General features: G+C 44.8%; 1 protein-coding gene across 5 annotated transcripts; it reads left to right on the forward strand.

Annotated features, from left to right (window-relative positions):
• The first annotated feature begins 2,525 nt into the window (after nt 1-2,525).
• On the forward strand, nt 2,526-58,781 carry LOC111141376 (staufen double-stranded RNA binding protein 1). 5 transcript variants are annotated; one of them, XM_022493870.1, is made up of 16 exons: nt 2,526-2,598; nt 13,045-13,115; nt 20,247-20,535; nt 22,289-22,413; nt 25,446-25,602; nt 27,550-27,688; nt 29,317-29,503; nt 40,434-40,532; nt 49,512-49,742; nt 51,279-51,422; nt 53,372-53,518; nt 54,695-54,770; nt 54,967-55,286; nt 55,889-56,011; nt 56,779-56,864; nt 57,454-58,781. In XM_022493870.1, exons 3-16 carry the CDS (start codon nt 20,331-20,333, stop codon nt 57,467-57,469), a joined length of 2,055 nt encoding a protein of 684 aa, XP_022349578.1. In that variant the 5' UTR covers nt 2,526-2,598; nt 13,045-13,115; nt 20,247-20,330; the 3' UTR covers nt 57,470-58,781. The 5 variants fall into 5 exon arrangements, with proteins under 5 accessions (XP_022349578.1, XP_022349579.1, XP_022349581.1 ...); XM_022493871.1 differs by having other exon boundaries at nt 49,530-49,742; XM_022493873.1 differs by lacking the exon at nt 57,454-58,781 and having other exon boundaries at nt 54,967-55,127; nt 55,213-55,286; nt 56,779-56,841.
• The last annotated feature ends 7,841 nt before the right edge of the window (nt 58,782-66,622 follow it).

The raw sequence follows: 66,622 nt of genomic DNA on the forward strand, positions 1-66,622 counted from the left end.
GAGTGGGTCACTTAGGTTTGTTTTCTTTTTGTACTGTGAGTTAAATTCCCTCCTACGGGCCTGCAGACTTCTTGACTCTTGCCAAATAATAAAGGAATTATTTATTTTTCTTAGAGATCAAGGTGGAAATAAGAAACTGGGACCATTAAGTAAATTACATTAAATTCTCTCTGTTCCTTCCTAGAAGGTAAATTCTCTGCATTTGTAACAAGGAATGGGAATATGCAAATCACATAAAAACCCTGTGAGAAGTTGATTTTTTTTTTAAGATTTTATTTATTTATTTGTTAGAGAGAGAGAGAGAGAGAGAGATCATGAGCACAAGCAGACAGAGTGGTAGGCAGAGGCAGAGGGAGAAGCAGGCTCCCCGCTGAGCAAGGAGCCCGATGTGGGACTCGATCCCAGGACGCTGGGATCATGACCTGAGCCGAAGGCAGCCGCTTAACCAACTGAGCCACCCAGGCGTCCTGAGAAGTTGATTTTTATCTAAAAATTATACTTTGTGTTACTATGTATCTGTTCAAAAATGGAAAAGGAGGGATCAAGCCACGAAAAACATGGAGGAAACTTTGCATATTAGTAAGTGGAAGAAGCCGACCTGAAAAGGCTAAAGACTGCATGACTCCAACTACATGACGTTTCTGGAAAAGGCAAAATACGGAGTTGGTAAAAAGACCAGTGACTGCTAGGAGTTGAGGGGAGGAAGGGGGGAGGCAGTACCCTAAGAACATGTGACCCCTGGAATGACACCTGACTGGTCACCAGCGAGAGCAGCGCTAGCTTAGGCGGCTCACAGCTGCACATTTAGAACTTAACAATTTTTAAGAGTCCTGTCATTCTGCAGATGGGTAAGATGAGACAGGGTATCAAGCTCTACTAGTTCCCATGTCCACTGGGTAATACAAGAAATTGTTCTTAACTAAGGGGGAAAACTGAGGCCCAGCTGTATCAGGATCCAAAATGTGGAGTGGAGTAAAATCCAAATTGGGATTAGGGGGAAAAATGGATCTCTCCTTCAATATATGGAAGGAGGGAAATAAGTTGAGACTTGAAGTCATCTGCCTATCACTTGGGTCCCCACAGATGATAGTAAAATGGGTCAGAACATTCTTTGAAGAGATTGATTGTGCAGGGACCTCAGCTTCAAATTTAGAGAAACCCCTCTGTGTCTGCTCCTCTACCCAGTGAGCTTTGGGGTCCAGACTGCTTAAGAGTTAGAGAAAACAATTCTCCTTTAGCAGAGGGCTGGACAGTATCTGACTGTTGCTTTACCACTGTCTTGGACTGGCATTAACTGGACAGTGAAAGTCCTTTGACCGTTTTTCATGTCCTGAAGTTCAATCTTACTGTATTTTACAAGACGCAGAGTAAGGAGGACTGGTCCAGAGAAAAATGTCCTCTGGGCCAGGAGCAAGGTCCCAAGCCATGTTTGGAGAGGCCCCTTCAGCCACAGGACCTCATATCATGAACTTAGGCAAATTAAACTGCCTTGCCTTGGCAAGAAAGAGCGATAGCTAGTTGAAAGATACTGAAAAAGAAAATAGGCAGGGAGAGTGAGAAAAAACAAAACTATTTCTAAAGATTGGGGAGGTAGTCCCAGAGTGAGCAGGAAAGGGAACGCCTGGGCATCTACAGCTCTTCCCGTCACTGTTTCCGGGACCTCCCACAATGCGCGCATTTTTCTTTGCTGAGTGTGATTCTAGAGGTCCAAAATTCTCCACCATTAAAGCCCACCCCCCTAAAGCGTGCTGCTAAAACCACTAAGTTTATCCAGAGCTGGGTGAAAGAAACAGCAACCTGGCACTTCTCGCCCTTAAACTGACTATAAAAATTACTGATTTTATTTATGTACTTCACCCTCACTAGAACATAAACTCTATGAGGGCAGGGATTTTTTTGTCTGTTCACTTCTATATTCTCAACTCTCGGAGCAGTAGCGTGCACATAGCAGGCATTTAATAAACACGGAAGAAGAAACTAGGGGAAGGAGCGAAAGAAGGCACGGAGGCGGGAAAAAAGGAAGGACAGCAAGGAAAACGGGAAGAACGACGGGAGGGGGGCGGACTTAAGAAGTCCCGTTCAGCCTCTTTGCGGGTCCCCGGGTAGCTCTCAACGCCCAGAAGAACTACAACTCCCAGCAGGCCCGGGGGGCTAGGGCGGGTCGACGCGACCTAGGCTAGACCTGGTTCCAGGCCGCCAGGCTCCCGGAGTGCCTTGCGAGAGCAGGCGCCATCGCAGCGCCGGCCGGGACTTGTGGTTCGGGCCGCGGGTGGGGGGTGGGGCCGGGCATGGAGGCGGGCGGGGGCCGGGGGCGGGCGCAGGTCCCTCCCCCGTCACTTCCTGCCGGGCTGCGGGCGCCGGAGCGGCTCTTCAGTGTTTGCGCCCGCGGCCGCCGCGTCTGGCTCGGCTCCCCCTTCCTCTGACCCCCTCCCCCCGGCCCGGCGGCGCCCGCCTCCTCAGCGGCCACTCCGCCTCTTCCCTCCGCCGTTCCCTTCCTCCTCTCCCTTCTTCCTTCCTCCTTCCCCTCTTCGCCGCCCCCGCCGCCGCCGTCACCGCCCAGGACCGCCGGCCGGGGGACGAGCTCGGGGCAGCAGCCAGGTGAGGCGACCGGGCCGGGCCCGGCCTGGCGGGGCCCGCGCGGGCGCCGCGGCCGCGGGGAGGGGGGCGGCGGGTGGGGCCTAGGCCTCGGCGGGCCCGCGCGCCTGGCCTTCTTCCCCGGGCCTCTGTCCCGCCCGCGGGGCCTTCCCGGAGGAGGCGGGTCCTCCCGCGCCCCCCGCCTTTGGGCGCCCCGCGGCCTGGACCCGGGAGCTCCAGCTCCTCCACCCCTTACTGGGGCCGGAAACAGGTGCCACGGCGCCTTTCCCAATTCCTCCTCGTGCGTGGGGGGGGGTGTCGAAGTTATGCCTGGGGCGGGGGGTGGCGTGGGGGTCCCCACTGCGAGTCCCTTATATCCGGAGCGTCTATATCGCAGCCACATCTGGAGCGTAGTGGTTACGAACACAGCCCAGGTGTCCAGCACGGGTACAAATCCCCGCACTACTCCCTTAAGCAAGTCACTTAAACTCTTTGTGTCTTGGTGGAAAAAAAAAAAAGGGGGCTAATGCGGTTCCTGCCTCTTCAGGCTGTTAAGGTTCCGTGAAATGGGGCGTGTGAAGCGCTTATCAGAGTGCCAGACCCACAGCGTGTCCCAATAAACCGTCTGCATAATTTATTAGCGTGATATTAAGGTATAACTTAGTGGGTCAAGTGGGATAGAAGTTGACCTACCTACCCGTTTGGGTTTTCTTTGAGACAGAAATGCGTAGCTCGCCCACCGCCAGCGCCGGGCTTTGTTTTGGGTTGTTAACATCTGAAAGGGGCGTCCGTTTAATTGGGACACTCTGGAAGTGGGCAGTCTGTAAAAGATGCTCTTATTTCCATCTCCTGCGCTGAGCCAGCTACAAGATTTTCACCAGCTCCCTCCGTGTGAGCAACCTGTCCTTTTTTTTTCTTTTTTTTTTCCTCCCCCTGCCATCATCCGGCTTCTTGTTGTCATTTCATTTCTGGGAAAGTTGCTGGCAGAAGCTTTCCTTGAGTTCAGCAAACCTTTCTGGAGCACTTGCTCGGTGTCAGGCTCTGGAGGGGGCGGTGTATGAAGCTGGCAAAAAATATGTCTGTCCTTTTTGCTCTAACTTCTTCTATCTCTAACTTCTAACTTTTTTTCACTGCAGCTTTGCTTTTATTCCCTCCGTCCCTGTTGGCCGAGTTTCCTTTTAAGCCCTTGCCCCACCTCCGTGTTGCAGTATTGCTTATGTGGAAGTTTTCTTCTGTTCCGGTGAAGATGTGTGCTTCAGTCTGTTCTGCCTCTGTTCTCTGGCTGTGGGGACGTTTTTAAGGTCACTTTCCCTTCTGCTTGTAGCTTTAATTGTTTAGAGGGTGGTGGAAAGAGAGTTAATCCGGGTTTTTGATTGATCTTGGCCTTTCAGGAATCAGTGTGCTTACCAAATATAAATTACTTTGCTGCTTGTTGAAGTAAAAACTAAAAATACAGTTGGATTGTAGAGGGAGCAGTTTCTGTTCTCCTGGTGACAGGTGGGATTTTTAAAACAGCAACTTTATTTAAAGATACTGAGTTTCTTTTAATTTTTTACTTAGTTGTATGTGTGTACCTTTCCTTAAGGAAATGCAACTCATGGGGGACCAGATTTACAAAAAATTAGTGTGTGTGTGTGTGTGTGTGTGTGTGTTTCAACAGATTTACAAAAAATTAGTGTGTGTGTGTGTGTGTGTGTGTGTTCAACTGAATGATCCTCCTGTATGGGAGAGTTGTTTCAGGTAGTAAATTTCTTTACTGAATTTAAAGCTGTTTCGATTTACACCTGTTCCTCAGTAACATGTAATGTGAAGTGGACTCTCAGTTTTTGACATTTTCCTATAACTTTCTGACAGTGTTACCGTCATTTCTAGTTGAAAATCTTTGTTTGGCTGACTCTTCAAAAACGCCTAAGAAATAGCTGTACAACACGCATGTCTTCTGCCACACCGAAAATTGTAGTGTTGGGGAAATGATGTTTTAATATTGCAGTCGATAACTTAAAAAAAAAAACTTTTATTACGGAAAACATGGAAAAATTGCATAACTGTAGAGAAGCCCCATGTATTGGTCACTTAGCTTTGACAATAATTAACTTGTAGCCAAGGTCATCTTGTTTCATGAGGTACCTCCTACCCGAAACTGGGTTATTTTGAAACAAATCCTAAACATCATATAATTTTACAAGGTTATCCCAGACTGTTAATAGGTCCCAAATTTACTTTTAGTGGAATCATAGTTCTCATTTTGTTTATTGGTCTTCTCATCTCTGTTTACACATGATTATTCTACAGCAGAAAAAAAAATGAGCTGCCGCATTAGCTCTTGGTTCAGTGCTTATCCCACTCAGTCATGTCCAGAATATTGCCTTGCTTTTTTTGTGTACAAAAGCAACAGTTCTTGAGCTGTTAGTGGCTATAACCGAAAAGGAATCAGAAATACAGATGTCCCTAAACCTGTTTTGGTGGAGACCTACCTGTTAAACCACTTACAATGGAGAATAACTGTGTGTCAAAGTTAAACTCCAGTTAATAGTTCTTAATGAAACTTTCAAAGTTTATGTAAATATGCTGCTATCACGTTAGGTTAAGAATTAAGTAAAGGGGGACGCCTGGGTGGCTCAGTTGGTTAAGCAGCTGCCTTCGGCTCAGGTCATGATCCCAGTGTCCTGGGATCGAGTCCCACATCGGGCTCCTTGCTCAGCAGGGAGCCTGCTTCTCCCTCTGCCTCTGCCTGCCGTTCTTGCTCTGTCTGCCTATGCTTGCTCTCTCTCCCTCTCTCTCTCTCTCTGACAAATAAATAAATAAAATCTTTAAAAAAAAAAAAAAGAATTAAGTAAAGGGTATTTGATTTCAAAACTCTTTTGTAGAATTATGTTTAGTAAGTATGAATGAATTTCAGAGCCTAGATGCTCATGTTTTTCTTTCTTGTCTGAAAATAGATTTCTGCTAGAGTTGAAGTTGAGAGGAGTATTACATTTGTCACTGTTACTTAATTTTCAGATTGTTGGTCATGGACTGTTTACATCTTTTCGACAACTGTAATTTGCTTTTAGATTATTGTAATTTCAATTGTAGGGTTACTTTTGTGCTTGATCAGGTGTAGTGAAAACGTATGTTGTGTTTTACTTACTACAATCTGGGATTTGGAGAGGGATGTGCATACCTCTTAAAATTAGAAAAAAAAAATCTGGTATCTAAGAAAGACCACAAAATGTGCTTTATTTAAAAAAATGCTTGTGCTTCCCAGGAGGCTTAAAGTCAAACTTTTTAAGTATTTGGAATTGTTACAATAAATACAGTTTGTTCAGACTAAATTGCTCTCTTTTAAGATCCAGCCAGAAAACCCATTTATATACAGATTATTTTAAGTTTAGAAATGAGTGTGACTCATAGAACTTTCCCCCCTCGTTTCTGAAGTCTTATCCATTAACATTATTCTGAGTGTAATCGTTAAACGGTGGCCTATACTGTGCTGTTTCATCCAGTCTCCCCTCAGTAAGACAATGAAGATACTTAATATAGGAAGCACAGAGTAGCTCTCAGCTTGCAGGGCAACTTTCTCTCTTTTGCCCTTTTACTGGATGGAATGAAAGTGAAATTCACCAGCATAAAAATGAAACTTTCATGAAAAAGGCATCTTTTCGTTGGATGTCATAAGTCAATTCCAGGGACCTTGTTTTTATGAGCCTCCACACTGGATTGTCTTACTGGCTGTCATATTTAGTGGCCCAGAAGTGCTCAGTTTGGGGAAATGTAAATTCTTCCCCCTCAAATGAGAGCTTTTGAGGTTGCTTTCTTTCTCTCAGAATGGGATTCTGGAGCGTTCAGAAATGTTTAGAGGATTTTTTTTTTTTTTTAAGATTTTATTTATTTATTTGACAGACAGAGATCACAAGCAGGCAGAGAGGCAGGCAGAGAGAGAGAAGAGGAAGTGGGCTCCCCGTGGAGCAGAAAGCCCAATGTAGAGCTCAATGTGGAGCTCGATCCCAGCACTCTGGGATCATGACCTGAGCCAAAGGCAGAGGCTTTAACCCACTGAGCCACCCAGGTGCCCCTAGAGAATTTTATGACAGATTTTTGTTTCACACTATACCTTTTGGTTCACTCTAAACCTGTAACAGGTTGTTTTAAATTGAAACTTTTGGTGACTGAGACCTTTGTAGCTAACATGCTTCTGGTATAATTTTCACTGAGCTTTTCCTTAAATAAAATTTTATTAAAATCAAGATTAAGCATTTATGCCGTTCCTTAAAGTATAATTTACGAGTTAGAGATTGAACTAGAAGACATGTTGTTTGCTATCCTTATTTTTCTCTGACATTTTATTATGAAAATTTTCAAACATATAACAAAGTTTAAAGAATTTAACAATATGCCTCTTTACCACCTGCTTTCTGCCATTGACATTTGACTTTGTTTTATCACGTCTGTTCCATTTGTCTGTCTCTTTGAATTCATTAATCCATTTTATTTTTCAGTACGTTTCAAAATAAATTGCAGCATCAGCACACTAAATACTTGAGCATACATAGCCACCACAGTGAATTTTAAATTGAGGCAGCTCTGTAAGGTGTTCCTAGACCTTTAAAAACCAAGGGCTTTGTGGATTTTTGTTTCCAATTTTGCTTTGACTCCAGAACTTTTTGCTTTTTTGAAGAAATGTTTAATGAATTTTTGCAACAGGGTGAGCTTATGTATAAATCAGGTATTACAAAGCTCGAATAATGTTGGCCAAATCCTTTGTTCTCACCTACTAAGGAGATAATAGGATTACAAATCTATAGCTATGTTGATCTTAACAAATACTACTGGATGGTTGGCTTGGAGATCTGTTTTGCTGACAGTTAAATGCTCTGAACTAGAAAACCTTACCAAAGAAAATTGTTACTTAAAAAAATGATAAAATGAGGAAATTACTGCAAAGAGCTTAATTTTTTAAATATGTACATTCCCAAAGTAGTGAATAAGGTTGATGTAAAAGCAATTTATATTCTCTAGATAAGAGGAAATAGAAACAAATTCCCTGCAGACTTAATTTATATTTTCTGGAATGTTGATTTATTTGTTAAAGGAGTATTTTCAGGGGATTCCTTCAAAGTATATTTACTGAAAGCAAAAGTAGGAAAATCTATCCAAGAAAGTATTTGCTTTCGATTAAAAATTAGTCTTATGAATATTAAATTTGTAGCCCATCTGCTTCTGTTTAATCTGGAATCTAATATAGAGGGAAAGTGTGATGACTTTGTGAGTTTATAATAGTAATGAAGCAAACCAGGCTATTTTATTATAATATGATACAGAGGTGGTAACTGTTCTGAAGATTTTTGTTATGTCTACCAGACTACAAACTCTAAAAAAAATTTAATTGTCCTGGGGTCTTTGCCTAAATGGAAACTGTTCGTTAGATTGTCTCTGTAGTTGATACAGCTTTGGAACTGGTTGCCCAGTGAGTGGGTTGATTTTAGCATGTTCTCTGTTCCCATTTAAAATGTTTTTTACAAGTGGTGTGTAGCTATAAGTTTATATTTATAGATGTTTATGTGGCTGAGGACAGGATTAGTAAATTTGCTGGATAATAATACTTGCTACTATTTATTGAGCTCTTAACATGTGCTAGGTAGGTTAGGATTACAGGGTGAGGGTTACTTGATGCAGGAAAGGAATCTGAAGGGTCAGATTGAATTTATCTAATGATGTAAAAGCTGCTGTTCAGTGAGCTCTTCCTTGGTGCTAAGAGTTGAAGTAGACGCTTTATGTTGTGTTTCTGATACTGGAAAATGTCTCTGTAGATGACAGTTCATAGTGGCCGTGGATACTGAGGCGTGTCTGAGAGACCAGGTAACTGGAGTGGGGTCCTGAGCTCTTTCCACTGAACCATACTTCGTCTCTAATTATGCTCGGATGCTTTTTGTCTAGGGCATTTTTTTCTGTGTGTCACCAGTGCTTCATCTTAGCTAGGATAATTTTTTGTTTACTAGAACTTCAGACCAATTTGAAAAAAAGTCTATTTCAGTAATACTCAGTTTTTAAAATGAACTCTACTCATCATTCCCTTGAAATAGACTTAACAGTGTACTTTTGTTGTGATTGCTACAGCCACATTAAAACTTGTAGGTTGATTCAAAGGTTTTTTTGGGGGGGGGGAACTATTTAGAAGTAAATGGGGAGGAGGATACTTCATTAACCTGTGTGTTGTAGGAGGCTCTCCCCTAAATTATTGCTATAATTCTTCATGAAGTTTGTTAAAAATGATTTATGAACTATATACAAGGTTGTTAAGAAAATTAGTTTCTTCAGAATTTTAATATTCCACTGTTGGATATGCATTCACTAAACTTCCAATTAACTTTATAGGACTCCGTGGTTGTTGCCCTCTTTGCCTCCCAGCTGTGTCTGACATCCATTTGCTGGCCGGTGATATTGGAAATATTTCATGTAACTTTCTGTTTGGTATTAAACTGCCTCCTGAACATTTTCTTTTTTGCTTTCTTTGAATCAGTGCTCACCTGAATAGGAAGCCTCTTTGGTTCTCCACCCAGGCAGCAGTCCTCTCTTAATGGCTAGTTTTAAAAGGTTAGATCAGTGGGGGCACCTGGGTGGTTCATTCGTTAAGTGTCTGCCTTCAGCTCAGGTCATGATCCCAGGGTCCTGGGATCGAGCCCCATGTCGAGCTCCCTGCTCTGCCAGAAGCCTGCTTCTCCCTCTCCCACTCCTCCTGCTCGTGTTCCCTCTCCGGCTGTCTCTCTCTGTCAAATACATAAAAATCTTTAAAAAATAAAAATAAAAAAAAAAAACAAAACAAATAAAAGGGGTGCCTGGGTGGCTCAATTGGTTGAGCGACTGCCTTCAGTTCAGGCCATGATCCTGGAGTCCTGGGATCAAATCCTGCATCAGGCTCTTTGCTTGGCGGGGGATCTGCTTCTCCCTCTGACCTTCCCCCTCTCGTGCTCATGAGCGTGCGCGCTCTCTCTCTCTCTCAAATAAATGAATAAAATTGATATTCATATCATTTATTCATTTATTCATGAATAAAATCTAAAAAAAAAAAAAAAACCCAAAATAAATAAAAGGCTAGATCAGTGAAATTAAACCCGCCCATTGGATTTGGGGTTTTCATGAGATGGTGTGTAAGTTTCCATTCTGTGTTTTAACCTTAATGGAGGTGACTGTGTAGTCTGTAATGACATACATACCTACATTTCATTAACCATGAAAAGGTGTCGGAAATATGTCTTTTCTGGGGATGAAGTGAGCACATTCTGCTTCTTATATTGTCTATATTGGCTGCCCTCAGGCACGAGCTTTGTGATCTAACCAGATCTTGGCTGATTCTCTCACAGTTTTACTTTTTGAAGTCCATACTTCCTATAGATTAAAATTAACTGAGGCATGAATTTTCTAGTGTTGCAGATTCCACCCTGATACAAACAGGGCCATTGTCTGCTGATGCCATTGTGATTTTGTACAAAATGCTAGGCAGTCCTTTCCTCTGTCAGAAAGAAGATAATTTATATGTAATGATAAGTCTGATTATGCCTGCAGGCTTATGTTCTTTGTTGTACAATTTAACCAACCTGCTCATTGAAGCTCTTTGACCCTTCACCTAGATGACAGTCAAATAGAATTAGGTAAATAAATTCCCTTTTTGTTTGTAGTATAGTGAACCTTTACAGTCTGGAACATTTTTTTTTTATTAAAGATTTTATTTATTTATTTGACAGACAGAGATCACAAGTAGGCAGAGAGGCAGGCAGAGAGAGAGAGGAGGAAGCAGGCTCCCTGCTGAGCAGAGAGCCCGATGTGGAGCTCTATCCCAGGACTCTGGGGTCATGACCTGAGCCAAAGGCAGAGGCTTTAACCCACTGAGCCACCCAGGCGCCCCTACAGTCTGGAACATTTAGAGCATAACTACTGCTGGGTACTGATTTCCCTATTATCAGAATTTACCTGTTTAAGCACCAAACATAAAAAAAGAATGAAGTAAACATTTTTTTGGATAAAGTTCTTCCTAATTTTGCTGTTTTTTCTTTCTTAAATAGTGTGTTTTGGACATGATTTATGTCATTTTATAAAACCAGTTATAGTATACCCTAAGAAAGTGACGTCTAACAGCTAACTTTGATATGAAATACTCAGCTTTGCAAGCATTTCACCTGTATTACCAGCTAATCCATTCAAGCAGTACAGTTAATATTTTATTAATCATATGAAACTGGTGGCAGTGACTCCATTTAATACAATAAAAGGTTGAAGCCTCTTAACATATTAAATAAAGCATTTATTATTCAGCTCAGCACCAGAGTTGGACCCAAACTAAGATCTCCAGCCAAGGCTTTTCTCCACCATAACCAAACAGCCCCATGCTAGCTGGTTTGCCCTTATCCTAAATCAGCATTTTGCAACCAAGGGGTCTTTCTCTTCTTATGTGTCTTTAGTTATGAGGGGATGTGTATTATAAATGATTTGTTACTGTGAGTTAAAATGCCACTGTGAATTATTTACTTAAATTTGTGTTAGGTTCAAGGTTATTCTTGTATTAGCGTGAATTCCGCAAGGACAGGGACTGTATCTTACTTGTGCACTGCATTCTCCCTAGTGTCTAAAATACTGCCTGCAAGTAGTAGGTTCAGAAATTATTTGTTGAATGACTACAGCAATGAATGTAATTCATCTTTTGCATTCTAGTATGTTTTCTTGAGTGGGAAAGTAAGGGAGTTAGGCTTAACCCCCAATATGTCTTTACCACTGCTTGGAGAAAGTAAGTGCTATGTAGCTACACTGGTAATAATCATGATGGCTTTAGATTATCATTTGAAAATGGTCGGGGGGTTTCAGAAACTGCGGGGTCACGGGAATGTGAATGTGTATATGAGTGTCAGCTATCCTTGTTTTGTGTGAAGATGTCTAAAATCCAGGTGGTTACAAGCTGCTGTATTTCTCCCTCTCCTCCTTTTTCCTTCGCTGTAAAGTTGTTGGTGGTTGTTTCTTACTGTTGTCGTTGTCTGACTTGAGCAGCTCCCTTTTTCCGTTCTTATTTATTTATTTATTATATTATAATTTTTTAAGCCTCTGGGTTGGGCTAAAAAAACATAGCTACCCAAACCTTCTGTAATTGTTCAGCACAGAGGGACTTAAATTGACAGAAGCCCCCAAGAGTCGAAGGCATGAGCTGCCCTGGATGGTCTTAGAAATGTCTTTGGGCTGCTCAGAGGCCTTTTCCAGTTTCCATTCATGCTAGTCTTGTGAGTGGGTGAGATTACGGAGCAACAGACTTCTAGACTGGGAAGTTATTAGTGTACTGTTTACAAGGAGGACTTGAGTTCAAAATACCATAAAGCAAATTAGAGTTTATTGTTTTATTTCTGAAATTGTTTGGACAGTGAACAGCTACTTTTACCTTCTAAATCACAGTAACAGTAAGAAATTGAAATAAGTGAAATTATGTTGTTAAAAATGCAAAAGGCATCTCAAGGTAACGAATCGTCTTTGTTATTACTGACTACAGTGACTACAGTAGACCTGTGAGCTACGTGGGTTTGAATTGCATGTACCCATTTATATGCGGACTTCTTTTATAAATACAGTCAGTATTGTATATGTATTTTCTCTTTGTGATTTTGTTAATATTTTCTTTTTTCTAGTTTTATTGAAAGAGTATTGTATGTAATACATATAACGTAAAATGTGTGTTAATCGACTGTTTATGTTATTGATGAGGCTTCCGGTTGCCAGCTAGGCTATAGGTGATGAAGTCTTTGGGGAGTGAAAAGTTATACATGGATTTTTGCCTGTGTGGGGTCGGGGGGTTAGCACCTCTAACCCCTGCGTTGTTCAAGGATCACCTGTACTACCCTTTGAAAAGGAAGATAACTCTAGATAAATCAGATCTGAGAGTTTGAGAATTAAACTCTAATGTCGCCTGAAATCCAGTTCTAAAGAATGATTATGGTTTGGATTTACTAGAGGTAATGTGCTTTTTGTATTTCGTAATTTAATATAAGAATGTTTGTGTATAAAGTACATTTTTATACTATAAATTTTATAAATATAAATATAAATGTAAATTTTATACTGTGTAAATTTTCCCATGCAGTTGTATTTGCATGACCAAGTATATGGTAAGGACATTTATGAATAAAATATTTAACTGGTAGTTAAATGAGGGAAAAACCATATAAGTTTAAAAACCACTTGTGTGATCAGACCGTGTATGATGCCCAGTTTCTTTCTTTAAAATTAGTTTCAGGGTATTCATCTCTCTTTTGTGGCCATATCTCCACAAGTACTCTACCCAGTTCCCAGGCATTTGTGTCTTACGTGGATCCTACAGTGTGCTGCTTCAAGCCATGACAGCGTGTTTTCAGAAACCTCCCTACTTGTAAAGCTTAGGTTTCCCCAAAACTTGAGCAGTATATATCTTCATTGTCAGAAATTATCTACTCTAGTAAATTATTGTTTCTTATTTTCTAGGAGTTTCCTAACCACATAACCTCTCAGAACTGAACCAAAACAGCATTATTCCTGGAGCACTTCTTTTTAAGGTACACATAATTTGGCTCTGTAATTTCAGACCTGTTCATAATCTGTGATATTTTTGAATTCTTGAATGACATGTATGGAAAATGACTTTTACTTCTGGCTGGAATGTTAGAGAACTAGAAGAAATTGTATGCAGTCTGAATTTCTTTTTACTCTTGAGATTTAATTAGAAAGTAAATGCAGGGAAGGAAGGTTGTTGGCAAGAATGTAAAACCCTTTAGCCAGCACTGCCGTGTACTTGAAATGTCGAGACGTGAAAATTGGCCACTAGAGTTGTCATTAGACATAACTTCGTTGGTAAGTATCTTGCTCACAGCAGCTTTTGTAGGTTGCCTTTGATTTCTCAGATTGTTTATGTGAAACTTGGTTTTCAAACTTGTGGAAATAATCCAACATTGTTTTCTGTCATGAGATAGGGTTATGAATCAGTTCCATTTACTGCTGGCTGCTTGTGATCATCTAGACCAAAAGTTTTTTAAGAGTTGAGGGTTTTGCAGTTTTACACAAGGCACTGCAGAATACACTGCATCTGCCAGTCCTGCCTTGTGTCTTAGTACATCCCCTCTGAGAGCTGAAAGCACAGCACCATACCATCACGGAGGTAGTGAGTAGTGGACAGCTCAAACCCAACTTTCTTTGGGAATGAGGAAACTGAAGCATAAGGAATCAGAGAAGTTGTACCAGCCTCAATGAATGGGTTTACACTAGGTTTATTTAGTGCTTTTCTTTTCAAAGGACTAAACTGTTACCATACCATGCCTCAGGATTTCTTCACTATTTTAGCTCTGCGACTGCTACAGCTGAGGCTTTGCCTTACAGCCTTTTACAGAGTGTTCTGGGGAAACTGAGGCACCAGGCAGTGGACTGCCAAGAATTGGATGGATAATTGCTGTCTGGTTTGGGAGTAGAACTAAAAGCCACAACTCAGAAGGTTGATCTGATTTAACATTGTTGGATGCTACTTAGCAGCAAGGCTGGTTTCTTAGAAACTGGGTCTTGGCTCTAGTCTGTTTTGCATGAAGATGATGGTAAATGCAGTTGTGTTTCTAGGTAGATGGCACATGGTTACAGAGTACAATTTCCCTTTTCTGGAAAGAAACGCCAGTTAACTGTTACGTTGAACTAAGCCCCTTCTTATTTAAGAATCGGTTACACAGTGCTGCTACGAATAGTCACTCATTTTAGTTGGTTTAAGATATTTCTCTGTGTTTTTATAAGTTTAGATTTTAAAAACACTTCCATGTTTGCAAAAAATAATACGTGTTTGACTTTAGTTATTTTTAAGATTTCCTCCTAGGGAATGGAAGAAGAGAGCTTGGTAAGGTTGCAATGCTAGAAAAGAAAGTAAGGTTTGCAGCTCATTAGGCTGCAGAGGTGAAGTTTTTTTCACTTTAGTGTACAGTTTGGTATGGTGGTTTTTCCAGGATGAACAATTAATAATGAATTCTCTTTTAGGAAGTGTTTCTTTAAATGGACCACCCAGTGGTTCCATTTGTGTGGAAAGAAAATATTCCATTGCCCACTTGGCACCGAGCCAAGTGTGAGACAGGGGCCACATTGAGTCACTTGGATGCAAAGATCTCAAGCAGCCTGGGTTGTTTCCAGGCATTATTTTTGGATGATTTTATTGTCTTACAAGTGATTGTGCCTCCTCAGGGCTACTTGTCCTGTCTTTCTTTTGAACACCAAGTACATAGTGATCTTTTTGTTTTGCTTTTCTCTCCTCTTAAGAAGTTTGACCAGATTTCTTTTTAAAAAACCTTTTTTATTTTTGGGTAATTTTATGTATGCGCTTGCTGTTGGATATTATTTGCTTGACATTGCCATTGTTATTTGGAAATGGTTATGTAGGAGTATAGTGATTGCCATGTTTCTCTATTTGTGGCTGCCCCGCTTATGGGTGTTTAGATAATGTTTGGAGTCAATGAATTGCTGTTCTGGGGATCAGAGCCAGGATGATGGGTGCTGGGCGGGGGTGAAGGTAGGGAGGTGTGGTGGTGATTGTGGGCGCGGGGTGAGTTTGATTGTAGAAAACATAAAACCACATTGCAACCAGAAATATACGTCCAAAAAGGGTCTTAGAAATAACTGTTGAATGTAAAGGAATGATGTGGGCATTTTAGGTGTATTCCAAGGCTATTATAGGAAATATGGTTTATTCCTTAGCTTTTTTATTGTTGGTGGCAAAGTTTCTCTGAGAGTGGAGCCTCTTGAAACCTAGAGAACAGATTAATAGCTTTACATTTGGTTGCTTACAGATCTCTTTTTGTGTCTTTGAGGAGAAGTTTAACAAACAGATTTTTTCTAGCGCTTGAGAATGTATAATATGCCATATGAGGTTTCACATGAAGTAGATGCTTTTTTTTAATTTTTATTTATTTATTTATTTTAAAGATTTTATTTATTTATTTGACAGAGATCACAAGTAGACAGAGAGGCAGGCAGAGAGAGAGAGGGAAGCAGGCTCCCCGCTGAGCAGAGAGCCCCATGCGGGACTCGATCCCAGGACCCTGAGATCATGACCTGAGCCGAAGGCAGCGGCTTAACCCACTGAGCCACCCAGGCGCCCCTTTTTTAAATTTTTTTTTATTAAAGATTTTATTTATTTATTTGAGAGAGAGACAGTGAGAGAGAGCATGAGCGAGGAGAAGGTCAGAGGGAGAAGCAGACTCCCCATGGAGCTGGGAGCCCGATGCGGGACTCGATCCCGGGACTCCGGGATCATGACCTGAGCCGAAGGCAGTCGTCCAACCAATTGAGCCACCCAGGCGTCCCGAAGTAGATGCTTAATAAATTTTTGTTGAATGTTGAATGAATATACTGTCCTGAAATTGCTGTTCATACAGCTGATGCTTTATCCTGGCAAGGAACTAGAGTGCTCTTGTGTCTGTGTACCCATGCTGCATAAGATTTGATGGAGGACAATGTTTGTGGCTATCTTAGCTTGTCCAGAATTGGGGTGACTTCTTTTCTCCTTTTTTTCTTTTTCTTTTCTTTTCTTTCTTTCTTTCTTTCTTTCTTTCTTTCTTTCTTTCTCTTTCTAACATATCATCACTTACTGCAAAGGGGAATGATGTGCTGAACACAAAAGTATAGCTACTTTATTATAAGTCATGTATTACTCTAGTTACAAATTAGATACTAAAAATGATGTTTTTCCATAATTGCTGAAGTAGTTGTTTCATATTACAGAGATTTAACATCTGTTAGCTGAAAGTGAATAAGACTAAGCACTCTTGCAGATAGTTCTGTAAACTATTTCTAGAAGAATCTATCTTTTTGTTTATTAAACAGATCACTCAAATGGGGTACTCAGTATGCCCTAGTCTTGGTAGATCACCGCCGAGTGAGAAACTTGCATTTGTGTCTCATCACTTTTGCTGATTATCTTTTCTGGAGAGAGAGGGAGACAGCAAGCCCTCTCAAGAGTGGGGAGAGGGAGAGAGCATCCCAACCAGGCTCCATGTCCGGTGCGGAGCCCACGTGGGGCTTGATCTCACCACCCTGAGATTATGACCTGAGCCAAAATCAAGAGTTAGACACTTAGTCGACCAAGCCACCCAGACACGCCTGTGCCTGATCATTTTTTAACACATTATGTATAATTTTTAAAATGCTTAGGGGTGCCTGGGTGGCTCATTTAGCTAAGCATTCGACTCGATCTCAGCTCAGGTCTTGAACTCAGGGTCATGAGTTTGAGTCCCACACTGGGCTCCATGCTAGGCATAGAAAATACCTTAAAAAAAAGTGCTTTTGTAGAATTCATGTGTCCATATTCCCCTTCCCACAACTCATTAAAAAGTATGTGACGCTTGTGAAACAGAAGCTGCTAGCCAAAGTGAGACTGTTTTTATGAGAAGATTTTTGTGTCACCAAGCCAAACTTGGGACTTGGAATTAGGAGTCTTTAAAAAGAAAAAAAAAAGTGTATGTAAATATATATATATATATATATACACACACACACACAAATATATATATATATATATTTGTAACTCTGTCCTCTCACCTCTGTGTTCCAGTGCTTATATATGCTATGTAAATATGAGGATTTGAGAATAAGATGAACATGTTTTCCTAGGTTGGTTTCTAAAGCTCTAGAGATAAGAGAAACCAAAAGCCCTCTCGACTGTGCTGGAGGCAGGAGGCAGGGAGATAGCAGCACAACACAGGCTTAACAGTTAAAGTTGTTTCCACTGCTAAGGAAAGCTGGTCTTTGTGTTTTCAGTTTTCCACCTAATTTTACTGTGTGTAAAATACTGTTCATTTATAAGAAGACTGATAAATCATTTTAATCTCTTTGGAGTCCCTAACTTATCTGGTGGCAAGTAGTCCTTAAAGATAACCTCAGAAGAAAAGACACGTTTTCAGGTAAGGATTTAATCTTCAGGACAGGGTAATACTGTTGAGCAACAGGTGCTAAATTTGTACAGAAGTAGGATCTCCAGAATTCCCTGATTCCCCTGAATGTTGCTCTGCACTCTATAAATAGCAGTAGTGAGAAGCTTTATTTGTTATTCAAGTTATGTGGGTAAATAATATATTTTATCCCATTTATAACTATATTAACTGCCTGGCTTCTCTTTGGGAGAAGAGCATCTGTTTGGGTAAAATAATAGCCCCAGTTTTTTACAGCCTTTTGAAATAAAAAGGGGATTTTCTTTTCCTAAGAATATAAGCTACTTATTAGTGAGATCTTATTTTGTGGGTTTGTATATGTGTACTTGAAACAGCATCCGTAGCTCCTCTGTCCACAGGGAGCAGTAACTCCTGCCTCCCATCCTCCAGTTGGCAACAACCAAGTAATGTATCCAGAGCAGTCGTTGAAGAACTGAATTGTCCCCTCTTTAGAACCACTGCAGTAGCTTCTTTTCAGGCTTAAAGACACATGGGAGCACTCATGTGCTAATGGGTACTGTTTGTTGAATTTGGGTGTTGGTTATGGTGAGCATTAGCGATTTAAAGACCTGTACAGCCTTATTAGGGTTTTAGAAAATCTTTACTTGCAGTTTTGAACTAATTGTTTCAGTTAGTTATACAGACATAACTCCAGGTGAACTGAAGGTAACATTTTTGGGGCAGTCTTAATTAAAGGCCATTTGTACCCTTTTCAGCTTCTGGAAAATCTGTGTATTTATGTCTGTGACTGGAAATGCTGGCTGTGGGCCTGCTGTAGGCAGCATTAGCCAAAAAAGATCTCTTTGAGCCCCACCCTTTCTAAATTTAGTTCATTCATTCAGTCTCATACTCTAAGAGCCACCCAGGGCAGGATTGGGTTGCTGCTTCAGGGATGCAGGTAGGCCCTGGGGGCAGACACTTTATTTTTGGCTTATTTTTTGACTTGCGACTAGTGGTTGGTGATGTGAAGTTGTGAGTACACTGTAAATGATTTTTTTTTTGGTAGAAAAATGCCCTCAAGACAGAGTTTAGAAAGAGAGGGAGGAGGGAGTACAGGAGGTGTTGGGGGCCATTGAGAGAGAAATATTTCTATTTTGGCAGCTGAAGGACATCAAAACAATGAACAAGGTCCTAGCTGATTTCTGGATGGTTCTGGGGTTGTTTCCTGATGTTGGCAACTTGTCCACCAGGGCAGTTACCTAGTCTTTAGTGGATCTCCTTTGTTCCTTTGTGTTGACTCCAGAAGTGAACAAGGAACAACTGCGGTGTGGGGGATTTTGCTGAATAAGGCGATTCTCTGTCTCTCTAGCCAAAGTCATCTTTGAGCTGAGGTGTTTGGGTTGTTGTTGTTTGTAGTTTTGCAGTGCTTTTTGCTCTCAGCAAGAGAAAGTGTGCCAGAACTCCCCAAGCAGCTGAATTGCTCTGGTCGTTCATCTCTTTCTAAAGGTCCAGCTTTAATTAAAAATTATTCCGAGACTTTTTCAAAAATTAAGTAACAGTTACTCTGTCATAGAACTTTTTTTTTCTTTTGGGATTTTATTTATTTATTTGACAGGGAGAGACACAGTGAGAGAGAGAACACAAGCAGGGGGATTGGGAGAGGGAAAAGCAGGCTTCCCGCTGAGCAGGGAGCCCGATGTGGGGTTCGATCCCAGGACCCTGGGATCATGACCTGAGCCAAAGGCAGGCGCTTAATGCCTTAGCCACCCAGGCGGCCCTGTCATAGAACTTCTGATTTGTTTGCTGGTTTCTGTTTTGGTTATCTTTCTCTACTCTTAGTTGCTATTGGTTATTTTGGGGGTACTCTTGACTTGCTTAAACATTTTCAGCTTTTTGAAGGATGACCCTGAACATAAGCAGAATTGTCCTTATTTTTGACTTATGAAGAAATTTAAGTGTATTTAGAAATAATGCCTTTGGAACTTAGAAGATGAAGTAAACCGTCTCCTCTGCTCCCCGGGTTCCACTCCCCAGCCGCACCAGTGAAAATACCAGTCAAATCTGTTCCTCTCTTCTTCATCTTCTCCACTTTGGCTTTTAATCATAAAAACACTGTAGAATGTTCTTTACTATTCAAATAATTTCTCAGGATCCTGCATGTTGATGTAGATGCAAATTTTGTTTGGGGCATGTAACTAATGAGAGCATCTCAACAAACCTCATAGGAAAAGGATCTTTTACTGTCATAAGGAAAAAGAAACAACAAAAGTGAGAAATGTCTTTCTTTAGTCAGCCGAAAGGAAAGCTGTAAGGGTGCCAGTCTGAGCACATGGCCCTGTGGTGGAAGCAGTGGTGACATTCACCCATTAATGGTCTCAGGAATCCAGTGCGCTTTCAGCTTCTGATACTTTCGAGGCCAGCAATCTTTACTGTATCCCACGTAGTATGGAAAGCCTCTTCCTATTTTTTTAATTGGCCATTTTGAACATAGGCTGTAGTTTGTAATTCTTAATATTCAACCATGAAGATCATTAAACTCTACTGATGCTCTTTTTAAAATAAATAATGCAGAACAGATGGGTATTGCAAGTCATTTAAAAGCAGTATCAGAAAATCACAAGGCCAGAGACCACTGTGTACCGAGAGGAAACCCACCTCTAATACATCAGCGGAGCTACAAGCTCAATGGGACTATTTTCATTCTTGAGTAGGTGATGCCAGTTTTGACTGAATATTGGCAATTACATATCTCCTCTATAATTTACCTTTTTATTTTCTTTCCCTTACAACTTTTAGGTAGAACTTTAGACTTCATAGCACTGAATTAACCTGCACTGAAAGCTGTTTACCTGCAGTTGTTCACTTTTGTTGAAAGTGACCATGTCTCAAGTTCAAGTGCAAGTTCAGAACCCATCTGCTGCTCTCTCAGGGAGCCAAATACTGAACAAGAACCAGTCTCTTCTCTCCCAGCCTTTGATGAGTATTCCTCCTACTGCTAGCTCTCTGCCCTCTGAAAATGCAGGTAGACCTATTCAAAACTCTGCTTTACCCTCTGCATCTCTTACACCCACCAGTGCAGCTGCAGGTAAGCGTATGAATCCAAGTGTCTTCTTTTTCAAATGTTTTCTTACCCTGTTTTTTGATCTGATAAGTAGATTGGAGATGTAGGGAGCTCTCACATTACCTTCACGAAGCAGAAGAAAATATTTACACCCATGTTGCTTTATTCCAGAGGTAAAACACTCGGTTGTATACTGGTTTGTCGGAGGCCTGAGTTGACAGATCATTTCAAAGTGTTAAGAAAGGGAATTGAAAACTGAACTATAAAACCTAGCTTATTATAAAGTGGTGGCCAGCAGAAAGGATTGAATAAATACCACTTTGGATTTGTATTGTTGTATGGAAAAATTCTGCTTTTTAAATTATTTCCCAGAACTGACAATTCTTGTATTTGTAAGCCCTTGTTTTAAATGTCTGTAAGATTATATCCCAAGCAAGGGAACAGCTATATTTACCGGAAAGCAAGAGAGTGCATTGGCATTTGTTAATTTTTATTTTGAACAAGTAAGTTTAAGTTGTGATTTCAGAGGTAGTTCAGAAATCACAGTGAGGACCAATTAGAAATTGAACAAAGAAACACAGATTTTTGAAGAGGAAATAAGTTCAGAAGCATTTAAATCTGACTGTTAGGAAAATAAAGATGAACTAAATGTGCTCGTTGATGGGGCGTGTGGCTGGCTCAATCTGAAGAACATGCGACCCTTGATCTCGGGGTTGTAAGTTCGAGCCCCACATTGGTTTAGAAAAAAAAAAGTTTATAAATAAATGTGCTCGTTGATGAGAAAAGACTTGAAACACCTGAAAAATAAATAATCCTGAAAACAATATTCAGCTTCCCAACCCTTCCCCAGAGTGGCAAAACCGATTAAATGGGGTGCCAGCATGGGTGTCTCCATAGCAGAGTCACCTTCTAACAAATTCTTTCAGCCCCTTGTGTCTGACAATTTCCCTTGCATTTCCTCCTCCGTTTCTCATTTCCTTTACTTTATAAATCTGTTCTTAGAGTGTTGGCTCTCCCCCTCTCAGCTGCATGGCATCTCTCACCCTCCCTCTAGGCTTCCTTGGACTGGCTCACCGGAGAGCCATCTTGACTTGTCACAATACCCACCAGGTTCAGTTTTCCCCAAATTTGCCGTTGGAGACCATCTTCAAAGGAAATGTCACAGACTGTTTCAGTCCTGTGGAATTTATTGCGTTTTCTTCTAATGTGTTCTTATATCCACATCCTACTCACTTTGTAAAACTCCTGCCTGCCAAGGCCATTTTATTTTATTTAACTTGTGTAATTCTCAGAAGTAGATAAAGTCTGAGGGTGGCAGCCTCTGGAGATAAGACTAGGGGATGCCCCAGGAACGAGAAGGTAGCCGTGTGGAACATGACAGTCGTTGTCTGAGAAATGGCATTGGCACGTTGAGCTTTGTGCAATAACCGACAGGGTCCGGCTGACGGCTCTTGTGGTAACGAGCGTGTCTGGGCTCACAAGACCTCCGTGTTATTCCCGTGGTTGGTTATAATAACAGTGCTTCATCTGATTTCAAATCTTGCTTGCTGCCATGGTTCTCTCTCTTCGGAAGACACCCTCTCCTGGGGTCCCTGGCTTGGGCCGGTTCAGAGCAGACCCCAGCTATGCCTTTAGGCAGGCGGCCCAGCGCGGTTTGCAGCTGAGTGTCGCTGCTGCCCTGCCTCCTTAGACCGTTGTGTTCCCTCTTCTGATCCCCGGGAGAGCAGCAGTACTGTACACTGCTAGTTGACTTTATTGCTCTGACGTTATTTTTCAGTTCCTTCTAGCATGGCACACCCCAAAGAGAAAACCCCAATGTGTCTTGTGAATGAGTTAGCCCGTTTCAACAAGATTCAGCCTGAGTATAAGCTTTTGCGTGAGCAAGGTCCAGCTCACTGTAAGGTAAATATTGTCCATACTGCTTGTGCATTTATAACCCACCAGGAATGTTTTCTGTCTTTATGTTGCTCCGAGTGGTGCTGTGATTCAGAATACGTACTTTCCAACCACTGAGGCTGTCTTCCAGAGATGCAAAAGTCTAGATTTTTGGCAAGTCACTTCTCTTCATCCTTGCAGAATGGGTCAAAGGAAAGACATGCTTCTTTTTGGGATGTATGGCTTTTAAAATTCCAGTTAGTGTGTGGTTGTGTTTAGGACTCTGAATAGAGACAATTCCCAAGCACCTGTGAATGATTTCCTGTGAATTTTCCAGGCTCTGGGCCTCCTGGCTATCGCCTGCCTCTGACTCCTTTCCGGCTTGTTTGCACGTGTTCCTTAGACCGGGCAGGGAGTGGAGGGAACAGGAAATCCATTCTGCCACTTGTTAGCAATCCAGGTAAAAGGTTTGAGGATGAGGGTTAGAAATTAGTCTCCGAGGGAGTCCTTTGGGAAGTCTCTGATTTCACTTATCCTTGCCTTTCCCCATACCTTAGAGAATGGAAGACTGACTGTAATTTAAATTTTTACTATTTTTTATTCAGGACCTCAGTCTTTGAAGCTTGTTTGATATCTCTGCTAATGTAAATCTTGGAACTTAAATGTGTGTATATCTGGCTTTATCTTTGCAGCTGCAGTGTGAGAGAGGGTATGGTATCAGAGAGAAGGAATCGGATCTCCTATTTCTGATCCTAGCTTTGCAATAAAGATAATATAATTAAGGATGAGTTATTGGTCTCTTTATACCTCATTTTTCTTGACACGCAAACCTCAAGCTTTGAATCAAGTTTCCCATTTCGTGTGACTAAAAGTAACATCAGCCACAGTCCTAAGTAGGCACCAAAGTGTGGTTAGGTGAGTCCCCTTTGGTGTGAGACAGATCTGGGTGTAAATCTCAGCTTCTTCTAGCTGTGTGACCTTGGGCAAGCTACTACTTTTTTTTGGAACCTCAGTCTCCTTTTCTGTAAAATGGGGATAATACCTACCCAAATAGGCCTACTGTGAGAATTAAATGAGAGACTATATGTTAAAAGTGTGGAGCACGGTGCCTGGCATTTAGTGAGTGCTTCAGAAATGGTAGTCATTATCATTACGCATTTAAGAAACACAGAAATTTCTACTCAGGTGAAGCTAGTTTTAACATTCTAAAGCATGATCATATTTGAAATGTTTCTTTACTTTTGGAAGGCAATTAGTGATTTTCTATAACTGTTCTGTTTCTGCTACAGGATTTTTTTTGCAGACCTTAACTTTGGGATTCCCTTTATTAACTGTTTTTGGTATTTTTTGAAATGTGTACTTTTTCATTTAAACTTTAGTGGTACTGTAGGTAATTTGGCTGTGTGTTCAATCTGTAACTGGCCCCTCCCCGCCTTTTTTTAAACCTTTAAGTTACTGAAAGAGGAAAAGTGACTCCCTCCTAGGTGACTGTTAGACTCTTTAAAAAGTCAGTGGAGTGATATCGTTTTAATTCTATTAAAACCTAGATTGTAACCTCGCTACCAACCCTCCTCGTGGGAGGCAGCAGAGCGGCAACAGCGCGGATGGGGAAAGTGCTGGAGAAAGGCAAGACTGTTGATAAAATTAACTCTTTGTTTTTTTTTAGCTTTTTCCCCTCAGTGTCTTTCCATGAAAGGATCATGAACTGCCCGGGGGATTGCTCAGCGCTGCGGGCACCTGCTCTTTGGCTGCTCGGGCTAGCCGCGGGTTTGAGTCCGTGCTCTCTGTGCTAAATGAATAACCTTGTGAACTGCAGCATTAATTCAGGGGACCCCCTAAGGGTTCAGAGGGATGAGGATTTTTTTATTTTTCCCCTTTAGTGGAAGCTGTGTACTGGGGGAATCCTGAAGTTAAGACCTACAAGAAAAATCGGCTGTGAAGGCAAGTCGCACCCATCCCTTTAGGCACCCAATTTCAATGATCTAGACATTTTCAGATGATGTGGATGTATTCACATCAGCGTTTCTTATGTAGATTATTTGTAGATGCAACAGGGTGCTAGCCAGTGATAAAGAAAAGCAGAAAAATAAAAGCTCCAGTTGGTTTTGCTAAATTCCACACTAGTGAGTCTCAAACTTCACGTGCGTCGGAATGATGAGAGGAGTTTACTGAAGATACATTTGCTCCAGTCTCCCCTCTTACTCCTCAGTCAAAATCCCTGGGCATGTGTATTTTACCAAGCCTCCTGGATGAGCACCAAAGTTAGAGAAGCACTGTGGTGTGATGGGTCACATTTTTTGACCGAGTATTAATTCAGTTCTGATAGGATTAACATAACCTAATTTTAAGAATGGAGTATGTATTTGGGTTACCTTTATGCTTAAAAAGGAATAAAGAGACTTGCCGTTGTCAGCATGTGCTGAAGACAGAATTTGCTGTGTCGGATGCCTCCTTGAGTTCAGAAACGTTTCTGGATCTTTGCTTGCTGTGGATCAGATTTTCTCTGAAGGGGGAGGGAGTGTCTGAATAATAAAGCCTTAGGAAAGCAGAAGGCAGCGTTTTAAGAGCCTGGGTGACATTCCCAAATTTATGCCAGTTTTTGTCCTTCTGGGATTGTGTTTTCATACAAGAGACCACACATGCATGAGAACATCAAAACAAATGTCTAAATTTATATGAGATACTACTATGTGTCTAAATCAAGTTTGCTGTATTTCTTCCATGAGAAATAGTTGGAAGACAGTTTCTATTTGGATGACTTCCAATAATCGGTGTCTAATATTTAATATGTAGGAAAACATTTCTTTATCTGTGCTTACCCCCATTTTTCAAAGCCTAGTTTTGTCATAGAACGCTATTCAATGCTGGTCAATGATATATATATATATATATATTTTGGTGTTTATAAAAACAACAGAAAATGGGGATGAAGGGATAAATTGCCAAGATAATGATCAGGCCTTTTAAACCAAGGCCCTAAGAAATGTTCAAGGTCCAAGTGACATACTGTAGTCAACATCAGGTTTCATGAATTGAGAGCTCACAATTTTCATTTGTAGGTGTTTACAGTACAGCTAACACTTGGAGATCAGCACTGGGAAGCTGAAGGAACTAGTATTAAAAAAGCCCAGCACACAGCTGCTGCCAAAGCTTTGGAAGGAACAAAATTTCCTAAACCCATAGTCCGCCCTTTTCGTAGCGAAGGAAGGAATCCAGGTATTATGCGTGGGCCAAGACAGGTTCCTTTCAAAAGTGTGTTTAGAGGTACCCGTTCAGTATGTATATGAATTCTTTCTTAACTAACTTGTTGACTTTGAAAGCACAGTTTCTACACTACCAGTGGCAAACGCTTACCTTTTCAGAATCCTTAACCATACTCGAAATCTAAAGCCTTGGTTCCCAATCTCTGGTCCCGTGACTCCTGACGATCTGGAAAGAAGGTCCTGAGAGGTGGGGGGTGTCACCAAACAATTTTCAAGGTTTCAGAAAAGCTTAGCGAAAATATCCTTTGTTCCTCGATAGGGTTGTACAGATTGCCAAGCATGTAGGCCTTAGCTGGAATCACTTCAACCCTGTGTGGAAATACCAGTTATAAGATGTTGATCAGAAACCCTGATTTTCAGTTACATGTCTCCTGATCATTAAACAGAATGAGAAAATAACTTAAATATTTATTACTTAAATACTTTTAGTAGATAATATCTCTTCAAACAAGGGACCCAAGCTGGAAGAAGACTAATAGAGAAGAGCGTCTGGTAAATGCTTGGGAACCACTGACGTACCACGGTGGGTGGGAGTGGCTACGACCGGTCAGGCACACCAAGCTGTCCCAGTCCCTTTGTACACAGGAGGAAATCCGAGGGATCTTGGCCACACCTTTATTGTTGCTTTTAATTTCTTCGTGGTGTTTCAGATTCATTCTCTACTGCAGGTAAATTTTCTGGGTCTGAACTGCTCTTAAGATGATTTAGGTTACATTAAAATGCAACTGTATGAATCACATAAGAAGTAAAATTCTTATGTTAGGAAGAGAGAAGCTGATTACTTCTGTGACCCTCTGATTATGCAAACCCAAGGATACCCTTATAGATTTGATTCATGTACTAAATTTAGTTGAACCAGTTATAGTACAGAATCAAGTCATTTTTTATTTTCCTCTACATACATCCTAAAGAGGCATTTTAAAGTGGATTTTTGTGTACATTTAAGTTGAACTTTGCCATTGCTAGTGTTGTTCTGTGTTTGATGTGAAAGTGTTGTTTTCAAATGTGATTGTGCACTGACACTACTCTTTCCAGCCTGGGTTTCCTTTTTTACATGTGTTTTATGGTTTATGAACTGGATGAACTGAGAGAAAAAAAAGTTAGACTATGAACAGTGTGCATTTTTACAGTTGATAATTCTGAGATAACTTTTACTTGCTCTTGTTTATATGGCAACAGAACTCATTTTCCTACAAGTATTCTCATAGGTCAAATCCCAATGTAAATACCGAGATTGGAAATACTTGAATATTTTGCAACCCTCACCTGTCTTCTCCAGATACAATTTACTTGTCTCTTCCTCAGTGATTCCACACCTTTCCTTATAGCACACGTCCTGTTGTGTAGTAGTTTTTGAGAGTGTTTGTGTTATTTGAATCCTCTGGGGCAAGAATTGTATCCCCTTAGCACAGTGCTTTGCGTCCAGTTAGTACTTAATACACGCATCATTCTGTGAAATAGTGTGCATAAACCTACTTCTAAGTATAAGGCAATAACCCAGCAAGTTAGTACAGAGTTTTATTGGCTAAGGATTCCCAAACAGTAAAATGATCTGGACAGTCATAAGGGATTTTTTTTAATCGTGGATTTTGATGTGCACTAGAACTGATTTCTAATAACTGGAATTGAGTGGCTTTCACTGATAACATCTTGTGCTAATTGTTGCCCCTCTGGTAGCCCTTACGGTGTATTTTGTGCTGTTGACTGTGTATTAATATCTAGAAATCACAGCAGATTCTTGGATTTCCTGACCTGATGCCTAGCAGTGAAGTACTTAGATCCTTTCATGAAATGCATTGTGAGTCCAATTAGTAGAAAGCATGCTGTTCTTTCTGATTTTAGTGACCGTCATTCTCGTGTCAGAAAACAGCCAGTTCTCTCTGTTGATTCTGTGTTGCAGAAAGCATAACCCCTACGGTAGAGCTAAATGCACTGTGCATGAGACTGGGAAAAAAACCCATGTACAAGCCTGTCGACCCATACTCTCGGATGCAGTCCACCTACAACTACAACATGAGAGGAGGTGCTTATCCCCCGAGGTATGTATCAGTTTGTTTTAAATACAGGTGAAAATACAGCTCATATTTGACACAGAAGAATAAAATCTGTAGATTGTGGAGCACATCATGATTTGGTCATCTGTAGGCTTGCCAAATGTTAAAGTCAGTCTTAATTGTGCTGGTACTTTTTACTAGGGGTGCCTGGGTGGCTCAGATCGTTAAGCCTCTGCCTTCAGCTCAGGTCATGATTCCCAGATCCTGGGATCGAGCCCCATGTCAGGCTCCCAGCTCAGCAGGGAATTTGCTTCTCCCCTTCCCTCTGGCTCTCTCCTGCCTATGCTCTCTATCTCTCTCTCTCACAAATGAATAAATAAAATCCTTAAAAACAAAACTATCTCTAGCAAGGGCCTGAGCGTGTTCCTCACTAGCAGTGTGGCTTGACCTGAGAAAATTTGGTTAAAGATCACCTTTTTAAATGCTTTGTTAATTTGAGCACGATTCTTACATCACTAAGATTCTCTGCACCCATAGATTTGTTGTTGTTTTTTTTAAAAGATTTTATTTATTTATTTGACAGAGATCATAAGTAGGCAGAGAGGTGGAAGCGGGCTCCCCACTGAGCATAGAGCCCGACACAGGGCTCAATCCCAAGACCCTGGGATCGTGACCTGAGCCGAAGAAGGCAGAGGCTTTAACCCACTAAGCCACCCAGGCGCCCCTAGTTTTTTTGTTTTGTTTTGTTTTTTTTAAAGATTTTATTTATTTATTTGAGAGAGAGAGAGAGAACAGAAGAGGGGGATAAAGACAGGGGGAGGAGAAGCAGACTTCCCGCTGAGCAGGAAGCCTGATGCAGGGCCCAGTCCCAGGACCCCAAGACTATGACCTGAGCCAAAGGCAGATGCCCAACCGACTGAGCCACCCACTCACCCCTAAATTTGCTAATTATTGCTTATTGGGTACTTTTTGACTTTGAGCTTCTGTGCTTTGTAATAGCCTTGGAGTACAGGTGCAGTAAAATACTAATTGAAACCCTGAAAGCTTCACGTATTAAAAACCTCCTGTTGGCAGTCCAGACGTTAGTGGATAGACTGGTGATCGGAATGGAAGTCTTCATTCCCTGCCTGACTTGGATGGAGGCAAAGCCATTTAAAAAGTACAAGCTCTGAAATGTGAGAAGCCAGGCTCTGCCAGGCTGTAGAGACTTGTTGGGGTTTTCAGAAATGAGGGCCCTTTCTAAGAAAAAAACAAAAAAACAAGAAACTTTTGTTTAAAAATTCCCAGCCTTTTCTGGAGACAGGCAACTGTGACTCTCAGATGTGAGAAAGAGCAAGTTAAGTTTTCTACCTCAGGCAAAGCCTAATTCATTTTAGATTTTGTAAATTCGGTTTAGCATTACAAACTGAACTCATGTAATTTGTAAGCTAGTCCATTCTGTGGAACATAAGGTTGTTGCCTAAATAGTATTTGCTCATCCTGTGTGCCAGTTCTAATCCGGTGTAAGCCTACGAAATCTCCGTGTGTACTGAGGAGGAGTCCTTAACGGCAAGGAAGCCTGATGTGATTTAGGACCCGTGATGAGGGCAAGACCCAGAATTTACCAGGGAGGAACATACAGGTGACTTAACGATCTAAGGTTGTAACTCTGCTAACCCTCTTTTTACTTTCAGGTATTTTTACCCATTTCCAGTACCACCTTTACTTTATCAAGTTGAGCTTTCCGTGGGAGGACAGCAATTTAACGGGAAAGGCAAGACGAGGCAGGCCGCAAAACACGACGCAGCTGCGAAAGCCTTGCGGACCCTGCAGAGTGAGCCGCAGCCCGAGAGGCCGGAGGGGAGGCGGCTGGGCGAGCAGGTGCGTGGGGAGAGGCATCCTCTTGGGGGCTTTTTCTGAGAAGATGCATTGAGAGCTGTCTGTAATGTTTGCTGTTTGGTAGCGTACGTGATTTTGTGCTCTGTAGCTTTCTGGCCTCTCCCCACCCCCTTAAGAAAATGTTTTAGCAAGAAAGATGCCTTTTTTCCTCCGTGGTATAGTTTTGAGTGAACATGGTAGGAAGATTGTGACTCAGTTGAATTGCGAAGCACGTGCGTGGATGAATTCTTCGGTGCAAAAGATGGTGCTTATCCGAATCGACTGCAGTTACAGTACGAGCTCAGAGAATTTTATGTAGCCATTTTTTGACCAGCTGCTCTGTTACGTTGTACCTTTTGCTGGATAACAAACCATTACAAAACCTAGTGGCTTAACACCTCTTGGCATTTATTTTGCTCACGTATCTGCAGTTTAGGCAGGGCTCTGCGCGGGAGATGGTCTCTGCTCCCCATAGCTTTGGCTGAGGTGGTTCCAGGCGCCAGAGCATCCGTTTTCAAGATGACTCCCTCACTTGGCTGGAAGTTGGTGCTGGCGTCGGCTGGGAGCTCAGCAGGGGCTCTGGCTCGAGTACCTCTGTTCCTCTGTTAACCTGAGCAGAGGCTGCTTCCCCATCCTCATGGTATGGTGCTGGCTTCTAAGAGCGAGTATCCTAGAAGACAGGAAAGGAAGCAGCTTCCAATTTCTTAAGGGCTAAGCCCAGAAATCCCCATAGCGTTGCTTCTGCTATATTCTACAGGTCAAGGAGGCACAGAGTCCAGATTCAAAAGGTGGAAATACAGAAACCTCCCTTTTTATTAATTAGATGAAATTCACACCACATAAATTCAACAGTTTTAACTGTTTTAAATATACAGATTCAGTTGCTTTTAGTACATTGACAATGTTAAGAACCCTACTTCTGGATGAAAAGAGTGTCAAAGAATTTGGGGGCCAGGTTTTTTAAATCTCTAACACCTTGTGACTGAATAGGAACATAGTCTTAGAAAGTCTGACTTTTTCTTTATGGTGTGTCACACATTTTAAAACAGATGATCTGTTTCCAGGGTCCACTGAGGACCAAGTAAAAAAAGGGACTGTAATTTAGAAGGGGGCGATTTCATGGAGTTAAAGAGACAAGCTTCTCACTGGTGAGGTTTGTCAGAGGCAGTAGGTAGTATCATCTGAGTCATTTTGGAGGCTTTGCATTTTTTGATTTCACTTTGGTGCTAATGTAATTGGAGTCAGATGGGGTAGTTATTTCTCAGTTTTTCGTAGCCAGCAGTTGTTAAACGATCGCTGAACACTGGTATGTGGGCTCTCTGCTTCAGAACCACTTGAGAAGTTTAAAAAAAAAAAAATTCCTTGGTCCAACCCACATAATTCTAATAGGAGTCTGTCTTTTGCTTTTCTTAATTTTTTTCTTTTTTCTTTTCCTTTTTAAATGTGCTCTTGGAGTAGCTCTGAAGCTTGATCAGGGTTTGGGAACCCCTGGTCCTAAGTATTCTCAGTGCTTCCCCCTTAGGCGGCCACCCCACTTTGAATCCTGCTTGGAAGTTCTCCCCATATTGTTGAAAAGGGCAGGTACCCGTTGGGTGTCACCAGTCGGACCCTGTGGCCCTGGAGCAGCGTGGTCAGCTCCTGCCTGACGGGGCGGAGGGGGAGGGGACGCGCTCTCCTGGGCTGAGCTTCACGGGTTCATCTGGCGTGTGGACAGAGTAATAGTATTTGCTGAGAGTAATGGTAAATCTCCTCGAGCCCCTGTTCTAGTTCTCTATGGTTTGAGATAGAGACAGTGCCCTTCAGAATGGCTGAGACTGGCGTAACCAGTGCTGCAGAAACTAGAATCACTGAGTTGGATGAGACTTCCTTTGCGCTGATTAATGAAACACTTAGCCTCAGTGATTTACCAGGCCTCCTGGGTGGGTGGGTAGTAGGACGCGAAGAGAGACATTTTTTTAAATTTTAATTAATTAATTAATTTTAAGAGAAAGAAAGCACACGTGCAAGTGAGCTGGGACGGGCAAAGGGAGAAGGGAGCAAGAGAGAGAAAATCCCAAGTAGGCTGCACACCTAGTGCGGAGCCCAACTGGGCATTGATCTCAGGACTCGATCTTAGGGTCCTGAGATCATGACCTGAGCTGAAATCAAGAGTTGGAGTCCCACGTGCCCCAAGGGGGACATTTTTAGAAGGTATCTTTAGGGGCACCTGGGTGCCTCAGTTGATTAAGCATCTGCCTTCAGTTCAGGTTGTGATCCCAGGGTCCTGGGATCAAACCCATGCATGGCTCCCTGCCCCACAAGGGGCCTGCTTCTTCCTCTCACTTTGCCTGCTGCTCCCCCTGCTTGTGGTCTCTCTCTCAAATAAATAAAATATTAAAAAAAAAAGAAAAGGTATCTTTAACTTGGTTTACTTACAATTAATGCATGTGAACGATAAAAATTTAAAAATTAAACATTTTGGTGGATGTCACTGCATATTTAAGTAAATACATGCATCTATTTAACAGAAGTGGGGTGATATTGTATGGTAACCACTTTTTTTCACAGAACTGCTTATCATGAATACATTGTCATGCCTATTATAATTCCTGGGAGGACTCAAACTCAGCTGGCATCTGAGCACTTTTTAATGGTTACAGAGTGTTAGAAAATAGGTAGTGAAGAGCACTGTTGTAGTTAAATCTTTGTGCAAGTCTGAGACTGTTTTTATGAGCCACGGACCTGGAGTGGAAATGCATGGCAGGGTAGATGGCCACGTTCCCCGCTGGAAAGATGGTATCATTTTAGACCGCTGCCAACAGGTGTGAGCACTGTGTTTGCCCCTGGCCTGCCAGGCATGGGAATTATAATTTTAAGCAAATTGTTTGTTTTGCTGTTGACGATTTGTAGGGCATGTGATTGTGTGGTGGATCAATTCATCTTTTCTAAAACATGGCCAATAAAGACAGCAGTTTCTGCCTACAAGGCAGATGCAGTCAGGTCCCTTGACGATAGGCATCGTGCTAGGCCCTGAGGGAAAAAAACCACAGCCGTGTTGCTTCCCTGGTGGGGTTTCATTGATCAGCTGACAAATGTTAATATTAGAATCATCGGGGTGCAGTGAGTGCTCGGGTGGGAAGTAGCAAGTATTATGAGAGTGTCAGATGTCTTATTTATTTATTTAGTATTTGAGAGAGAGAGCGTGCATGAACCAGAGGGGCACCGAGAGAGGGAAAGAGCATTTCAGGTGGACTCTGTGCTGAGTGTAGAGTCCAGTGTGGGGCTCGATACTGTGACCCCGAGATCATGACCTAAGCTGAAACCAGGAGTCAGACATTTAACCGACTCTACCACCCAGGCACCCCAGATGTTTCCTTTAAATTGGAGTGACCAGGGACACCTGGGTGGCTCAGTTGGTTAAGCAGCTGCCTTCGGCTCAGGTCATGATCCCAGCGTCCTGGGATCGAGTCCCACATCGGGCTCCTTGCTCATCAGGGAGCCTGCTTCTCCCTCTGCCTCTGCCTGCCATTCTGTCTGCCTGTGCTTGCTCTCTCTCCCTCTCTCTCTCTCTGACAAATAAATAAATAAAATCTTTAAAAAAAATAAATAAATAAATAAACTGGAGTGACGGTGATGCGTTCAGAGAAGTTCTTTCTGAGGAAGCGGCATTGAAGCAGAGACCAGACAGAAGCAGAGGAATGGCAGCAGCCTGTGTAAAGGTCCTGCGTTAAGAATATGCTTTTTGGTTTTTGTTTGTTTGTTTTTGAATCTAAGGTTTATGGTAATAAGGAATGACTTATTCAGTGTCTGGGCTGCTGGGAGCAAGATGGCTAATAGCTACAGTATTTGTAATAGACAAAACAGGAGCTAGCTTCGTGTCGGCAGGGTGTGGTAGATCTGCACACATAGGCATGAAAGGAGGCCCGCACTATAAGGGTAGGAAGGGGGTTAAGAACCTTACAGCTGTAATTTCGTAGATAGTGTGATCCTGTTTGTGTTTAAGTCAGTGGAAGTGCCTTCTGTGTGTATGTGTGTGTGCCTGTGTGTGTGTTTGTTTGCACATAGTTTCTGCCTTGAAGGCTGCATCAGGTTTTAAAAGTAGTTTCTCTTGGTGGTGGTGGTAGGAAACAGACTTCAAAAAAAAATTGTACCTTTTTTTAATAAATAGTACTTGTGTAAAAATAAATACACATAGCTCTTCTGGTTTTGAGTCTTACGTTCACTTGGGCCAGGGACGTATTTAGGTGGGGCTTAAACTAAAATTGAAAATTGGAGACTTCGATTTTTATTGTTCTTCCAGGTCTGTTGGACCCAATTTTCATTTTTGAGCTGCTTTTTCAGGCTCTGTAAGGAGTGATACTGTGTGACTTGTATTCTTTTCTGGAGATCTTACAAAGAACAAAGAGAGAAAACATACTTACTTTTTTAAGTAGAATAAAATCCTTTCTGTCTTAAATACTGACCACATAGGTCCTTTGGACACTTTTGTAAATCTTCATCTTAGGGAATCTAAGTTTTCCTTTGTCTTGAGTGAGGCCTGCTGCATTTGTCCTCCTACGTATCATTTCAGCACTCTTTGTCATCCATGCCTAAACATGCTGAGCGAGACTCAGCTACAAGGACATGGAGAGACGATGCCGTCCCGGGCTGGCTGCCGCAGCAGGGAGGTACTCATTGCATCGCCATTGCTGTGCCTGCTGCGCTGCCCACTGCGGCGCCTCCTTCCCAGAAGATGCAGAAGACCGGAGACCCCATCTTTTTCCTGTGCTCTTAGCTTTCCTTGAACTCAGGTGCGAAGGCAGGATTTTTCTTTGCCTCTAGTGACAAAAGGAAGAAAGATGACAGAGGAAGACCTTCCCGTTATTAGACAAGTGAGAACGTGCCCTAGACTCCAGTGGTGATGGTGGGTTTGAGAGTTTAAGCGAATCTCAGACTGTGAATCTTCAGACGGCATCTTAGATAAGCTCTCCCAAACTGAAGGATCGGCGAGTGGACAGTATATTTTTATGGTGTATGGAAAGGAAATGTGTATTCTCTTCTGCCATTCAATAGAAAGGACATTGTGACATTATTTTGTGACAAGAATCGGGAACATCCTGTTTTGATTTATTAAAAAGTATGTGTAACAGCATTCTTTCAATTTTTATGATATTTGGCCGCCAGAATTTATTTCTCACCACTTACGGTCCACAAAATAAGTGGACAAATGCAAAAGGAGGTGTGTGTACAAAGGTCATTGGGAGGATGTAGATGTTAAGACCATGAAAAAACTCAAAAAAAAAACACAAACATTAGATCCTTCTTTGGGGGTTCACAAATCTAAAAATGAAAGCATTTCGTAGTTAGAGAGCAAAGAAGATAGCTGTTCTCTCTTCGATACAGTTATGAGTCAGTTTCACAAGTAGTGTGTTCTGATGATACCGCTACCGGAAGAATCAGAAGTCATGATAAGCTAGAACTCACTGGGAATGGATTTGGAAAATGGCATTGCTGCAAGTGGGGTGTGCTCTAGGTTCAGACGTGCTGGGTGATGAGCCATTAGCTGCATTTATTTTTTTTATTTTTTATCTTTTTCAAAGATTTTATTTATTTATTTGTCAGAGAGAGAGCGCACGAGAGTGAGCACAAGCAGATAGAGTGGCAGGCAGAGGCAGAGGGAGAAGCAGGCTCCCTGCTGAGCAAGGAGCCCGATGCGGGACTCGATCCCAGGACGCCGGGATCATGACCTGAGCCGAAGGCAGCGGCTAAACCCACTGAGCCACCCAGGCGTCCCCATTAGCTGCATTTAAAGGACTGTGCCCATTTGGGGTACATAAATGCCTTCCAGACTACAAACCTAGAATAGAAACTTGGATTTGCTATTTTAATTTCTCCTCCTCCTCTTCCTCCTCCTCCTTCTTCTTCTTCCTCCTCTTCTTTGTACATTTATTTATTTATTTTACAGAGAACAAGTCGGGGTGTGAGGTAGGGGGAGGGCAGAGGGAGAGAAAATCTCAAACAGACTCCCTGCCCAGTGCAATGCCCGATGTGGGCCTCTGTCCCTTGACCTGAGATCATGACCTGAGCCAGATTCACAAGTCTTGTGCCTAATTGACTGAGCCACCCAGGTGCCCTGCTCTACCCAGGTGCCCTGCTGTTTTAATTTCTTGTTAAAATCTCTAAGGAAAAGATTCTTGTCCTTTTATTCTGTATGTTATTTATAGAATGACTAAATATAGAAAAATAAAGAGTCTGTTGGAGCCAGATAGTAAATGGTGAGATGACTATTTTGTTCTGGCATACTGAGGGTTAAGCATGGTTCAGAGTGTTTTTTTCTTTTCTTAATGTTGCCTAGATTTTATTGCTGAACCATACACTATGGAATTGATGTTAACAGTAATTCCCACTTCATGAAGGTAAGACTAAGGCTCCACTACACTTTCCCCATTTTACTGAGAATGGTATTTGTGGATTTGTTTTTGACTCATTTTGCTGCTTTCCCATTGCAACATGTTGTTCACTCCAGATAATATCAAAATTATGTAAAAAGAGCAGCATATTCTCACTTCCAAGTAAATGTATATCTCTGTTTCTTGTTTTGCATTTTTATTTTACTGGCCGCTTTGTCCCTATTGAAATCCCTTGAGAAACAATGGCTTAGAGCAGTGAATCTCCACTCTGTTGTAAAATCAGCTGGGGTCTTTGGGGGAAAAAAAAAAGTAGTCTAAATAGAATGAATCTTTAAGCCCTACCTGAAAAAAATGTAAGTTCCTTCATCTGGAGTAGTAATCTAGAGAGCGTCTGTCTGTCTTTGCGGAGCTCCCAAGGGGTCCTGCTGCTGCTGCTGCGGTTAAGAAACACTGGCTTACAGCTCAGGTTTGTGCAGTGGATTGTTGTTTTCCATCAGGCTTATGTGGAAGCTCAGTATTTAAAATAGGAGAGTAGGGGCGCCTGGGTGGCTCAGTGGGTTAAAGCCTCTGCCTTCGGCTCAGGTCGTGATCCCAGGGTCCTGGGATCGAGCCCCGCACCGGGCTCTCTGCTCCGCGGGGAGCCTGCTTCCTCCTCTCTCTTTCTCTCTGCCTGCCTCTCTGCCTACTTGTGATCTCTGTCTGTCAAATAAATAAATAAAATCTTAAAAAGAAAATAGGAGAGTAGCATTTGATTAGTATAAACTTCCAAGTTTGAATTTTATAATATTTGGGAAGGTAATCATAGTGATAATGATGTATGTGAATTTTCAGAACACACAATCATACCATATATTGTTTTCAGCCTTGAAAAAAACATGGCTGAGAACAATATATTCCCATTTTAAAACCGTGAGTAAGTCTGCTGTGGAAAGGAGAGGGAGAGGAGCTTCGTTGTTTTCCTTAAAAAAATTAAGATTTCATGTCAGTAGTTCTTAATGTTGGGACATTTGTTCAATCCAGCACGATTGCCTGTTACATTACTTATCTTTTCTTTAACTTCTCTGAATGTTTGAAATAAGTCATAATTAAAAGCTAAAACTAATTGGGCTGGTAAAATGAACAACAGATTTGAAAATCGGAGTACACGCACGGTGGCTGAAGTCTTATTTTAGCCTCAGCACCCAGTTTATTTCCAACTTTTGTTCTGGTTTTGTGATTGGACTCAGCATCCGAGTGCAACCTTTGTTTTAACAGCTTATCTGCTTAAAAACCTCTGGATATCCTTTGAGTAAACAGCTGTCCAAAACCTGAATTGTGCACAAAAATGACCTAACTTGTTAGCATAAGTTAACGTGTTGACAGTCTCTAGTGTGTTAATATTTGGTACGGGACATACTTTTTTAAGTTGCTTTTCAAAGATAAACATAAAGGTTGCCATTATAACCATTCTTGAAGTGCACAGTTCTGCGGCACTGAATGTATTCTCAGTGGTGCACAGCTGTCACTACTGCCCATTTCTAGAGCTTTTTTTTTTTTATCATCTCACGTTGAAACTCTGTGCGCATTAAACAGTAACTTTCCCTCCATCCCCCATACCCCGGAACATCTATTCTACTTCTGTCTCTGTGCGCTTGCCCATTCTAGATACCTAATATAAGTGGATATTCATTTTTTGTTGTCGGGCTTATTTCATTTATCATGTTTTCAAGGTCCATCCATGTTGTAGCATGTGTCAGCATTTCCTTTCTTTTTAAGGCTGAGTAATACTCCGTTGTGTGACCGTTCCACGTTTTGTGTATCCATTCATCTGTTGTTGGATGTTCGGTTGTTTTCACTTTTTGGCTACTTGAATAATGCTGCTATAAACATAGGCGTCCCAGTACCTGCTTGTGTCCCTACTTTTAGTTCTTTCGAGTACGTATCTGCTCATGTAATTGCTGGATCATCCTGTAAATCTATGTTTAACTTTTTTTTTTTTAAAGATTTTATTTATTTATTTGACACAGAGAGAGAGATCACAAGTAGGCAGAGAGGAGGGAAGCAGGCTCCCTGCTGAGCAGAGAGCCTGATGTGGGGCTCGATCCCAGGACCCTGAGATCATGATCTGAGCTGAAGGCAGAGGCTTACCCCTCTGAGCCACCCAGGTGCCCCTATGTTTAACTTTTTGAGGAACCACCACGGTTTTGCACAGAGGCTGGGCCATTTAATATTCCCACCAGGAATGCCCTGGGATCCCCACTGCTCCATCGGCTCGCTAACACTTGATGTTTTCTGTGGCCATTCCTAAGGGGGGGGTGCACAGTGGTGTCTTATTGTGGTTTTGACTTGCATTTCCCTAATGATGAATGATGCTGAGCTCATGTACTCATTGGCCTTCTTCATGTACTCATTTCTGCCTTCTTCAGAAAATGTCTATTCAAGTCCTTTCCCAACATTTTTAAACTGGATTGTTTGTCATTGGGTTGTTGGTATATTCTGGATATTAATTCTTCATCAGATCTATAATTTGCACATACTTTCTCCTATCTGGGGGTCATCTTTACTTTCTTGAGAGTGTCTTTTGATGCACAAAAGTGTTTGATTTTGATGCAATTCAGTTTATCGCCTTTTTCTTTTATTGCCTCTGTTTTCTGTCTGCTATCCAAGAAGTCACTGCCACATCCAGCGTCATGAAGCTTTTTCCTGATATTTTCTTCTAAGAGTTTTATATGGTGTAAGGTGGTTTTTTAAAATTTTGTTTTTGTTGTTTGCATATGGAAATCCATTTTTCCTTTTTTTTTTAAGATTTTTTATTTATTTTTTTGACAGAGATCACAAGTAGGCAGAGAGGCAGGCAGAGAGAGAGGAGGAAGGAGGCTCCCCACTGAGCAGAGAGCCCAATGCGGGGCTCGATCCCAGGACCCTGGGATCATGACCTGAGCCAAAGGCAGAGGCTTTAACCCACTGAGCCACCCAGGCGCCCCGGAAATCCATTTTTCTAAGCACCATTTGTTGAAATGCTAAAATACAGGGTGGTTTTTTTGTTTGCTTGTTTTAAGTTTAAAACTTGTTTAAAAAATAAATTTTAAACCAAACCTCCACGGAGCTCTAAGTCATCTTGCTTGAAGATTTCTGGCTTTAAAGATGCTCTCATAAAAAGTCAGGCCCACTTTCTGCTTACGATTTAAACAAGAATAAAAGTATCTTTAAGTTAATAAAGACACCAGAAATGCTATGCAAATAGTTCTGACTATTTTTCAGAGGGTGAAGTAGAACCCAACTGGAAAGAGAATACCGCCATCATGGCGGGAGAGATAAGAGAGAGTGTCTGGGATGAATTCACTGGTATAGGATTATATTCTTGATGGTATTAATATTTTTTTTTGGTATTAATATTTTTAACTTAAGAGGCTTTCTTTTTTCATTATAGTGTGAAATAATTGATCCATTGAGGTGTAAGATCTATCTGATGAAGGTATAGAAATGCACAACCAATAAAATCCTGGATAGTCCTGCATTCTGCCTATTCTGCAGTTTTAGCCATGGGTTCTTTCAGAAAGTTCTAGTTTTGGAAATAGGATTTTACAAATTCTTTGATAAAAGAATCGCAATAATATGAAGAAAAATGCAGCTCTCTTGCCACGATTTGCAGGGAGGGGGGCATTGCTATTACTGAGCTCATCTGGATTCGCGTTTTCGCCGCCACCCTGGAGAGTGCGGTTAACAGCTTGCACCGAGGAGAGCTCCGCCCTCCCTCATCCCAGCCGGGGCTGGAGGACGGTAAAGGAACCTTGTTAGAGAGTCTCAGCCTTTGTTGAGCGGACTTGATTAGTTTGCGCTTGCTTTTTTAAAAAGATTTTATTTATTTCTTTGAAAAGGCGAGACAGTCAAAGAGCGCATGAGAGGGGAGAAGGTCAGAGGGAGAAGCAGACTCCCCTTGGACCTGGGAGCCCGATGTGGGACTTGATCCCCGGACTCCAGGATCATGACCTGAGCCAAAGGCAGTCGCTTCACCAACTGAACCACCCAGGCGCCCTGCACTTGCATTTTTGCCAGCAGCAGTGAGGACAAGATTTTGTACACAATTTTGTCATTTCCGTTGCATCCTTTTATTTTCTTTTAAAAAGTGGGTTTCCAGGGACTTCATGTCCAAATGAGAAACCTGCATACTTAGATGGAGAGACTTCTATTCGAACTTGTCATGTCCTACACAGAGCTGTCTGTATTCTGACATTTTCCAAAATGTGGCTTGCCGGGCCTCAAGGAAGGCTTTGGGAGTCTCTCTTCCCGAGCAGCTGTGGGCAATTGTGGTTGGGCCATGATGAGGCTGATTCATACCCCCAAGTCTGTTAGGTGTGGGGTTGTTTATGGTGAATTTACGAGGTACAAGCTGACCCAAGTGTGAAATAATACTTTTTTTCTTTTTTTAACCTTTAAATTCACTGCCACATGGCACACAGGTGGTCTCGCTCCCTGGGGTAGCGCTCACTTCGTGAAGCCCTGGTTCAGTGCTTAAGGTTTATCATAGCTGGGATGTTGACAGTTTTTCATAAGGGTTAACTACTAAACAGTTATTTTTTCTTTAGGTGAATGGAAGAGAATCAGAAGAAGAAAATCTCAATAAATCGGAAATAAGTCAAGTGTTTGAGATTGCACTTAAACGGAACTTGCCTGTGAATTTTGAGGTAAGCTTGCTTCATATGTAGGACTCTACTGTAAAATACTGTTGGCATTCATCATTGGGATGATTTTTATCCTAAATAACATTGGGATTACCATCACAAACCTGTGAACCTTCAGGGGTTTTTTTTTTGTTTTTTGTTTTTTTTTAAAGATTTTATTTATTTATTTGACAGAGAGAGATCACAAGTAGACAGAGAGGCAGGCAGAGAGAGAGGGAGGGAAGCAGGCTCCCTGCTGAGCAGAGAGCCCAATGCGGGACTCGATCCCAGGACCCTGAGATCATGACCCGAGCCTAAGGCAGCACCCTAACCCACTGAGCCACTCAGGCGCCCCGAACCTTCAGGTTTAAGACTCAGATTTTATAATAAGCAAAGCAATATTCTCTTCTTCAGGGCTATAGTCCCTGGATGGTCCTGGTAGGTCTGTGAGCCTATCAACATGGTTTTGAAGAAGATTGTGTTTGTGTTCTCATGTGTTTTCTGGAAAGGGTCCCTTGTTCTCATAAAACTCTCAAAAGACTCTGTTACCCCCAAAACGTTAATCTTCTTTAGTCCCTAGGAATTGCCGGAGTTAACAGGGCATCAGTTTTGTCCTTGTCCAGCATTTGCCCTATAAGTCACCTCTCTAATAACTTCATGTCGTGTTGGAGACCTTACAGTCTTAAAAACCATAACTAATGGGTTGTTAGTTCAAAGTGGAAAACAAAGATACATTTAGTATGTGTTTCCTTCAAAGACCCAGTGAGTCCAGGTACACGGGGCAGGTGAGGGAGGTTAGTAAGTTTTGCGTAATGGTCTGACACATGGTGAATTCTTTGCAGATCCTTTTGGTTTCCACACTTGGTTATGCAAGGTTGTGTTTCAGTGTACATGCAGATATCTTTATCAATTCTTTGGTCTTTCGGAGGTGGTTTTTTTGTTTGTTTTTTTTGAGAGAGAGTGAGGGAGGGCGGGGACAGTGGGCAAGGGGTAGAGAGAGAAGGAGAAAGGGAGAGAATCTTGTGGATCTCATGACCCTGAGGTCATGGCCTGAGCTGAAATCAAGAGTTGGATGCCTATGGGTACCTGGGTGGCTCAGTCTGTTGGGCGTCTGCCGTCAGCTCAGGTCATGATCTCAGGGTCCTGGGATTAAGCCCCACGTGGGACTCCCTGCTCAGTAGGGATCCTGCCACTCCCTCTTCCCATTCCCACTACTTATGGTCTCTCTTTCTGTCTGTACTCTCTCTCTCTCTCTCTCAGATAAATAAATAAAATCTTAAAAAAAAAAAGCATCTGCCTTCGGTTCAAGTCATGATCCTGGGATCCTGGAGCCTGGGATTGGTCTCCCTGCTCAGCGGGGAGTCTGCTGCTTCTTTTCCCTCTGCTGCTCTGCCCCCAACTCGTGCTCTTTCTTTCTCTTTCCATCTCAAATAAAAAATCTTTGGGGAAAAAAAAGTCAGACGCCTAACTGACTGTGCCCCCCAGGTACCCAGGTCTTTCAGAGTTCTTAAGACTATATGTTTAGTCTTCCAGAATGCTTTATGCTTCTACTTTGTTACCTAGGCAAATGTAATTTGAGGTGGGGCATTTACTTAGAACAGTTTTAAGTCCTCCATAAATATCTTTTGGCCTGTTTCTTTTTTAAAGGTCCCCCTATGGGGCACCTGGTTGGCTCAGTCAGTTAAAAAGCCCCCCTTTTTAACTGTTTAAAAGTCCCCCTTTTTAAAAGTTTATTATCCTGTAAAACACTAATTTTGTAGCATTTTTGCAGTTACAAGTGACCCCCAAACTTCATGCATTTATACATTATAAAATGTATACCTTCCCTTATTAATGTGCTGGTGCCCTAAACTGGCTCCTGGGTTGTGTCCTTAATCCATCCGCTGCGTGCTGCTGACTTCCGGTCTGTGGCTGCCGGTGCTTCCCTGCCTGCCATGGGGCACAGGTGGGGTGGGACATTATACTTCCATCATGGGGCCACCCTGCATCCCCCAACACCCATCCCTATCCCACCCTGGCAGGCGGGACCAGGTTTATACTGTCCCCTCCTCCCAGAGGACAGAGCCCCGGCCAGGCTAGGGCTGTATCTTCTCATCTGGCGCTGCATCCCTTCCACCCCTTCTCCTTCTGTCTGGACTGAGGAGGGAGGCAGTAAGATAGGAGTTGCTAGGTGGGAACTTCATTCCAAAACCCACAAGGTGTCTTCCTGGGTACCTGTTGCAGGAAAGGGAAGGATCCTCCTTTTCTCCTTGTGCTGAGGGATTGGTGTAGAGCATGAGAAAGGATTTTTAGAGATTGGAGGGGTGCCAAGATGAGTGGGAGGTGCCTGGCTTCCAGGGTCACCTCGGGGTTACAGAGCCAACTGCTGGCACCAGGGTCCTGGAAAGCTTGCCACCTGTTCCTACTAGTTGTTGCCCTGGGAGTCACAGAGCTTTCTGGAACCTTAGTGAAGGAATGCCATTTTGATTTTGCTCTGTGGGATTTGGAGACCAGATTCTTCTGTCCCACTTCCACTTTGTTTAGATTTTGGATTTGGGTTTCAAACTTGTGTTCAGGAACACATAGCAGGGAATTGGTCACATGAAGGAAGTTTTGGGAGCGCCCTCTGGTGGGTGAATATCTTTAAGGTAATCATTTAGGACGGTCCAGTTTGTGCGTTGGTGGTGGCCTTGAGTTTGTTAATGTGAGTGCTTATGTGAAATAGCTCATCTATCAAAGGGTCATATTACTTCCATTATGAGCTTGAGCGAGGGCTTTTATTTTTCCTCCCACAGTTCTGTCTCTAGCACCTGGAAGATTACCTGGCACATAGTGGGTCCTCAGGAAATGTTTGTTGAATAAATGAATGGAACAGTTACTTATTTTTTTTACTGAATTTTTTTAATAGTAAAGTCTGTCACATAGAAATCTGGATTACAAGTGTTTAATGGGAGAAGACAGGAGCCTTTCCTTTGGTTCTCCAGAAAAAATGTATATAGCTTGACTTTTGATAAAATACATACTTTTAGTTTAAAAATGTGATGGTACAGATTGATATGGTCACCGAGAGGCGGTTGTGATGTGTAAGTGACCTTGCACTAAATCCACCGTAGGTGGAAAGCCACATTTAGATTGGCGGGGTTGTGATATGAGTAGATGATGGGATCCTTTCTGAGAGGCCGGGTGGAGCTGTGAGTGTTCAGAAACCAGGCTGTCAGGGTGGGAGGTGGTGTGCGAGTGGCACCAGGAGCCCCATGGTCCATGTGCAGGGGCCCGAGTCAGCTGGGGCTCCCAGCTGACCTTTTCCTGTGGGGGGCAGAGAAGGCTGCTCTCCGAGGGGCCACTGGTTCTCACCTGGGGAGCACAGCACTGCTGTTTTCGGGGCTGTTTGGTTTTCCTAGCCATTTTTTGAGTATTTTATTTTGAAAAATTTCAGACCTGTAGAAAGTTGGAAGAATAGGACAGTGAATTTCTCCTTCAGTGAGATTTACTAGTGATTAATGTTTTACATTTGCTTTTTCTCTCTGTGAATGCACATATTATTTTCTGTCTCTTCTTACCCCTGCTGGGTCATTTGAGGCTAAGCGGTAGGTATGGGGAGTCTTAGTATTTCAGCATGTATCTTTTAAGGACAGGACATTAAATAAGCACAATCTAATGATCAAATACAGGAAATTGAGCGTCACTAATTCTCATGTACATCCTGTATTCACATTTTGCCATCTGTCCCTCTTCTGTCCTTTATGGCCCATAATGTCTCGATCTCATCCTGCATCTGGGAGAGGCATCTCTGCGCCCTCCTTCGTCTATAATGGTTTGCAGCCTCTTTGGACATTTTCTAAAGGTGCTGCAATTTGTAGGATGGTCCTCAGTGTGGTCTGATCGTTTCCTCATGATTAGTTTCAGATAATGCAATTTTCCCCTCAGGACACTGCAGAAGAGGTGTGGGTTCTTCTGAGCATCACATGAGGGCACCCCCCCACCCCCGCCCTGTGAGTGACGTTTGTTTCTTTGGCTTACCCAGAGCTTCACCTAAAGGAGACTTTCTTTCTCTTTGCAGTTAACGTATATGCTGCCAGGAGATGTTTGAAGGTTATGCCCTGAGAGATTTCCCCAGCAGTTCTCGTAGTCATTGATAATTCTTCCCAGTATTAGTCACTCCTGGTGCATTTTCTGCCTTTCCGAGCTGACATTCCACAGGAAATACCCCACCTCCGTACATTAATTTTTAATAGCAGTTAATTTTTATTAATTTTTATTAGCGTAGGTCCACAGCTTCTTTTCGTATTCAGAGTGTTACTTCATTATTGTCGTTCATGGAGGGCTGCGCCCGACTGACTTAGCCCGTGTGACTCTTGGTCAGGAGTTCAAGACCCATCTTATGTAGAGCTTACATTAGGGGGAAAAAAAAAAAAGGAAAGGAAAGAAAGAAAGAAAAGGAAAAGAACCATGGTTCTCTATTACTGTCATTCATTTTTATATTCAAATTGCCATTCAGCTGGCTCCTGTGTCCTTTGTTATTACCCCTGTGGGGATGTTTTTTGGGAGGGGGTAGTTTTTTTGAGGTATAATGTACATATAGTAAAACCCACCCTGTTCAGGTCTATGATTTGATGCGTTTTGATGAATGTGTTCAGTGGTGGAACCACCAGTGTCAAGACCTAGAAGCTCTTTCACCCCCTCAGGTTGCCCTGAGGCCCTTTGCAGCCAGTCCTTTCCTCCATCTGCAGCCTTGGGCAACCGCCGATGCAGTTTCCACCCCTGCAGTTTTTCTCTTTCCAGAACATTACATAAATGGAATTACAGAGTTTATTGCCTTTCGTCTGGCTTCTTTAACTTAATGTAATGCAGGGATGCAGGTGGTGAGTTGGCTGTGTTGGGCAGAGCAGTAGTTCCTGTCTTTTTCTTTAAGATTTTATTTATTTGAGAGAGAGAGAGAGAGTGAGTGAGTGAGAGAAAGCACAGGTGGGGAGGGGGGCAGAAGGAGAAGCAGACTCCTCACTGAGCAAAGAGTCGGACTGGGGGAACTGGGGCTCGATCCCAGGACCCTGAGGTCATGACCTGAGCTGAAACCACCAGCTGGAGCCTAACTGCCTGAGCTGCCCAGGCGCCCCAAGCGTCTTCGATGTGCGGCTTTACCATCTGTGCACCTGCTCTCCGGGAGCGTCTGTTCACATCTGTCAGTTTTTTTACCGAGTTGTTCTGTTACTGATTTTGAGGGTTATTTATATGTTCTGAATACAGTCCTTTCATCAGATCTGTATTTTCTAAATATTTGCCTCCAGTCTGTGGCTTATTTTTTCATTTTTAAATAGTATCTTCCAAAGAGCAGAGAGAGTTCAGTGAGGTTGAATTTGCCTAATTTTTCCGTTTCGTGGTTGTTGGATGTAACCTAAGACACCTTTGTCTCATGTAAGGTCAGTCTACTTTTCTTTTCTTTTCTCCTAGAAGCTTTATGATTTCATTTTGAGTTACAGTTCTTATATATGCTGTGAGGTGGTTTTTTTCCCTCTTCTGTGTGTGTCCCTCATTATCCCTGCTCACTCGCTTCTCACCTCCCCTCTTCAGATGTTGATTGACCTTCTTACTTTCTGGTACAATGAAATGTTTTAGCCTTACCCTTACTTTGAACTTTCCGGGCTCAAGTTTTGGCGCCAGTAGAAATGGAAATTCTAACAGAAATAGCCTTAGCCAGACCTGCAGGAGCCCTGGTTGCCCCTCCCTGAGAGCAGCATGCGGAGACCACGATGGGCCACCAGGCATGCTTGTTGCTGCTGGAGGGTCACTGCTTCTAGGCCTTGTAGGCAGGTAGCATTGGAAAATACCTGTATTTTCAGAATTAGCAGTTTATACCTCTAATTTCAATCTAGCATCACAAGACTCTTCGTCTCTGTTCCTAATTCCATGCTTAAACCTCCTACTGTCCTGTCTGTTGAGATATGCTTCCGATGCAGGAAAATAGGCATGTCTTCAGGGCACAGCCCATTTAAGCCCATAGTTCACCACCCAAGTCCAGATCTAGAGCATTCCCATAACATCCAGCAGTCCCTGGGCCTCTTCCAAGTTAACAGCCACTCAGAAGAAGCTGTTTTCTAAAACCGCTATAGCTTTGTTTTCTTTGTTCTTAGAGCTCACATAAATAGAATGATATAATATGGATTGTTTGGTGTCAAGTCTCTAATCCTCAGCAGAGTGTGTGTGAGTCTCCTCCATGTGTGTCAGTAGCTGATTGGTGTGTGGTGTTTCACCGTATGAATGTAAAGCTGAGCTTTATCCATTGTCCTGTTGATGGACATGCGAGTTGTTTCCACTTTGGAAACTTTTATGAATAAAGCTGCTAAGGCTTCTTGTGTATACATGCATCCAGAATTGCCAAGTCAAGGGCAGGTGTCTAATAAAAATTGTCAAGCTGGGGGTGCCCGGGTGGCTTAGTTGGTTAAGCAGCTGCTTTTAGCTTGGGTCATGATCTCAGGGTCCTGGGATGGGATTGAGCCCCACGTCGGTCTCCCTGCTCAGAGGGAATCCTGCTGCTCCTTCTGCCCCTCCCCACTTCTCATGCATGTGCCCGCTCTCTCTTTCTCTCTCTCTCAAATAAATAAATAAAATCTTTTTTCTTTTTTTAAAGATTTTATTTATTTATTTGACAGAGATCACAAGTAGGCAGAGAGCCCGATGCGGGGCTCAATCCCAGGACCCTGGGACCTGAGCCAAAGGCAGAGAGGCTTTAACCCACTGAGCCACCCAGGCGCCCCAATAAAATCTTTTTTAAAAAAAATTGTCAAGCTGTTTCCCAAAGTGATTGTATTAGTTTATACTCTGGCCAGTTGTTCCACATCCTTGTCAACACTTGATACTGTCTGTTTTAATTTTAGCCATTTTGGGGTATTGTATATATTGCAGTATTTTGTTGTGGTTTCAATCTGCATTTCCTTGATGACAAATGATGATCTTTTTTCATATGCTTATTGGCCATTTAGAGATCCAGTTTGGTAAACTACCTGTTCAAGTCTTTAATTGGGTAGTTGACTTACAGTGGTTTTTTCAGTATTCTGGTTAAAAACCCTCAGATACATATATTGCGAATATTCTCCTCTGTTCTGTGGACTCCCTGTATTTTTTAATTGTTGTCTTCTGATGAGAGCAATTTTTAATTACATGGAGCTCCAATTTTGTTTTCTTTATGGCTGGTACCTTGTGTTTTCAAGAGCTCTTTGCCACGTGCGTGCTCTGGGCCTGTTCCTCCTATGTTTTCTTCCTTTTTTTTAATGATTTCAAATTAGTATCTCTTCAGAACTTTTTTTTTCCCCTAAGATTTTATTTATTTATTTGAGAGAGAGGAGAGAGAGTGCATGAGAGGGGGTTGGGTCAAAGGGAGAAGCAGACTTCCCACTGAGCAGGGAGCCCGATGCAGGACTTGATGCAGGACTCCACATCTGATCCCGGGACTCCAGGATCATGACCTGAGCCGAAGGCAGCCCCCCAGCCGGACGAGCCAGCCAGGCGCCCCGCTCTTGTGTTTCTTCTGAGAGCACTAGAGTTTGGCTTTCACATTTAGTTCTGTATTCTGGCTCCAGTTACCTGCTGTTTGTGGTGGAGTTTGAGGCTGTGGTTAAGCTTTTCTTCCACATGGGTAGCTAGTTATTTTATTTATTTATTTATTTATTTATTTTAAGACTTTGGGTTAAAAAAAAAGAAAAGTCTTTTGATGCGCTTTGATGTGTTTGCCAGAAATCACAAGACCAAACGTGTGCGGGTCTGTTTCTACATTCCGTTCTGATATATCGCTCTCTTTGTTCACCTTTAAGCAGTGCTGTGAGGGCATCGTTGCTATGATTTTATAGGAAGTCTTGAAATCTGGTAGTGTGAGTCCTCGTAGTTGTTCAGGAGTGTCCTAGCTAACCTAAGTTGGGTTCAATTTTTATTTTCCTTCTGTGTGATCTAGTAAGAACTTTACTTAGGTTTCTGTTCATATTCAATTTTAGTATTTTTTCCCATTTTTGTTATTTTTATATTTTTAATATGTAAAACCCTAAATGCTTCTAAAAGTCAAAACTCTACAAAAAGATACATTCAAAAGCATTATCCTGTCCCTGCTCTACCCCTCCCTCCCACATGCTGTAGGGAACTAATTCTCTCGGTTTCTGCTTCATCCATCCTGTTTCATTTTGCAAAAATAAGCATATAAACACACGTGTGTGTCTGTTTATATGTGTGGGTATATTTAAATCTTTTTTAACACAGAAGTTAGGGTACTGTATAAACTCTTTTGCAGCTTGTTTTTTTTTTTTTTTTTTAACTTAGTATGTATTGGAAATCACTGTTAGTGCTTAGAAATTCTCATTCTTTATAGCTGCATAGCATAGTATTTAATAAGCTTAGGCTTGGCTGGAGGCTCAGAGCAAATATTAAACTTGAACTCTCTGTGTTGCAGTTGTTTCTGGACTTTGCTGGGGCAGCTTTCTTTCTGCCGTTTGCAGTGGATACCCCGAAATCAGGACACTCTGTGACCCTGGGGAGACAGGAACTGTTCTGGGAGGGAGGGAGGGAGGGAGGGAGGGAGCGGAACTTGTTTCCCTCCTTTTTTTTTTTTTTTTTTTTTTTTTTTATGATTTTTTTTTTTTTTTTGACAGAGTTCACAAGTAGGCAAAGAGAGAGGAGGAAGCAGGCTCCCCGCTGAGCAGAGAGCCCGATGTGGGGCTCGATCCCAGGACCCTGGGATCATGACCTGAGCTGAAGGCAGAGGCTTTAACCCACTGAGCCACCCAGGCGCCCCAATTTCCCTCTTTACTCCATGCGAACTGTGTGAGGGACCGACAAGACCTGAGAACATTAACGAGTCTGAAAAAGAAGGAAGAAGGGAAGAGAAGCATTCAGGATTATCACTGTTTCCTTTTGCTGACCTTTATGCTGCCTGCGCTGGTCAGGTCTTGTCCGTAACTCCCCCTTCCTTGTGGTCCTGGGAGGTAGGGCGCTGAGCAGTGTGTCCTACCCCTGGCAGAGAGTGTCTGTCACGCTTTCACTCAGTCTTTCCCTCTGAAACAGGTTGCCCGGGAGAGTGGCCCCCCCCATATGAAGAGCTTTGTGACCAAGGTGTCAGTTGGGGAGTTTGTGGGGGAAGGTGAAGGGAAGAGCAAGAAGATTTCAAAGAAAAACGCTGCTATCGCCGTCCTCGAGGAGCTGAAGAAGCTGCCACCGCTGCCTACGGTCGAGCGAGTGAAGCCCAGAATCAAAAAGAAAACAAAATCCATAGTCAGGGTAAGAACGTCTCGATCGAAGAGGGTCTTTCAGACGACTGGTCGGGGAGGGGGTGGGGGGAGACATGTTAAAAGGCTCACTAGGTTGCTGATCTTAGTGACTGGATGGCCGCTGACGTGCCACCCGCCGGCCTGGTGCGGGGACCACCTCGGGTAGTTCCTCCCCAGAGCCCCCGGTTAGGCAAAGATGCGGACGCCGAGCGGGATTGGCGGAGGCGCCTGCAGCTGTGCGCGTGTCCGCGTGAGGGGGTGATCGCGGGAGCCGCGTGCACCTGCAGTGCCTTTTGCAGAGGCTGGCGAAAGTGTCTCCCTCCATCTCCCTCAGCGCCGCATTGCTGTGAGTGTGAAGTACATTTGCAGGCGGAAAGGCGTCTGGGGGCAGGTGTAGGAGTGAGACACTTCACCAAATACCTCCTTATTTGGGATTTTTTAAGCCATGTCAGTGGACCTGTCCAAACCCCCTGCTCCCCCAGCCAGAGAAGGTTCAGGAGTCCATTTGGGCATGTTGAGGAATATTAGGGTCTGTTCTGTTACGATTGTCAGCATACAGTTTTCATCCTTGAACAGCACGGCGGTTAGGGTTGCTGATCCCCACCCCCACCCCACAGTGGAAAGCCTGGATTTAACTTTTGACGCTGGAGACACTTAACCACTGACAGCCTACTGTTGACCAGAAGCTTTACCAATAAGAGAAACAATTAACGTTTTATGTATTATATATTGTATTATATGCATGTATGTATTAAATGCTGTATTTGCACATAAAGTAATCTGGACGAAAGCAAACATTAAGGAGGTCATAAGGAAGAGAAAATGCACTTACTATACTGTACTGTAGTTACCGGGAAAATTCCACTTCTAGGTGGACCTGCACGGTTCAGACCTCTGTTGTACGGGGGGCCAGCTGTAGTTTCATGCTGTCGAGACCCCGTGCCCAGGGGTGAGCACACTGTATACCCCTGCAGCTCCCGTTTTCTCTAAGTAGATCCCAGAAACCACCCCACACGAGTCGGGGGCTGAGGGTTCTTTGGTGCTAAAGGTGGCCACTGGGAAGGAACTGTGGGATTCTTAGGTTCTTTCCACATGGTATCAGCTTGAGGTTTTGTGGGTTTTGTGTGTGTGTGTGTTTTTTTAAATAGTTTCTGGATCTTGAGTCCTTGTTAGGAAAGCTGGGGACCATCTTATGTAACACAGCTTTGGGGTGAATTTTAGGAATAATGTTCTGGTTTTTTTCTCTCCTCATTGTCAAGTTGAAATTTACTGTTAAAAAGCAGACCTTTCCGGGTTGCTCGCCTGCCCGTAGTGGGATATTGATGTTGGTTTGCCAGGAGAACTTTTTAAAAAGTCCCCACAGAGCAATCCTAGAAAATCATTAAGCATCTTTTAATTTTAAGAAGGTTTAAAAAAAGGTCTGATTAATTCTGGGCACTTAAAGGACCAACATAAAGGGAATATTGTGTCGTGTCCTGATGTCTGCACTGGCAAGGTCCTCTCTGCGGCTAACACGGCACATGGTTTTTGCATTCACTGTTCTCAGCTACAGAGCAGCACGGACAGCGGCCCGGGGATGAACCCCATCAGCAGACTGGCCCAGATCCAGCAGGCGAAAAAGGAGAAGGAGCCAGAGTACATGCTCCTCACGGAGCGAGGCCTCCCACGCCGCAGAGAGTTTGTGATGCAGGTGGGTCAGGGTGGGTCGTGGGTGGCCTTTCTGTGACCGTGTCCCCACCGCGGCTGGATGAGGACCATGGGCTGCATGCTTTCCTGAGGAGGCCAGGTGCGGTGCCCCGGCCCATCGGGCCCCGCTCCCCGCCATCGGACGTTCGGAATATTGAGACCAAGTTGCTTGTAGTAATTTGACGCCTTACGACATGTCCTTGCGGGCGCACCACGCGTGCGGTTGAGTCGGCAGGTGGGCGCTCGGACTGCGCCCCGGGTCACAAGTGCTGGGGCGTGGGATTGCGGGCAAATGTTTTCTTCCTCACATCTCCTTGAAGGTTTGTATTGTTCTTTTCAGAAGGTAAGTTTTGTAAGTTCTGTCAGAGGCTCTGTTCCTGTTCCTCCTAATCCGTGTGTAGAGTCCGGAGTCTGGGGTTAGTCCTCCTTCCACTGGGATTGCGCATCGGATTAGCGCAGAGTGTTTTCATTGTGTTTATGAGACAGTCACTCCATGGGCTGTCTACTTTGTGATTTGAATTTAACGGTGTTTTCGGTCATCAAGCCAGTGCTTAACTCTGGTGTAGCAATTCACGACTTGGGAAGCACCGCCACTTAGCCGGGTGTGTTCTGCCTCCCCCGTCAGAAGGCGAGAAAAGTCATGGTCCTTCCAGGCTACAAAGGAAGATGGCAGCGTGCTGAGAGGGCCAGTAATTTGGCCAAAATCAAAAGCTGGTAGATGGCAAGGCCAGGATTCAAGCCCAGAGCCCTTGTCACTGGTGAGGGAAGGTTCCCTGGACTCTCAGTTGTGGGACATGGGGCTTTTTTGGTCTGCTCTGTGATCAAGACCGGCTTGGGAAGGGATTGTGAGCAGTGGTATGTGCTGGGATGTGTGTAACACTCGGCTCTCGGGGGCGGGGGCTGGTGGGAAGTGGGGGGTTGTGTTTATAGATTGTACACGTATAAAATGCATAATGTTCTTCACCGTCCATTTTCTCCGTCTGTCCCGTCAGTGCGGCGGTCACCGACAGTGTCAGGAACCGAGAGTGCGCTCAGATGCGTGCTGCGGTCTGCTGCAGGCGGCGAGGCTGTGCGTGCCTTGGGCAGTGGAGCCGAGTTCTAGCAGGAGAATTGGCGTGGGTTTTTGTTTACATAAACAAGATGAAAGTGAAACAGAGAACACGTTGGAACTTCAGTTGTGAACAATGAGTGACTTGGTTGAATCAGATCATTTTCAAAGCTTGGATGAATGTTCCCATTTTTTCGTGCAGTTACAGGGCCCTGGGTGCATACTGGACACACTTGTAAGCTTCGTTTGCATCTCTGCCTCCACTGTTAACCTTTCCTCCGTGGCATAAGTCTAGAGGTGGCGACAGCCACCGAAGGCAGCGTGCTGCTTTGTGTCTGCAGGTTTCCGGGGGGATAAATGCTCCCCCTGCGGCAAAGCAGGCGGCCCCTGGCCGGGCTGCACACTCGTGCACGGGGGGCACAGACCCTCAGGAGCACAGATGAGTGTCAGAGCAAGGCGCCTTAGGAAGCGGGGAGGTTTTGGAACTCCCTGCTGTAGTCTGTTAAAGTCATTCTGAGCCGCTGTCATTTTTTTTTTTTTTTTTAAGATTTTATTCATTTATTTGACAGACAGAGATCACAAAAAGGCAGAGAGGGAGGGGGAAGCAGGCTCCCCGCTGAGCAGAGAGCCCAACGCGGGGCTTGATCCCAGGACTCTGAGATCATGATCTGAGCTGAAGGCAGAGGCTTAACCCACTGAGCCACCCAGGCGCCCCTGTCATCTCCTCTTTACCAGCAGCCATGGCGGCAGCAGCTCGAAGGTGCTGGGCATTGGTGGCGACTGCCACGGGTGCCCCGGGAAGCTTCTGGCTGCGGTCGGGTTCTTTTGCCCGCACGCCGCTGCCCGACCCGTCTTTACTCAGAAGGCCTGAGCACTGGTCTGAGTCCTACTTCCTCCTCCTGCAGGTGAAGGTGGGAAACCATACGGCAGAAGGTACAGGCACCAATAAGAAGGTGGCCAAACGCAACGCAGCCGAGAACATGCTGGAGATCCTTGGTTTCAAAGTCCCGCAGGCTCAGCCCACCAAACCGGCCCTCAAATCAGAGGAGAAGGTGACTGCTCGGGGCTCTGTGTCCTTGCTCTCTAATGGCAAGATGACCTCCTCGCCTCATCCTAGGGGACTCTGGCCACCTCCAGGGCCAAGCTTCAGGGCAAGGCTTCATCCTCCTGGCAGGAAAACAGCCCCGCCGAGCGGCGTCCTTTCCGTTTGGAGCATTAGCATGTGGTCAGAAGGGGAGTTGCATGTCCATGGCTCCGAGCGTGGCTCTGGGTTAAGTCGTTCTTGTTTCCCTATCTTTGTGGTCAGGGACGCTGTGCCGGAGGGCAGCTCGCTCCTTTCCACTTGGAGGAGGGTGGGCGCCGGGGCTGCTGCCCTCGTGCTCTCCCGGTGAGGCCCGCGAGAGACCCGCCGGCCTCCGGCTTCTGCTAGCTGGGAAGCAGGCTGTGGGTTTTCTGGGACATCGACACAGTGTGATTTACGGAACGAAATTCGTAGTTTAGATTCGGGATTCTTCCTTTATGAATTGAGCACTAGCGAAGAGTCTGTCGACTTTGGTAAGCGGCGCCCTCAGGCAAGTCCTTGCCCGAGCTGGCTGGCGCTGAGAGGTCCTGGCGGGCCGTGGCCTCTGCCATGGCTGTGGCCATTCCTCGAGAATCGGCACAGAGCCTGGACTTGGTGTTTGGGTTTTTCATTCCAGAATCTGGTAGAGGATTCGTAACATCCTTACCTTCTCAGAAAGGAGACCCATGTTGACAAAAAATTTCTTTCATCACACTCCCCCTGCCCTGTTTGTTAACTTTGGAAATGTCACCTTTTCTTTGAATTAGCTATTAGTTCCAGAAGAGTCTCTGTTTAGCTTCCTTCTAAAAGCTTCCTTCCCCACCTTGGGCTCCACCAGTCCAGCATCTCTGGTTCCTTCTGGTTAAACATTCCCCTGTCCTCCTGTGAGTGCCGAGCAGAGTCCGGCCCCCAGTTCAGGGGGATCGGTAGCCTCCTCTGGTGGAGGACAGGCCGTGGGGGCAGGAGTGGCTGGGGGGGGTGTGGGGAGTGTCCAGTGTCGGGGGGTGGGGGCGGGCTTCTCTGCTGATGACCTCTTCATATTTCAAATGGTTATAAACCCAGAATTAATGCTGGTTGGAGTGTGTATAGTTTCAGGGAGTAGGAACTAATTTTGCAACAGTTTGATTTACACTCATGGCCTTTTTTTATTTTTTATTTTTTTTTTAAGACACCAATAAAAAAACCAGGGGATGGAAGAAAAGTAACCTTTTTTGAACCTGGCTCTGGGGATGAAAATGGGACTAGTAAGTGTGATGTTAATACTGTCTTGATCTGAATGTGATTCTGGGCTTGGCGTGGTTCCTGGAATGACAAGCGGTGTTGAGCTCTGCGTCCTCCCCGGGCTGTCGTGAGCTCCGAGGGAGGGCTGGCGGGTTGGAAGAGGTCTTTCCCGGCAGCGCATGTGGCCTTGCGTTGATCTGTCTGCGTGTCCCTCCCTAGGCAATAAAGAGGATGAGTTTAGGATGCCTTATCTTAGTCATCAGCAGCTGCCCGCTGGGATTCTTCCCATGGTGCCCGAGGTTGCCCAGGCCGTAGGAGTCAGTCAAGGACACCACACCAAAGATTTCACCAGGGCAGCTCCGAATCCTGCCAAGGCCACGGTAACTGCCATGATAGCCCGTGAATTGTTGTATGGGGGCACCTCGCCCACAGCCGAGACCATTTTAAAGAATAACATCTCTTCAGGCCACGTACCCCATGGACCTCTTACAAGACCCTCTGAGCAGCTGGACTATCTCTCCAGAGTCCAGGGATTCCAGGTAACTATTAGGCTGGAGCTGTGTGGTCTAGACCTCAGTGCAGTCATCTTTTTTGGGTTTCTCTCAGCAAATGAGCCTTGGACCTCCTTTATTAAATCCAGGTCTCTGTGTGGAGGAAGGGCGGAGGCCACGTGGTACCTGGTGGTCCTGAGGTGGGTGGAGGGAGTTCAGGGAAGTGCAGGATAACCCCGTATGGTAACAGAATTGCCTTGTCCTTTAACAATAAACTTTTTTTTAAAAATGCAAGCTCACCGTCGTAACAAAGCTTCTCATTTTAGGCATAGTTACAGCGGGAGTGGGTTCAGTGTGCTGGCCCTTCCTGCCAGCAGAAAACGACGTGGCGCCTTTCAGACCACGTGTTTGGTGTCCCTGCCCCCCAGACCAGGATTCTGGGGGGCATCTAGGTTCCTGGCAGGTGTAGGGAGCTGGGGCAGCGCCTCGTGCCTCTAGCAGCAGGCCCCTCGGACAGCCTCGCTGACCGAGCAGGAGGCGCTGGGGCCGCGCGTCTGGTCGAGAGAGGGAGGAGGCGTCCTCTCCGCTTGCTGGGCCCCTGCCTGTTCGCTGCTGCCCTGCCCGGCCTCACAGTGTTCTTTTCCCCTCAGGTTGAATACAAAGACTTCCCCAAAAACAACAAGAACGAATTTGTGTCTCTTATCAATTGCTCCTCCCAGCCACCTCTGATTAGCCACGGTATTGGAAAGGACGTGGAGTCCTGCCATGACATGGTACGTTCCCCGGTGCTCCTGGCGCCTGCCCGTTGCTGGCCGTGGGAAGATGAGAGAAGGGCTCTCCCGTCGACTTTGGTGGTTTTACAGATTTCATGTTTTTGAAGATTTCGTCCTTAGTTTATTGGATTGCTTTTTCATTGTTTATCAGAATTTATTGGCTTTAGACACTCCCTCCCGTTCTGTGCTTTTCCCCTCCCTTTGCTGACCTGGGGGGTGGACTTGGGACTGGAAACCTGGGCCTCCTCCATGCGCTGTGTCCATTCATCTCCCAGAACACAGACCACAGGCCCAAGTTCAGGCAGCTGTAAAAAGCCCCTTATTTCGGCTGCTGTTCAGGTGAAACACCACTAACGAGAAGCACAAAACTGAGAAAAGGAATTGATTAAATTAATCTAGGTGAATTCTGGTATGTCCTCCTGATGGAATATAATGCATCTGTGAAATTGCCGTCTTTAGGGATGATGTGTTCTAACAAGGGAACACAACAGGCATTTGTTTCATAGCAGGATACAGAATGTGTGGTCTAGTTACTATAAAGTTAAAAATACTAGAAGAAAATACAAAATTAGAGGTTGTGATTCAGTGAAGTAAACATGGATAATTTGTTTTGTAGTTTGTATTTCACATTGAAAGTTCAGATATTAAGGGAAAGTGTGGTTTAGTGGGACTCGCTGTTTTGTCCCTCACCTCCCTATTCAAACAGTGCCCTGTGCTGTGGCCCGGGGTGGTGGTCGTGCTCTGACTCTTCCTTTCGTCCCTGCTAGGCTGCACTGAACATCTTAAAGTTGCTGTCTGAGCTGGACCAACCGAGTACAGAGATGCCAAGAACCGGAAATGGACCAATGTCTGTGTGAGTGAGCTGACTCGGAAAGGCAGTTCTGTTCCTCATTTGCATTAATTCAGACCTCAGAAGTGAGAGTTGTGCTCAACTCAGTAGTGGGAGCCTCCCCTCTATCACCTTCTGTCCCTTTCCCTGAAAGGTTTCCAAGTTGTGGCCAAAGCCCTACTTTTTTAAAAAACAATTAGAATAGGTGGTACATACACAGGGTCCTAACCCCACAGTGATTTTCAGAGATGCCGGGTGCTCAGTCTTGCCCCGCACACAGCCCCCACCCATCTTACTTTTTCCCTGCCCCCACCCAGAGGTCACGTGTTTATTAGTTTCTTACGTATTTTTCCTTGTGTTTCTTTATGCAAGTACAATCCCGTATTTCTTGTATTTGCCTTTTCTCCCAGAGAGCACATACTACGCACACACTCTCCTCGTTGCTTTTTTCGCTTGGCCATATAGCCTGAGCAAACCGGCGCACGGGGATCCTATAAACTGGGGCCTGTGCTGTTGGGCTTCAGTGTCTCCTGAGTTCTTCTCATTGTTAACATGGGTTAAGTTTTCTTACATTCCAAAACTGGCATCATTTTCATTTTCTTCTTCCTTGAAGGTGTGGGAGGTGCTGAACCTTTTCTGGCCACGAACCGTTGTAAAACCCCAACATACATACTGAAAATACTGAAACTGCTTTGAGAATTTGGAATTTCTGATACCTCCAGTGGGCTGAGAGACGTGCTGGGTAAAGAACCGAGGCGGCAGTGGTGACAAAGGCGGGAACACACGGAGGCGGCCGTGGCTATGCGCGCGGGTGCTGTTTTGTCCCCACACACAGGCAGCTGCTGGGGGGCACGGCAGGGTCTGCTGAGTGGCCTCGGGCCCCTCAGTGCTCGGCTGTGACCGCTGCTGTTTGGGCCATGTGAAGGAAACTAGAAAGAGAGCACGATGCTTTGTCGGAGTGGCTCACTCAAACCCTTGGGACACACCCTGGACACCCACGCCAGGGAGCGGGGCCGTCGACCAGCCCCAGAGCCAAAAGCACCAGAGAAAATCAGATGCTTCCTACTCGGCGCCAACTAACCATTCTAGCGTGCTCTGGCCCCACCTCCCGTGGCACCCACCCCCCCACCACTGCTTTCTCTCCCAAAAGAGATACATATTCTTAGTTTTATTATTTTCTTTTGATTGAAATGACACTATATAAATTTTCATCTGAGAGTTTCTCAATTGTATCTAGTTACATAGCACAGTTTAGAAACTTGTCTTGAGACTGACTCTATCCGTAATCTAATCAGCAAAGATCATATCCATGTGTATGTGGTTATACGTTTTGACTTTATTGGACTAACCCAGGACCATTTCAGTGATGCAAATTGTGTGCCGTCTGGTTTAGCTGAGACAGTCCTGGTTTCTCAGTCCTTGATGAAGTCTCCCACGGTTGTATAAATTGGACAGTTTAGGAATTTTAAACTTTAATGATCATTTGGTTCCTTTTCTATTTTATTTTTGTTAATGCAACAGGACTTAAACAAATGAACTTTGATCTTTGTTTTAAAGATTATTAAAAAAAATTGTGTGTATATACATATGGCTCTTGAGGACACGTAGCTTTCACACACTACAGGATATGGTCTCCATGTAGGACGTGTACACCCGCAGATGGATTTCCTTGAGTGCTTTGTACTGTTGGTCACATCTCCATGTAGGGCTGAAAAGAATGGAAGAATGACCCCTGTTTATCTCTGAAACTGTGTTGCTTTTGACGTTGTGTTACTGTGCACAGGCGCGTGTGCAGTTAAGGTCCTGCGTGCGGTCTGGATGAAAAGCACCGTAGCCTTGCGAGTTAAGTACTGCTTCGATTCATTGTTTGCGCTGGGATTTTTCTCCCCATGGAATGTAAGTAAAACTTAGTGTTTGTCACCAATAAATGGTAATACTAAATTTTTTTTTTGTTAATTTATTCTCAAATGCCACTACTGCTAGGTTGGTCCCCTCCCAACCTGCCTCCTACCCTTTTTTAAGAAGGAAAGAAAAAAAAAAAACACTTTGTAATGCTTGTGACTTCTGTTTGGGCAAAATTCTGAAGATCTGAAATAACTTTATATCAAACCATTGATCAATAAACAGCTACTAATGAATTGTTGGTCCTTTCGAGCAGTAACTAAAGAAGTGAGGGAAGAGGTGAGTGAGGGTGCGGGAGCGGCACGTGGGCGCTCGGGCAAGGGGAGGTGCCTCTTCTCTGGACTGGACACTGTCACCCAAAGACATGAGCCCGAGAGGACGGACTTCGACGCTTCGAGTCTCCTCGCTTCGAGCAGGTGTTCTCACACTCGGAGTCAAGGTGAGATGCTGCATTCAGGCCTGGCTGAGGAGTGGGCTGGTGGCTTTCTGGTTTGTTTTTGGAAGATGCTCATAAAGGTGGTTCACACGCACGAACCGGCCTGTGGGTTGGACTCCCAGAATGACGATGTGGTCAGAAGGGTGTGGAAAAGTGCTCAGTGACAGAAGGGGGTTTGTCAACATTGCAGGGATAAAACCAGTGAAAGGAAAAACGTTTCCCCTTCTCCAGTCCTGGAGTCCGCCATTTCTCCAAGGAGCTGGTCCCCTTTGGTGATGGCAGCATCCGAAAACCAAGGTGTGAGGGGCGGGCGTCTGGCTGGGCTCAGTCCGTAGAGCGCAGCACAGTGGATCTGAGCTACACGCTGGGCATAAAAGAGGACTTTAAAAAAAAAAGAAAGAAACAAAAACCACCAAGGTGTGGGCACTCAGAGCACTCACTTTTATTGGGGTGTTCTCTAGGCCTTCTGAGCAGACAGCAAGCAAATACTTGTGCACGTGTGCGTGTTCACGCATACACGCATTCGGCTGGTTCATGTACGTGTGCTCGGAAGCCCTGCGTTTGTACGGATACCAGCACCCTGGGGTTCTTGGCAGCCTCCTCTGTTCTTGGGACCTTCCCCAGTATTGAGACTGTAGCCAGTCTCCCGGCCTCGCCAGCCACCTCCTCCCCGCCTGCCTCCCGCCACTTCTCAGTGTCCTGGCAGGCCTGCGGGGGCGTGCTTCGCACCTCCGCCCAGCACGCTGTCCCCTGCCTTCCGTCCGCCCACCGGCACCCTCCACGCTGCAGGACGACGGGAGAGGACGGCGCAGTCTTCGAAGTGAAGCACGACTTCTAGTTCGCTGCTCAGCCCTGACTGCCAAAGCTGCAGGAAGGGGAAGTTTCCCCTTGACCTCAGGGGTGGTGTAAGGATTTCCAGCTTTCTTGGAAAGGCTGGTTTTCGAGGGTGGCGCATCTTTGTTTTGGAGAGCTGTCCTTGAAGGTTTGATAGGTTGTAAACTCTCACCAGTCTGGCCGCTGCGGAAGCCCTGTCGCCGTCCTCCGCTGCCAGGGTTCCCTGCAGTAAGTCCCCCCCACCCCTGGCCCCAGTCTCGACAGGCTTGGACAGAGCTGCCCGGAAGGGGGTGTGCATGCTTTTATGTCCGTGTGCGCTCTCAGAGGCACAAGAACCTGAGAGCCAAAACAAGGGGCTTCCGCAAAACCCTGCGGTTCTGGTTTCCACACCGCAGGCAGAAAATGAGACAGGAAGGCGCCGGAGGGGCAGGTCTGAGATAACCGCAGGTGCTGTGGGTCAGCCACGACAAGACTGTGGGTCTTGGGATTTGTGGAGCGTCGATCCTCAGGGGAGAGGCTCTTGTGGTCCTTGGGACAGACAAGTGGGGGTCTCTTGATCACCTGGACGTTATGTCTTGACTTTGCAAGGTGCCTCTTCTCAAAGGGAGGTTTCAGTGAGTAAAGCTGATTTCCCCAGAGCTGCTCTTTGGTTGCTTTTCAGAGGCCTTCTTGAGCCGCAGGGATGTGACCTACAGTTCTTAGAAGTGTCGCTTCTGACACTGGGTTTCCTTTCCCTGCTCGCCGAGCTGACGTGTGTAGCTTTGCAGGGTGAATGTCTAGGCCCGGACGCCAGGTCCTCCTAGAGGGGGCTCCGGCGACTGGAGCGGCCCGCAGGAAGGCCGCCCACGTTCCTAGCAGCGGGCCGCTGTCCGGGGGTGGCCGAGAGCCCAGAGCCGGCCGGGCGGGACGGACAGCTCTTGCTCTCGTGCAGTTTAACGTCAAAACTTCCACCACCACCATCTCTGGCTTTAGGGCTTAAATAGTTGTGTGCCCTTAAAAACAGATTTACTTGAAATTTCCAGATCCATAACTGGATTTTTTTTAAGCACTTGAACATTGCTGCACTGACAGGGAGAAGGTAGCTGGTTTTCCTCAATAGGTTTTTAAAAGAAAGGCGGGTTGTAAGGGGCAGTGGCTAACGCGGGTGGGGAGGGCAAGGGGGTTTCGATTCGTGAAGCAGCGCAACGGTTTTCTTGGAACTTCTCGCTCCTCTGTATATTGGCTGTGCTGCATTTAATGGATAAAGAGCATATATATATAGAGAGAGAATATGTGAAACTGTAAATGTAAAAGCAACTTACTCTAATTTGTAATTTCAGTGGCATCCATGTTTTGTTAGCAAAATTATATATAATTTAGGAAATTTGTGCTAGTTTGCTTAATAGCCCCAATTTTTCTTTTTTTTAAGAGTGAGCACACGTGCACACACGCAGGGGCACAGGGAGGCTCTGCACGCAGACCCCTCCTGAGCGCCGAGCCTGACTCTGCTCGATCTCATGACCCTGAGCTGAAACCAAGTTGGCCACTTAACCGATCGGGCTACCCAAGTGCCCCCCACCCACCAAGTTTAATTTTTTAAGAATATTTCCTTTGGAGACACCTGGCTGGCTCAGTTGATGGGCGCTTGTGGCTCTTGGTCTCGGGGTTGAGTTCAAGCTCCCAGGTTGTGTGCAGAGATTACTTAAAAATAAAACTTTCCAAATAAAATACTTCCTTTATACTGTTCCCCTAAATACTCATCAAAACCTGCTTTGCCGGACATACCCACTAGGCCTGCAGTGGCAGTGCAGTCTTTCATGGGTGTTTTGTAACTTGAAAGTAAATTGAGGGGAACCTGGTTATCTCAGTCGGTGAAGTGTCTGTCTTTGGGTCACGTCAAGTCCTACTTGGGCTCTGTACTCAGCAGGCGGGGAGGTGCGGGGTACAGGGAGTCTGCTTCTCCCTCTCCTTCTGCTTCCTCCCTTCCTGCGCTAATAAATAAAACCTTAAAAAAAAAAAAAAAGTTAAAGTAAATTGAAAATTTTCAAAGTTACCCCCAAGCCCTCCATCTTCCTTTTTTCCATCCTCTTTCACATGTGTGCTTTTTTAGTTTTTTTTTTTTTTTTTTTTTTTAAAGATTTTATCTGTCAGAGAGACAGCAGGCAGAGGGAGATGCAGGGCTTGATCCCAGGGTGCTGGGCCAAAGGCAAGACAATCGACTGAGCCACCCTGGCGTCCCATCACACGTGGTTCTCCTCCCGAGCACATGTGCAGTGCACCTGAAAGGTGCTGTCACAGTCGAGCAGGACCGGGAGCAGGCGCCTGCCCTGCAGAAGCCTGGGGGCTCAGGTCTGCTTCAGCTCATCACGGACGGCCCCACTTAGGCTGTGGCAGGAGCAGTGGAGTCTCCCCTGATCTGACGCTGCGGAGCGTGGACGGATCAGCGAGCAGCGGGTCCCCTTCTGGAATGAGGACCCATCCAAATCCTGTCATTCAGACTGTGTTCTTCTGTGCTATCTGCCTTTTTAATCACGTACTTCCCCTGGCTGCCAGAAAGGCCTCCCCGAGAAACGGCCAGAGATTTTTTAGGGTTTGGAAGCCGCTTAGGCCTTCGTTGTTCTGTGCAACGATCCCCTGCAGGTCCGAGCCTGCCGCGGCCTGGGTGCCGAGCCTGGGCTCCGCGGTTTGGGAGGGCGGGCCTGCAGCTGCTCTGGGCCCTAGCGGGACCCTCCTGTCTGGTTGGCTCCTTTGGACTCGAGGACAAGAACAATGAAAAGGGTTGGAGGGTGAGCCAGACCCCACCTAAGGAAACCAGAACGATGCAGACCTCCACTAGCCTAGGGAGGGGATACGCCGGTTTGGGCTGCGTTTGGGAGTTAGGGCCTAGAGGGTTTGTTGGCAAGTCTGTCCCCTGAAAGTCCCCACTCTTTCAATGGTGTGACCACCTCTGTCATTGCTCGCCTTGGCCAGGTAAGTTTCCAAGGGCCTGCCCGAGGAAACTGCTGGTAGAGGGCAGACACCCTGGGGGGAGGCGTGTGTGCTGTGAGGTCGCCGCCTCCCAAAGGAGCAGGGCTGGCACGCAGGGGACGAGTACTTGTATTCGGCAGAGCAGCTGGTCGGTCTGAGCCTTCTAGGAGGGCAAGGCCGGGTGCTGAACTGTGCCCTAGACCTGAGAGCTCATGACAGGCCCAGCTACCGGCCGGGGCATCAGTCTGGAACGGTCACTGCTCTGCTGAGACCTCAGAGGATTTCACCTGAGTGAGGAGGTCCCTTCTCTCACCCCAGTAAGACGATACACGTCAGTGGCTCCTCGTAGCGCCTGTGCTGCAAGTGCCTCGTACCTCCCTCCCGCGGCTCTTCCTCCCGGTGGAAGCCCGCGGCTCCTGGTCCGCCTATTGGCGCACCACTCGAGGCTGGCGGAGAGGACTTTGCTCAATTCTGTGCCCGAGATGCGGAGTCCTGATCATGCTCGTTCTGTCCTCTCCAGCTCTCACGTCTTCCACTGGGATCCAGGCCCCAGACCACCACAGGTTTCCCAAGAAAAGCTGTAGTGATAGATTCCGTGAGAGCAAGAATTTGTCTCTCCGCTGGAACTGTAGGGAGTGGATGAGTTTTGGAAGAGATCCACTGAGACCCACGGCTCCTAGTGGGCCCTACCTATCTTTTGTCTCCCTTTGTGCAAAACCAGAGCTGTTCATTTCGCACCTGTTAGTTCTGAGGCCAGGAGGCGTCCGGGTGCCACTCCCCAGCATGGCGCACAGCTTTACTAGGTCCATGTCTCCGGTCGATTCACTTTTACTTCCCTTTATCTTCATCACTGCCCACCAGCTTAAGCACGGAGCATCCTCTGACATGGGGGAGGGCTCTTAAAAGGTTGCTGGTCCCATTCCATAGTTTTCTGTTTTTTTAAGATTTTATTTATTTGACTGAGATCACAAGTAGGCAGAGAGAGAAGCAAGCAGGCTCCCCACTGAGCAGAGGATCTCAGGACCGATCTCAGGACCCTGGGATCATGACCGGAGCCAAAAGCAGAGGCTTTAACCCACTGAGCCACCCAGGCACCCACTCGTGAGTTTTTTCTAATGCAGACTACAGGACTACAGTCCTGGTGATAATAATAATGATACTGTTCCTTTCGCTAGCATCACAAATGCTTTGGATCATGTTGAGAAATGCTGCCTTTGAACTAAAGAGAGGGCACCTCTGGCCCCACCGTTACAGACATACCGTTCCCCCCTGGCGCTGGAGTCCAAGTTCAGAGCCAGTCTGCCCTTGGGACTGAAGGGAGTTTCCTGTGCAGCCTGTTAAGGACACTGGGAGGACTGGCGCCGCGGAGGATCAGAGCGGAGGGTGAGGTGTTCGCGTGGCTGGGGGTTTGGGACGCGCAGCCCGTGGTGGGCGGCTCCAGTCGGCCGCCCCTGGCCCTGCTGCTCCTCGGGAGGCTCGTGCAGCCCCCGCCGACCGGGACGCTCAGCAGGCACCGAAACAGCGATTCTTCCCTCCTCGTAGCCTGAGACCTGTGGGGCTGCCGGCCTTCCTAGGACACGAAGCCTGCTCTGAGGGGCAGGACTGGTGGATGCTGGGCCTTTGCCCTGTGGACTCAACCTGGGAGACGGATCGGGAGGTCTTCTCAGCTAATGTTTGCTCTAGAAACCCAGCTACCTGGGAGCAGTCATGCCATCCCTAGACCCAGAAGGAGTGACCCTAACTTCTCGCAAGGAGATGGACCTTCTTCTGATGCGAGGTCAATTCGCCGCTTTTCTCCTCAGCTTTCCCACTTCCCCATAAGACGGTCTCCTTTATGCAGCACCGACCTGCCCGTTGCGGCTCGCTCTTCGCGTGGACCGTGCTTTCCTGTTGCCACATTTTTCTCTCTCGTCTAATTGAGAAGGGAGGAAACCCAGAAATAGGTAAATGACGTCATACAGTTTATGACTCCCTTCTCCAGCCACACGTGAGCATTTCAAAACAGCCTTCACCCCCGTCACGCAGCAACTCCACAGAAGGCCGGCGGCCGGGAGAGCTGGCCCCCAGGGCAGTGTGCTCTGTAGCTGTAGCCGGGGCTCCTTAGCTCTTGTGGAGAATCCACTGGAAATGACCTTAAGTTTTTCTCAACAGGTCCATGAAGCTCCTCTGTCCTACAAAAGGCCATCCCTCACCGTACCGCAGCGCGGCCCCGTCACGCGTCTGGGCCGAACAGTACTCAAGTACCGTGTCTCGTTTTTCTCCCCTTTAAGAGACATATAGATAAAGCCCAGGGGACAAGGGACTACTGCACGTAACGGGAGTGCCCTCTCCTGTGGCAGCCTGACAGTGACCGGAAAGTGGCCACATCAGAGTGACCTTATCATCAATACTGAGGAGCCAAGAAACAGCGGCCAAAGTTGAAGATAAAAAGAATAAAACAAGTGTCATTACTGGGATAAAAAAAGAAGATACTAGAAGTGTGACTTAGACGCTCTTCTTAGCAGGGAGGGTGATCTGCCGATTGAGATAGGGAAGAACTAACGGCCCAGGGGCTGAAAGCTGCTGCCTCAGAGAGGAAGGTGGAAAGCTGTGGCCGCACGACCACGCGTGTGTAACAGCTGGATTAAACCCAAACTGGCTGCGGCTCACGAGAGACAGAGTGACTAGTGTGGGTTGGGCTGTGCTACAGGAATTGGCATGGATCTTTCCACAGGACAACTGCTTCGTAATTCCACCATCAGGAAACGGACTGACGTAATGTTCACTTAAATAATCATAGGCTGGGGGGCCTGGGTGGCTCAGTGGGTTAAGCCTCTGCCTTCGGCTCAGGTCATGATCTCAGGGTCCTGGGATCGAGCCCCGCATCGGGCTCTCTGCTCAGCGGGGAGCCTGCTTCCCCCTCTCTCTCTGCCTGCTTGTGATCTCTGTCAAATAAATAAAAATTTAAAAATAAATAAATAAATAAATAATCATAGGCTGTTAGAGATAATAAAGTCTTTAAATTTGGTAATGATATTTACCAAAGCAAATATTAAGTGTTTGTTTTCCAAAAGCACATATCATAAATGATCTCACCTTTGTTGGGGGGGGGGGGGGGGGACCAAGATTTTTAAAGGTAGGAATATGATTTTTTAAATTTTTTTCTGTATTTACCAAGTTTCCAACAAAGAAAATACATTTATAGTCAGAAATGTTATTTTTTTTTTTAAAGATTTTATTTATTTATTTGTCAGAGAGAGAGAGGGAGAGAGAGCAAGCACAGGCAGACAGAATGGCAGGCAGAGGCAGAGGGAGAAGCAGGCTCCCTGATGAGCAAGGAGCCCGATGTGGGACTCGATCCCAGGACGCTGGGATCATGACCTGAGCCGAAGGCAGCTGCTTAACCAACTGAGCCACCCAGGCGTCCCCAGAAATGTTATTTTTAAAAATCAAGCTGTTGAAAGGGGAGATGCGCACAAACAAAGAATCCATGGGCCCAGCAGGAGGTTTTCATGACGAACTTTGCAGGTTAGATACATTTCCCCCGTTATCTCCAGCTACCCTGGGGGTGAGTGCCTTACCTGGGCCAGGACTCTTCCGGAAAGTCTTTCCGCCTCCGCCCTCCCAGAACGACAACACTGGACTACGCTGCCAGTAAGACGGGGCAGTGTCCTGCAGCGCTCGG

Source organism: Enhydra lutris, unplaced genomic scaffold (assembly GCF_002288905.1).
Source record: "Enhydra lutris kenyoni isolate GAN:26980312 unplaced genomic scaffold, ASM228890v2 scaffoldscaffold6, whole genome shotgun sequence".
NCBI classification, from domain to species: domain Eukaryota; kingdom Metazoa; phylum Chordata; class Mammalia; order Carnivora; family Mustelidae; genus Enhydra; species Enhydra lutris.

Bases quoted from the DNA above. Each gene is read 5' to 3' on its own strand.
- LOC111141376 (XM_022493870.1), top strand. From the start codon at position 20,331: ATGTCTCAAGTTCAAGTGCAAGTTCAGAACCCATCTGCTGCTCTCTCA. The intron at 25,603-27,549 runs GTATTATGCGTG...TCTGTGTTGCAG, and splicing joins TAGCGAAGGAAGGAATCCAG to AAAGCATAACCCCTACGGTA. The intron at 55,287-55,888 runs GTAACTATTAGG...TTTTCCCCTCAG, and splicing joins CCAGAGTCCAGGGATTCCAG to GTTGAATACAAAGACTTCCC.